Below are 72089 nucleotides of genomic sequence, written 5' to 3' on the forward strand. Positions count from 1 at the left end.
GTGTTTACTGGTGCCGCAGCATGACCCCAGGCTGGTCCCAGGTATTTAATAGTTTTTTTCTCCACATCTCAGGAGAACAGGCTTAATCCACTTACAGCTATTTCCCAGAAGTCCCAATTCTCCCGTGAAGCCATCAGGCCTCATTTCCACCAGGTCACTTCACACACAGAGGTGTGAGGAGCTGACTGCTGCAGTCACACGCAGGTTGATAAGAAATCGCTCAGTCATTTTTGCAAATATTGCAGATAGGTGAGAGGGTGAAGATATACAGTCTCAGTGTGTCATCCAGTTTATAACAGATCGTGTGAACTTCATGATTTTTAGGTTCTGACCACTGTGCATGTCTCTAACTCCACAATCAGACCTGGTTAACATTAATCAACGCATGCTTAAAGTTCCCTTTATGCTGCCGAATTTCATATCTGCCTCATTAAAATACTAAAATGACAGCGTATACAAATATACACATGAATAAAAAAAGTACCATTGTGTTGATAATATTTTCGAGGTTAATTCAATCATCTTTATTCTTTCAAATTCTTAACAGCCCCCCAGTCCCCTCCTCCTGGCACCAGGCCTGCAATTGTGCCCTTTATATTAACCTCCAACCAGAATTACTACTATATTCATAGCTTCCTTTTACCCACCAGCAGATATAAGTGAGTGACATGAAAATTAGGTTTATGTTCTTTTTATGTTCCTGCTTTGTCCCAATTTGTCATGATGACCTCATCTCTGACTTTCCTTTTTGAAACACCATCAGGAAAGTCCTAACTTCAAGACCTCGACTTCATCAGGCACGAAATCCTGAGGACGTGTCAAGGGAGCAATACTCTCACAGACAACAGTTTCATTCAGACTTTGAGAAAACCCACAGGATGTTTCTGCATTGAACTTGTGTCAGGCGCTGACTGTTGGCATTACATGTAATTCCTAGCGATGCCACTGGGGCTGCAATTTTATTGCCTCAATAAGACGCTTTTCCATTTCAACATTAAACCTGTAAAGTTGAAAGTTTTGCTTTGTACCATCATGTCTTCTCAGCAAGTCCAGTGTTATGTCACAATACTGTTAAAAACTGAATCAGGACCATAAATCAGAATCACAACCCTGTTGAATTAGTCATGATTTGCCCAGATGCTTTTCAATGTGCCTCTGGGGCAGAAATGTACAAATCCTGGAGGCGTAATACTTCCCAAGGGTCTTTTTAAACTTTGTAAACCACAATGGTATTACATCATCAAACCAAACTGTACATTTCCAAACCTCTGCCAGCACCGTGAAGCACTTACTCATTACTTTTTTCTCAACTGCAGAACAGCATTGTTCCATGATGTTACCATGACAGAGCTGATTTATCGCACATAGAGTAACACTGCTCACATTCCTCTGTCCATTCTCTGTCTGTGTGGAGGGCAAGAGATCTGATGACTGGTTGGTTTAATTCCTGGATGGAAGTCAAATACTTCTATCAGGGTCTGATACGGTATCTACGGCCTCCACGCTCCTCATGCAGTGACCTAATCCTCATACACTGTAGGAATAATGACACAATGTGCCCTCGAACAACCTCACCACTGTTTAATACCTTATGTCAAGTATGATAAAACACAGTATATTGTCCATAGTGGCCAATGTGAGTAAGTGCAATAAATTATTAAGAAAGTTGAACGTATTCATCCATTGAGAATGATGAGTAATGTTGCTCTTACTGAAATAGGACACGGTGTCTGCTCTTATCTAATCACGCTTCTGTCGGTTTGTTGTGTTTTGAGAGTTGAACAGATGCTACATGGAGTTGTATAAAATGATTATGTCTCATGCTGTGGGTGGTGCAGTGACCCCTACGGAGTTTGTAGCAGAAATCAAACCAGCAGCCCCATGGCAGCGTTAATGTCAAGACTGAGCGTGAGCCTGACCTCTGCCCGGAGCTTACAAAGGCTGGTTATTAAAATGACAGGTGGTGTCACTTTTTACACTTCCTTTGAGGTAAGGCCCCTAACTACTATCATGTAAAGAAAGTGTACCAAGGGGGAGGAAAAAACTTTTACAAGCGTGTTGCATAATGTGAGCTTCAAGGGGCACCCCTCTCCTTCACCATCCGTTCACAGGTGAAACAGAGAATTCACACCGACGTGCTGTGCTTCATCTCCATGAGACAGCAGCTTTCAAGGAGCTGCAGCGCAACCTCTGCATGCCCAAATACTCTGTGATTGTGATGTGGAACTGCCAAGCTCTAAAAGTATGCATAATACTGTGTTGGCAGATGAGAAACACCAACAGAAGAGTGGCATGAACACACTGTTCAAATGTGTTAGACCACAAAGAGAGCAGATTTGACCTTATATGGCTCATTGAAGTTCTGCTCTGAATTATTGAGATAACTAAAACAACACATTTTTTCCACTACGATTCTAAGAATCACAGTAACAGTTAAGATCTGTGGTTTTTGAAGTAGAAAAAAACAACAACAAGGCATTCCTTCACAAGTCGTAAGTAGTAATTATCTTAAGATGAGCAATAAAGCTGTTGAGCAAATTTAAAAACATGAAGAGGGACCTGTCTTCAGCACGTGCAAACTGCCTAATCCTTTGATTCTAGTCTCATCTATTAGGAACCAAATCAAATTGATTATTCAATGTAACCATTTGTAAAGTGTTTCCAGCTGTTACAGCAAATATATGAGTGATCTTCAATGAAACAGAGACTGATACACGTCCTCTATCACAACTATCACTACAGCTTTTTGATGCCATAGTAAAAGTCTCCCTGTTCTTACAGGCAAATTAACTTCTTTATAATTATCCATCAATCTGAGGATCTAATGTCACAGAACATTGATATGTGTAAGCTGGTAGATGGGGTCGGTATTGATCGGTTATAAATGGTAACAAAAGAAAAGGTTTTGAGCATGTTTTTTTAAGTCTGTGCCTGTGATAAAAGTGGTTGTACATGCTGGATAGTGGGAGTGTGCAATGTTGGTGACAGCCTCCCCAATGCCACCTACTACTTACACATGGGCCAAGCAGTAAAGGTACAGATAGTAATCAACCAATGTTTTCTTTGCCAAACTTGCTCGAACTTGCACTATTTTGAGATCTCTGACATGGTAATTTGTGGTGGAGACAAAATACATTCCACTCTTGAAACACATACCCCATAGAACACCTTGACCTCAGTAAGAGCGCCCGTAAAACGTCCCGGGCTGTTTTGATCTGAGGTGTAACAGTAGGGAGCTGCATGAAGTTTGTGGCCGCAAGCGTTCGGCCGAAGGCTGAAGTGCCCCCGGGCAAGACGCTACAGGGCAGCTCTGCATTTGCTGGCCTGAGGCATGCAGAGAGGAAAGACTGAGAAGTGAAATGTTCCTTCAGTGGATGATAATCACACACATACACGTTTGTTTTTGAATGTTCTTTGGTCAATCCTCAGCTCACAGGTCTCTATAAGTGATATACAGACATGAACAATGTTAATAACTAGAATGTCAGTCGGTAAAGCACATATCTCTACCAGTTCCCTTACACTCAATCAAGATGCAACCAATTTCGCACACTCATAAACCCTTGTCAGACATGAATGTTGCACATATGAACAACAACACATCAATCTCCACAGAGTTCAGGTGATGAGTGGAGCAGCAGGCAGAGGCAGAAGGTAACGTATTAATTCTGCTGCAGATATCAAATGTTCTTGTTTACAGCACATCAACACCAGCATTGGCTCTTATCAACAAACACTCTCTTGACATCTTATTTCGTTTCTTCTTCGGTGTGGCATTGCTTTTTTTATCCAAAGATATTTGTATTATTCTTGTTATTTTAATTTTTGCGTCTTAAGTGTCATCAACCCCTTTGGAGGATCTCCTGCTGTCTTCTCAGATCGGCTCCTTCAGACATTCTGTGGACTTTATAAGGAACTCTGTGGAGAAAGTCCACAGAAACTCTGAAGGCTCTTACTCTCACATACAGCCCCAGAGACTGTCTGGCGGTCCTCCTGAGTTCAGTGAAAAGCAGCTATACATATCAGAATTTTTTTTTTTTAACCAAATCCCATTAGTTATTCCATGGGGAAAATGTCAAAATGTTTTTTTTTAATGAAATGTTAAAGATAGAGATAAAAAAAAGTTTAAGTTGATCTTCCCTGCCTCAACTCCATCCTTCCACCAACTTGTTTACGAAAAAACTAACAGATGATAATGATCAAGTTTAACTGCACTAAATGAAAATTACAAACAGTTGTAAAGGTGACTCATCTTTTCTCATGACAATTATGTCATTAGCGTGTTTTCATTTGCACGTTTTGTGGCAGCATGACTTGGAAAAAGCTTCAAAGTAGTCAAGAGCATCTCTGACCAAACTGCAGCCTCAACTCACACGTGTCTGGGGGAATTACGTGTAATATTATGAATGCATATGACAGACAAGCGCAGTAAAGTCATCGTAAAAATTTCCCTTTTCACATTTCACTAAGTATATGAATTGTTCGCAGTAGTTTTCACACATTTGTTCTGCACAATATTCACTTGTCGGGAGTATGTTAATGCTGCTGCTGGTTTCTTTTCTTCATGTGTTACTGATTTCAACTCAACAGTGCATCCAGTTTTATGAGAACCAGTTTTTTGTGATCGCCATATCTTCTGACACACCAAGGGAAAAACAAATCCTCCTCCTAAGTACAGTACAACAATACTAAGGGGAGAGGAGAAGCATGACATATATAGGGAGAGGTCCCCTGAAAAGTGGATGTAGGGGTACAGGACTTCAAACTGCAGGCCCGTAGATGCCAAGCACATTAGCTACTGTACATGGCACAACCTGTTATCAAAATGTAAACAAAAGTTTGAGCTCACTGACAACATCAGGTTCCTTTCCCATGTTTTTCAATCTTATAATGCAAAAAGCAACAGTTGTTTTCTGAGGTCTGAAAATTGTATTGGAAGGTTATCAGAGTCCTTGAATTATTCCTGTATCAAATAATTCAGTTCATTCAAACTTAGCAGCAACATAAGACACGAGTTCTGTGTATTGACCTTAACTTGTGTTCTTAACCAGGCTGTAAAACCTGTTGTGTTGACCTGGCAGAGACTCCTAATGAACCTTTAGGGAACTTGCCAAAGAGGTCAAGAGTCATAAGAGGGAGACAGTTACCAGAACTTAGAGTGACTGATGGTTGGACTCAGACAATTGGCCCGAGGTGGGGTCACGAGGTGGTCAGCGATTTATTGTTTCCGTCAGCCCCTTTCACTCTTCCCAGCTCTGAGGTATCATGCTCCTCCCTTTGCTTATCACAAGTACATTTTTAAATAATAAAACAGTTTGCTACCACTCCGCCTGCTATGACGCTCTTCTATTTGACCTTCGCAGTCAACTAAAATGAGACACGGGTGGAGAATAGGCGAGAGGATTGCATTGGAATTGGATTAAGTCATATTTTGATTAAAATATGTTGCTGTTGTCCAGAAAATGTGGTCATCTGAGCTGTTCTCTGTCTAAGTAGATGGAAGTAGGGCAGATAGACGGAGTTCCTTAAAGGCCTCACGGCACATGTGCACTGTGCAGCAGAAGACACACCGCTAACAGGATCCAGACTCGCCTCATCTTAAGGTCAGACGCTAGATGCTACAGTAAAGGAGCGCACAAACCAGGAGATGCATGTGTCTCTGAAATTGTTGTTGAACGTTAAATGACAGCACTTGTGACCTGCTAAGATTCAAGTATATTCCTGTTTTTAATTAGTGGAAATAACTGCAATATGTTCATGTATAGATTTACCTGGAATTTCAGATGGAGCACAGGCACACTTGTCGACCTCAGCTCTCCTCTGCTCTGAGTCATCTCTGCATCTGGGAGTGTGTGCACAAATATGCATGAGAATGTACATTCATTTTTGAAAAAAGGTGGAATTTCCCCTGAAAACGGATTCACTTCTTGTCATGCAGCTGTTGGTTTGCTTTATCAGCGCTGTGGTTTAAACGTGGGACTCACTGCAGCCAGTGAGCAAAGTGTCAACTCTGGCTGGCACCCCAAAGACTGTACTGCATGTGTTGTTTGGCACCACGAGGACGTCTGCTTCAGAGGTTTTTGCTAATTGGTCTGCAAAAATATATAAAAACAGTAGCAGGGAACATCATCCCCGGTGCCCAGGAAGCAGACAAAAGATACTGTCATTAACATCTGTTTCTGTCGAATACACACCCAGTATGACCAGTGACTTTTGATGGATCTGTAAAACACTATTGAATTTTCCTTGTAAAAAATAAATCTTAACATGTTATTACTATGTCTATATGTATTTTTTTTTCTGCACCAGGATAAAAGCATTAGCATTGAGTAAAACAAAACTGTTTCAAAATCTAAACAAATTCCGCCAATGCAGATTTGAGATATCATGTTCAAAAGGGAAACAAAGGCCTTTGTGAGGTCTCTGTGACATTGACCTTTGACCTTCAATCACCAAATTCAAATCAGTTCATCTCTGAGTCAAACCGAATGTGTGTTTTTTTTAATAAAATTCGAAGAGATTCTCTCAAGGCGTTCTCGTGATATTGTGTTCACAGGACCCTAAAACATAATGGTTACGACCACAGGCATAACAAGAGAGAGCCATGTTAGCGACTAGCACTTTGAGGCTATAGGTACTTAGATACATATGCTTAGACACCTTGGGGGTCTGAGCTATTGCTAACATCGGTATGCTAACACACCCAAAATTATATGCTAACACATCAAGTCTTCTGCTTTTATGTCTACAATGTTCACTATCATGATTTGACCTATTACTTTAGCATCCTAACAGTCTAATGGTAACCAATTAGCACAGCTCATTAATCTTAATCATAAAGAAAAGTATTGAACAAATAAAGGTGTTTATAAAATGATAGACAAAGTTGAAAACTTCTCCTTCACCCCCTCCAATGGGGGATGTAAAAGTGTACACGTATTAATCCGTTATCAATTCTAAGTCCAAATCACAAAAGTGAACCTGATGCTGGAGGAGACTTATCAGTGTATTAACCATTGCCAGAAGAACTAAATACAATATAATTCCAGTCACTTATGAGTTTCTGAGAATTATCTGTGGGGTTTGAACCAGTTTGAGTTGGAAGTTTACGTTACATGACGTGAGCTTTGGATAAATAGGAGAAAAGGCCTGAAGGTTAAAACAGTCAAACTGGAAACATGTGTTTAGGCTGAGTGCACAACAGAAAGCTACGTCCAGTTGCTTAAACCTAAATCCTAATTTATGTGGGAAGTGTCATCTCCAGGTAATTGTACTTTAGCACTGAAAATGCTCTTAGTTGACGTACACTCTGAAATTAACTCTTGCTTAGGATCAAATCTTGCTCCCATGTGGTTTAAATGCACGATAAATCAATAATGTTGTAATGACTGAAAAGGAAAGAAGAAAGAAAGAAATCTTGTTTTGCTTGATTGTAAAACTTAGGAGATTCATAGCTCTACAAAATTTATAAAATACAGCACATTTGAATATATTTTAAATTATGGGCAATATATTTCTAAACTCAGCTACGATGCGTCAAGAAATCGATTCTTTTTTATTGAATCTCACAGATGTAATTTCCCCATTGAGAGATATTGGCTGAAAACACATACTGGGCCACCATCATGGCAGCTTGAGTGTTTTTGTCCCCTTGAAGTCCCAACGCATGAGGCAGGAGGTGGGAGCCTGCCAGTATAAGCCATGATATCATGAGAAAGTAAGCGAGCTGTGCTTCATGTTCCAAAGATCGAATTTGTCCATCTGAACTACACGTGGAAACAAAGGCTGAGGATATTTATACTGACATCTGATCAACATGTGAACGTCAGCATTGGGAAGAGGATGATGTCAGGAGCTGTTTGGATTGTATTGTTTTTTCAGGTTTTCCTGTTATTGTGTGCACCCCCATTAAAAAGACAACTTTTAGACAGTCATCTTAAAGCTTCAGAGAGATGGTACTGTATTAATTACAGGAGCACTGCATTGAAACGTACACAGATTGCATCTAGTCGTATGTTGTGTCCTTGTTTCTGTCTTTTACAACACATATGCATGGTTCTCAAGAAATGTGACCCACATACAGACAGATATTTATTAGGTGGATACCTAAAAATGTCTCTTAAAGGTTCAGTGTGTAGAATTTAGTGACATCTGGTGGTGAAGGTGCACGTTGCAGCTGAATACCCCTCACCTCACCCTCCCCTTCCAAACATGGAAGTAGCCTTCAGTTGTCATAAAAACTCAAAATGTGTTTAGTTTGTCCAGTTTGTCCAGTTTGGACGACTTTAAAGAACATGGCTGCCTCCATAGAGAGGACCCACTCCTGATGTAAAAATACAGTATTTAAATATAAAGGGTCCATTCCAGGATAAAGGAAACAACAATTTGTACAATTTAAATGAAACACACTAGTAAAGAAAAACACTAGGAGTATTTTATATTGAATTTCTGCCAATAGATCCCTTTTACCTTAATCTTACACACTTGACCTTTAAAGTAGAGGTGAGTGATAAGTAGATGACACTATTGGATATGAGCAGCATGGTGGTGCAGTGGTTAGCACTGTCTGTGTGGGTTTTCTCCTCAACGACATTCTGCTTGGGTTACCTGGAGACTCTATTTGCCTAAAGGTGTGAATGTGAGCATGAATGGTTATTTGTTTCTGTGCGTTGACCAGGTGATGGACTGGCAACCTGTCCAGGGTGGGATCTGATCCAACTCCTCTGTGATCCTCAGAAGATTAATGGAAAATATCAACTCTAGGTGGATGGACTTTCTGTTCTGAAGCTTGTTATTTCTGATACTTCCTAAAATGCTCAGCAGTGCAGACAACACGCATCTCAGCTTTAATTATTTTGAATCGTTTTGAACTCGTTTTGTATTAAAGCGGTGAGCTCATTGTGGCACAAACATCGGTTTTCCGTCTGTGTCCTTAGGGAGCACTGAATGGATCAAATCATCCGTTTAAGAGGTGGTCAACACATGTGTTGGTTCAGCACCTAAGTACATGGTGGGGCCAGTAGGAACACAAACATGATAACTTCATCAAAGTTAAATATCCGTAACTCCAGCTCACGGGGAGAAGACAGAGCAAACAGGAAATATTAGCAGACTTTGTCTTAATCAATCCCAAACTTTTACGCTAAAAAGATGAATGATTTCATTACTATGACAGCTGGCACATCATCACATGCCTGCACAGGACACTGTGTGCTGAGTTCAATCTGGAGGGATTTGTGTTTTGCGAAGCTTACTTCTACTTGACTCTGAGATATGTTTCAAGTTCACAAACAATTTTAAAGGTTCAGGAAAGAACTTATTCAATAAAAAATAAAAAGATTTAAATGAAAAGAATCAGGCATGTTTCAGGGACTGATGTGGATCTTGTGAATTTGTGGTTTCATAAGGGGGCTGATGGGCCTTGGCAGAGGTTCGCACTCTACTGCTACTATAGTTTCTACTAATGCCACTTGAAGTTCCGATGTTGCCTTTACATCACAGAGGCCTGAAATAGACAAAAAAACTACAAGTAATTTATGTGTGTGTGTGTGGGGGAATATAAAAGGAGTATTTTTCACTCGGCGATAATCTTTCACAGCTTCATCAAAGAAATCCTGACTGAAGCAGTGAGTACTTTTTAAAGCCTGGTCAGGATGAAAAGTGGTTCACAGGGAGACTGAACACTAACTCTTGTTAAACCACTTTTATCAGTGAAATATATATGGCTGGGCTCTTGGATGAATTATTGATAGTACATGTGCCAAATCCTAAACTCCCCTCACACATGGAACATTGCTCTTCATGGTCCGACCTCTGTAATTGATTCATCTAAGGATGTTTCCCACAGAATATCAGGTAAAACCAGACCAGAGGAGATTATCCAGTGCCGCTTTAAAGCTAATACGTACAGTTTACAGTAAAAAGTCCTGTTCGCACACACAATAAGAATAAAATGTTGCCCCAGTAGCAACATTTTGTCATGTGAATCAGACAGATTTCAATTGTACAGTTTACTGATGATCTTACTTTGTGTATATTCAGAATCCAGATATCTAAATACTCAAAATTTTGACAAAAATGTAGATAAAATACATTCAATAACATCCGATAATTTATCTTTGGAGCTTTAGAAGTCAGAGAGGAACTATTGTGTGTTAATAGCGATACAAATGTTGCGTTGAACAGAGCACATAAAGAAAACAACAATATATGCAGTTTCAGAAATACATACATACATGTCCTCCTTCTTATGTTTTTCGATACAGTCAAATGGTAGAGAAGTTTATTTCTAAATCCTTAAAGGCAGGTGGAGCCGCATGATGTTCACATGCACATGAAGAACAAGTGTTTTGACTGCTGGCACTGATAAAATCAAGTAACTACAGACCATTATGGATTTATCACAACTCCAGCCCATATATATACATCTTCCATCCGCCGTCTCCACCTGTGAAGCATCAGAGTGTTATAGTTTGCTCATCATCAGTGAGGACTGTCCTTCTCTGTGTCTTTGGCCAGGCTCTGCAGCAGAGACCTCTGGAAGGCCTCATCACACGACTCAGGGATCAGAAACTCCAGCAGAAGGTCACAGACGCAGTAGATCAGATGCCTGCACAGAATCACACAAACACACTTAACTACAGACTCACATCAACTGTAAATACAGAAGATTCAGTCTTGGAAATCAAAGATTTAATTGCCCTGTATGAAAACCACAAAGTGGTAAAGTCTTCTTCTCTCTTGGTTTAATTATGTGATGTGGCCATGCTCAGCTCAAAGAGTCAGACGAGTATTTACTCAACAGTTTGTCTGCTGACTCACTTGTTTATCTGATGGTCCTGTAAAGATTCCAGCATGGTCTCCAGGCTCAGTGTGAACTTCTCATTGCCCAGCATGTCAGTGATGAGCTCTGTTCAAGTACAACAATATAGTTTTAGGAACCTTGCAAATCAGGACAACATTAAACTCTACAATCTGAACCTAACATCTTCTGCAGACCTGGGATCAGCTTCACGAGACAGTCCAGACATTGCTCCTTAGTCTCTGCTCTTTCTGCAGCACTGCGCTCAGGCCGGGGTTGAGCAGGTAACGTGCCCCCTGGCCACACAGCTTCCTGCAATACTTGCAGGTAAATCACCCAGCAGGGGGCACTGGTAAGGTGGGCAACTCCTACATCCAACCATCTGAGACAAAAGTCAGTGGTTTAGTGCAAACATTGTTTGGTTTTTCTACCACATATCAGTGACTGCATGGAGGAAACAAATTCAAATGCACAATCATGCAGATTGATTGTGCTTGCACACAAGGGGAAGAAACACAAACAAGCAGTTTTAAATGAAGAGTATTTACTGACATTCTCAGTGAACCTGATCACCCCCAGGGGCATGTTTCAAGTCACAGAAATGGAGGCCAGAATAATCAGTTAGAGACGGCAGAACACCAGAGATTAGACGAGCTGAGTTCCCACAGAAAGAAATCCCAGTGGTAATTCCAGAGAAGTCTCTGTCTAAAGCTGAATACCCGGCAAAGACATAAACATTTAATTTAAAAGAAAAAATAATATTTTGAAAGTCAATCTGAGAGACTATCACGAGGCCTCAATGCACCGCAAACCACTTAGTACCTCGTAAAGCCGTCACTTGTTCTACAAAAGGAGCCGGTGTCGTGATGTTCAGCTGCAGGAAGAAAAAATTACTGAGTCCCACAATGTGACCGCAATGTAGCAAAACAAATCTGCAGTCATTTTCATTTGGAAGTAGGATGAGTTGATTTTCTTTCTTTTTTTTTACAACCATTTTAGAAACTTTGAGGTCATACATTATTTTATTTTATTTTGTTTCACTTTTTAAAGTATCTATCTTTTCCATGTAGATTATTAGGCTTTTGTGCTTTTTATTTTAAATTGCTTCCTTATGTTATTGTCCCTGTACAGCAGGTTGAATCTACCTCTGTGTATAAATTATGATTTATAAATAAAACCAAAGCCATAATACTATATCTTTATTATGATGGATAAATCAGGGAACTTTCAATGAGGCACATACATTTTCAAAAGACATTTGACGCTTTCTTGCTTTGAATGATATAAGGTCAATTGTAATTGTAAAAATGTATTATCCCAATGAACGCACTCTCATCATCACTCCATTCTTCAGGACGCTTGAAACGCTTGAAACAGAGTTACTTAAATGATGTAATGTAACTCGTTGTTCAGTCGGAAATCACTACACAGACGCTGAAAGAAGGAGCTACCTCTCAATGAAGGTGCCAAAGAGCAGTCTGATGGTCTTCTGAATGTTCTCAGTGCACAGCCAACTCCACTGGTCCTTCATCAGCAGACACAGGATGTTCAAAACAACATCTGCGACAGCTGTGTCTGCACATAAAACACAACAAAAGGAACAGAGGGACACCTTAAATGTGAAATACAAGCAAATCACATCAGTGGTGGGAAGTGGGACTTCTCTGCTTGTGGAGTTTTGCTGCGCCCAAGTGGTGACGCCACGTTAGTGTATGTTGCTTATCTGGAGCTACAAGGAATGCAATGTTGTGTAAATATGAACCTGTCCCGTGGCTTTTCCCTGAAGTCCTCCTGTCTTTGTCAGGCTGCGCACTGCTCTGTCTGGCGGCCTCTTTCTCATGCTGCCCACATAACAGTCTTTCCTGCTCTGTGACAAAGTTCTCCAGGCCCGACAGCGTCATACCATTCAGGACCTGAAGCGATGCAACCATGTCAGTGGTTATCAATTTCAAAAACAGGTTATTTATTCAGGGGTAATAAATATAGTAGGGTAACTTACAGGGCTGCCTTCACTAAAGCAGTACGTCACTTTCGGGTGTAGGTCAGGAATGTTGAGAGATGGGGAAATTTTGCTTTGGAATATAGATCTCCTGCTACATGAAATACAAAACCAGAAGTTCCCCAATTACATTAATACAACAACACACAGTGTACCAGAACAACCAGCACTGATTTATCTTGTACTGAACTAATTGTTTGATCAGTTATGCAAAAGAAACTTGATCAGTTGCAAATATGTTGAGAAACTATAAGTAATCTTATAAACATGCTGCACAAAATTAGATTTATTTCAGGCAAATTTGTCTCGAATTTAAGAATCTTAATGTCAAGTGTAAACTGGGATGAGGGTTCACACAGGCACAATGCTTTGCTACGAAGGGGTAAGAGGGATGACATTTCCATCACTGAGCTCTCACCTGGACTTTCTGTGGTCCAGTGTTCTTACATCAGTGTCTCCCTCAAACTCCTCTGTTGGACTGAGGGACTCAGGATAAGGAAACGCTGTCTTCAACGTGTCTAAAGCATTTTCCATCATCTGCATTTGAAATAAGTTGGAGGAGACATGAGAAAATTATATTCATAGTCATCTATGGTACGTCTTTGTTATCAGATATTAGATTATATACAGAAGAGAAAACTATTCAAGATATAGTAGAGATTAAATGTTTTATGTTTTAATTTTATGTATGACCCTGTGAATTTCAGGTTCCATGTTCCATGTGAAATAAGGAACCATTAATTTGCATTTGATTGTATTTACGAAATATCTATAAATCATAGTCATCCACAAGGTGTAACAAGGTGTATCATTTGTTGCAGCAAGGCCTATGAGACAGTCCACACTATACTTTGCTGTGTATGTGATAAGTATATGGCCACGTGCCATTTGAAAATGTAAGCTTTAATAAAACACCTGATAAACACAATGTCATAAACAGCTTAACAATTTCATGCAGTCCAATTTAAAAGCCCTAAAATTTAAGTGTTTTTTAATTCGTGCTCTGAGTTTTATTCAAGCTTATGTTCAATTTATGTTTCGATTTTGTCCGAGAGCTGTTAATTGAAGCCTATTGTCAATTTTAGAAATTAGTATTTGTTGGATGATGATTTTAAGATCAGATATTTTTTATAGGGTTCTTTTTCTGTTAAATTCATTAAATAAATATTTATTAATTCAACTTTCTCTTGATCATACTGCATTGTCTTGATGTTTTCTCACCTTATCAATTCTGGACTTGGCATAAGGTTTCCTTCCAAAATATGTGCAAACATCTGTGTTGACAGCCAGGAACTCCTGCATGTCCTCACTGTTGGCCGTCTCAGGAATGTTGTTCAGTTGCTAGAAGATTAAACAGTTTACAGGACTGCACAAATCTTCACTGACAATGCAGAGTGAAGATCCTGGTACCTACTCTGAGGAACGTATCCAGTTGGCCTTTACGGGCCTCGACCCTCTCGCTGTCTGCATTTCCAAAAGAAAGGTCAGGGAACATTTTCTTTGGGCCTTTGACATCTGAAATGCAAAATAGTGAATTACAAAAATGTATCTATCTTGACACAGTTCAATGGCCATTAAAAGCAAAGGATAACTTACTCTTGATTAATTTCTTGACTTCAGGCTTCTCCTCCAAACGTGTCTGCAAGTTGAGGAACTCGCTGTATCTGCGGTTGACAGTGTGAGAGGCCGCAGACTGCAGAGACGCACCGCATTCTGCTTCAGCCAATGTCTCAAACTGTAAAACAGGAAGTGGATGGCAAACTGTTGTAATCGATAACACACATTTAGAAAAACAGTAAAGCAGCACGTTAAGTAAGCACCAGCGCCCTCTGCAGACAGAACAAAGACTATTAATCTTATTTTAAAGGTTTCTTTTCGCTGAGCATCAGAGATGATTGCAGGATTTGAATGTCTTCTTTATTTGTTTAACTTATAACATACAGTCAGCATTACTGTTGAACTTGCTGGATTTTATTCTGATAATTTCAGTTTGTGATTTTTAGACAGTTGCACACTTCCCAAAGGAGATCAAACCCACATACTAAAGTTACATAGAGCCAGAACAGGCATTGAGAGTGTGAAGTGGGAATGTCAGTGAAGCATCAAACTAATTATGAGGATAATATTTTAAGGGGAAAAGGCTGAGTAGTGTTGCTTTAAGGCAGCAGGAGGTGTTGTTACCTTCACAGTGTAGAGAGTATAGGGATGTGCGCTTGTGCCACGCGGTTCCTTCGCTGCGACTGTACCAGAAATCTGTACATTCTGGACCTGTACAGGTGCAGCTTGGTTGTTGGGCGAATCAAAGTTGAAGGATTGAAGTCTTTTCGGAGAACAAGACGGAGATTTCTCTTGGGCTATACCTGCAGGCCACTGGGAGTCCTCAGGCACAACCACCTTCGTCCCAAGATTTTTCAGAGGTCCAAAGCAACCAAAGGCCTCGTCGTCTCTCAAGGGGCTCAAGCTGCAGAAGTTTGTTGGAGGACCACAGTCAAAAAAGCCTCCTGTCACATCCTCTGCTGAGTCAGACTGAATCAGAGACTCAAGTGAAATCATTTTGGACTCGGACGACTGGGAGTAATGAGCAGAGGGGAGAGTACAGCAGCTCACTTTGCATGGTGTGAGTAAACCTACGTGACAACTTTCTAATTTGTCCATAGATGTCTGGCTGACCAGGCTGCTCTGTGAGGAGTCCTGATCATTGATCAGACTGAGGCTCTGTTGATCTTCAAGCTCTGACGAGCTTATGCTGGAAAAACCTGCTTGTTCAGAAGAAGACGGTGACCTGCAGGTGGCCCAGGAGTCCTGCTGGATTAGACATTTGTAAAGTGCAGCTGTCGGGAGGTCATCCTGTGGTTCTCTTGACCTGGTGATTATTTCTACAATGGTTTGGTTCAGCCAGTCAGGATCCGACACTCTGCTAATGAGCGGCAACAGAACATTGTAGGTGATGAGTTCTGTAACCATATAACCTCCGCTCCTGGTCTCCATCTGAGGGTACGGAACAAGCACATGTAAGACGAGGTTAACCAGAGCTCTGGAGTACCTGAGCTCAACGGCTTCATTTCTCACAGCTGGGTGAGGAGCATCTACTTCACTGTAAAGCTGCCACAGGCTGAACACCTCCCTGTGCGTTGACTGTATCTGCCGTGCCGTCATGTAGCTCTGCAGGTGACAGCCGTACAGCTCCAGCAGCCGTTGGACCAGCGCCTTCCTGTCCAATCGCCTTGCACGCTCCTTCAGCTCCATCACTGACTCCAACATTGAATTACGCACTGCTCGCTCAAACTCCCCCTCCACCTCTGGCAGCAGAGTACGATACCACGAGGACACAAAGTCACGCACCGCTTTGTGGACGGCGTTGTCTATCTCGTGGTTCAACCTCCACTCGTGTTCGGGTGAACACAGTGGTGGGCTTAGGGCGCCAAGAGGCAAGAAATGCTCCAGGTGGAGGAGGCTGTTTGCATCCAGCACAGCGCGAGACCCGAGCCAACCACCGAGGACCACTAAGAGACTGGTGAAGATGCAGAGCAGCCAAACGTTGACGAGGAGGTGGAAGAGGACGAGCCATGCCAGGAGAGCTCCGAGGCCTAACAGCCTCCTCTGCCCGAGTAACTCTGATAAAGTCCAGTGATCGGAGCTCTTGGAGGAAGGCATCACAGTCAGCAGAAGTGTGTCCTGTTTAAAAAGGGAAATGTACTGTCACTTAACGAGAATGAAGAAGTCGTGCTTTTGATTATTGGCTTTACTTGATTTACAAACACTAATTACTTGATAAGGCAAGTTGCAACATTTGGTGGCAAAACTGGGAATTAGTTACTTTGCACGTTTTAATGTTTTAATATTGTGTATGACTTTGAGTATATTACCAATGTGAACACTAACTATAACACTTAGATATTGAGACATCTGTTGAGGAATGTTTGACCATCCTCACACATTACTGTACATACCACTATCTATAATGTATATAATGTATATTATACATTATATCTGTACACCATTGGGAGAGTGGGGTGCTTTGTTCCACACATACGCCCTTCTCTCTCCAAGCAGTACCCAAGGTCAGGTTATAGATAAAGGGCCAACCAACAGTACATTGTAATATCTACGCTCATGGACTTTCAGATCTTACTCAGATGGCCCAGAAAGAGACACCAGTGGCAAGATGTAAGGACACAATGTGATTTAAGTATACATACTTTAGGCTTAAGTATTGTAGTGGAAACTAACTCATTGTGGTGGAAAACTACTTGTGAAAAGTAACTTTTGCAAACCTGTCTGAGACCGCTCTATTACATATTGACTGTCAAAGGACTTTCTTAATTCCTGTTTCAAACTGACCTTCTTGGAAAAGTAGTTTCCAACCTCAACCTCCCCAAATGGACAGGTGAGACGGATGGACCGAGACTCCATCATCTTAGCGCTGCCATCTATCTGGTAAGAATCTGAAAGTTCATGTGGATTTCAAAACGTTGGACTACAGTCAATATAGGTATATAATAGGTATAAGTAATTGTAAAGAAAAATTTTAAGATTTGTATAATGGAACTGATCTGAGTCAGCCTAACATGAACTGCATGCAGAGGAACTGATGACTCTGCACTAAGTAAGATATTAGTGTGAATAAAAGAATGGGGGTTTCCAGCTGGGGGAAGTTTTAGTAATAGACATCTAAAAACAGCTGAGACAGAAGTTAGGAGAGAAAGAAAAAAGTCAGGCCAAAATAGCTAAACTTACATTTCAGTTAGATAGGATGGTATGCAGAGTTTGGTTTGAAGAATTTGGTTTGCAGTGACAGATAACTCCTCACACGTGTCTCAATGTCTCTAATTGCAAAATTCCGACCTTGACTTTACCCCGCCAGACAATTGCATGCTTCCTTTTTTGACACTCCTGTTTCGCACTTGCATGTCTTGCTGTCAGAGCACAGAAATTATAAATGGCAAGATTTGGGACTGTGGATAGGAACATATGTCAATGCTGACATTTTGGGAAAAGACATCAGATCCTGTAGTTAAGTATAAATCCATTGATTTACATCACACTTTGGGCTCAAGGCAATCATGATGAGGGTTTAATTCAATTCAATGAACCTGTGGTTATCACACGAAATATGACAATATCCACTGAAACAGACAGCCATTCATGGTTTTACACAAGTTTTCACACTCTGATTTTTCCGGTCAAGAAAATTCATGATAAACAACAACCTGATGATTGGCGATTCTTCCAAGATTTGCAAGTTGTCAACGCCGCAGTACAACAACACGCTCTGTCTGTTCCAAATCCTTAGACAATCCTTTCGCAGAAGTTGATTTGGCAAATGCATTTTTCAGTGTTCAAATTGATAAAAACAGCCAATGTCTTTTTTTTTGCGTTTAAGTTTAACAGGGAATCTGATACATTCACATGCCTTTGTCAGGGCTATTGTGAATCACAACCATTTACAACAAGGCACTCAAAGACATGGATATAAAATCAGGAATCCTTTTATGCTCCATCTAAAAAACAATGAAAAAAAGGATACTTAAAACGCAAAGCTGCAGAAGGCCGCAAGGCAAGACTGAAATAACTGGAATTTGTGAGAGAACAGGTTGAATTTTTAAGGCATGTGATCAAATCCCTCCCCCTAAGAGAGTAAAAGTTATTTACAATATTCCTAAAACTGTTACAAAGAAGCAAGTCATGATCTTTTCCTCTAGGGTTTATGTCTGTTAGCCTAAAACTGCCAGAAAAGGGTACACAATTCTTTCTGCTCCCGTTTTTGAAAGATGGAATATTTTGTCAGACATTACACTCAAGTAGAAAATATTTTTGTAATAGTATAAGTCAAATACAAATGCCCATGAAGTACTCACTATGTGGAAGGGCAAATTTCTGAATAAAATATACTATACTGGATGCTGCATTTATATGTGATTTATTATGAATTATTCATGCCTATTGCCACAATGTTGCAGCCCTTACAGGCGTGGCTTGTTTTTGACTATATGTAATGTATTGCTGAGTAGATGTGAATTTCACCAGGGGATCAATAAAGTATTATCTTTATCCATAAAAAGTGCATTTTAACATATCTATTGCCAACATTTGTATATATTCTATAATAAAAATAAAATACAATAATAATACAAATAAAAATACAAAATAACTAGATTGAAAACTAAACCTACTATTATTGTAGTGAAGTATAAAGTATGTTTGTCTATAATAAACTTCTGACATTAACAGATAATATCAAGGAGAAGAACATGTAAACACTCAAATACAAGCATCTCAAATATTTCAACAAGCTACTTGATTCAATTTACTTTGTTACTTCCCACAAATAACAGCAGTGACAACATTTGAAAGCTAGTGTAACATTACAATCATTACAAAATAAAAGGGCTGACATAACATTTATCAGAGAGGGACCTGTTGCCATGGCAATCAGCAAACTCCATCAACTGTCAGTCTCCTGCAGTGAAACCAGCCTGCTGTGCTTTATTGCTCTTTTTCTTCACCACTTTTGTTTTGTTTACAAATGTGCTGTAGCTACACCTATAGCTTACAGCTGAGGTCACAGGTGGATCTACTGTTCACCTAACACAAGGAGCTGTACTATATTCTACTGATGTACTATAATATTCATCCCACATGTTCTGATAGCGAGGAGACAGCAAATATTACCTGAAAGGTTCCAGGTTATTGGAGCTTTACATTCGGAACAGAGGCTGAACGAGACGTCCTCCTCCTCCTGTGGGACATAGCTCTAATCCTCCAACAAAGATTATCAGGATCAGCCGGTCCTGATGGACACACACACCCAGGCCATATGGAGGGACAAGGAGCATTTAGGTGTAGACATCCTCAGTGTTTACAGCCCTGTGGGAGGGACATGTTCCTCCACTGCTGAAGTCAATGGAAACATGACTAAGCACGCACAAAAAAATAACAAGAAACAAAGAAACAAAGAAAGAATAATAATGATAATTGTAGGAGGGTGGGGCCTGTCATGGGAATTCTGAACGAGACACGAATCTCTTACAGTATTGTCCCACTTTAATGCTCAGAGCTTGGTACACAAGGAAATTAACATGATTTTATTTTTATCAAAATGTTACCTTTCCCTTACAGGCCTGTCTTCGTTCCACAGATACTCCCTTCTCTCTCCAATCAGTAGGCAAGGTTAAGTTATAGATCCTCTACAGCACTCTACATCGCAAACAAAAACATATGAACAAATACAACCACAAATAAATGAAAGAAAGAAGGAAAGAAACCATAATAATAATAAAATAATAATAATAATAATAAAATAATAATAATAATAATAATGTGTGCATTACTCTACTGCCCCATCTATTATGATAATAATATTTGCTTTCTTATAATTTTAGTAATAATACAGCAGTGGCAACTTTTCTGCATCTGTCAGTCTGCCCCCTCTCTGTCCCTCTCCCTCTCTCCCTTTGTGTTACATAAGCTGGTTGTGTAATAACTCAGCTGCATGAGCACCTCCAGTGGCGCAGCAGTCGATGGTCCAGCAGATGCAGAGACCAGTGGCTGTTTTCTTCCCTGTTCACCGCGGCCATGTCTCCTGTGAGCTCAGGTGAGAGATTTATTCTGACACTGACTCGAACTGCGCATCAGCACCATTTTATTATCCACCTGCTGATGACACACACGCACACGCACGCACATAAAACACACTCACAAACACACACACACACACAGACATACACACAGATGAGAGAGGGAGACTGCAGCCAAGCTAAATCCGATATAACCCGTGCGCACTTGAATAGCTCAACACACTGAGGACTGGAGGTTCGTTTTTCACGTTGCTGGCTTTTATTATGAATACGTGAGTGTGCAGTGCGGCTTGATGTACGTGACCGTGAGGATGGAAGAACAAACTGTTCTTTCAGCTTCTGGCTTCTGCCTGGTGTGATCGCAGCTCACAGATCTGTTGAACGCAGAAAACAACGTTATTACATTGTTGTTAACGCAGGTCGGTTCATCGCAGGCTGCAGTCACATGATATCAGCGCTGGTAAGGTACACGGTCAACGTCATTTCTATTGTAGAGCTAAGCACGTGCTACTGCGCATGTCCTAAGTGCTTTTGGAGGGTGTGACCATATCCATACATCCATCCGCTTGCTTAGAATGAACGACACACGTGTGTAAGCACCAGCACGTCACTGCATACAAGAATAGGGGAAAATTGGATGACTGGAAATTTTGACACCTCCAAATAATGATTTCAAGCTCAAAAATTCCCTATGCATTTCTCAGTGTTAGATTATGTGTGACCTATCAGACGGGTACAGATCCCTGATCCGCCCTCTTCACTTTACTCAGAATCTTTGCATGATGTGTTGTGAGTCCTGGTGACAGTTTACCCGTGAGCTGACCATCTGTGCATGTGTAAACAATCTGTGTGCACTCACCCCTGTGAGCAAATAAAAAGCTTGCGTGGCCCAGTTGGCACTGCTTAGTTGTAAGGAAGGACCCAGGTCCATTCAGGCTTCAGGTTTCCTCAGAATCCTTCACATGTAGTTTTTCAATAAAAGGATTCTCTAAAATATCCACATCATTACTGTACATATGTTCCTTTTTATGTTTACACTCAAAGATTATATAAAAGTCACACCCTGGTTATATAATTGAACACGGGGCAAATCCAATAAGGGCTTCCGTTGCCTGGTAACAGTGGAGCTGACTGTTGACAATAATTTAAGTCAGGTGTCTTCATAAACGCTGGAATCTGTCCTACGAGGAGTCCAAGTCAATAAAACTCTGCAGTGACGCCAGAGCAGAATGACCAAGCCGCCTGTGTTTATTCACACTGAGGAGCTAAACTGACTTTTGCCCAAATATAGTGTTGAAACAAGCCGCATGACATTTCCTCTATAAAACAAAACTTCCCCATTTAATTACCATATAAATTAAGAGTTAGGTTGAGTTTCAAATTGTTTGTCCGGTTCAGATAAGATTGGCTTGTTACAACAGAATTGTAATACCTAGATATGTCAGGGTGAGCAGAATGGCAGGCGTGAACCCAAAAGCATGACAGTGAAGCAGTGTTGGAAAAAGCTAAGTTTATTAACGTAGCAGGGGTCAGAAGCCAGGCAGTCAGTCAGGTTACAAACAAATCCGACAAGGAGCAGGCAAAAGGGAATCCAGGGACGAGAAGGCAGGTCAAGTAGCCTGACGTTGTCATACTCATAATTCTAGTCAGAATATGAGTCTGAGACCGTTCCATTGGGCTGTGATTATGAGGTGTGTTTCAACCAAACCAGGAAAAAAAATGCCTCTTCGCTCAATTGGATAGACCTACAACCAATCAGAGCAACGTAGTATGTGACGTATGAATCCTTTTGGAAGGATGGCAAAAACATCTTTTCGATCAACAAATGCCTTGATCGCGTTTCTCTGTTCCTCTTTCAAAATGAATACGCTGTCGATGTCTTCTAAAACAGACTCAATGGCAGCATCTACACATCTCAGCTCTCCAGCGGCAGGCATGTTTGTGGAAAACAAAGTCAACCCAAGCGCTTTTTGATGATGTAGTTGATTACGTAAATGTTGATCATCTGTCCATCATCGTATAAAGCCCGCCCTGACAATTTGATTGGTCCGAACAGCTTCTGTTCGGAGATAATTTCTCCCCAACGCAGCGACTCCAGACCGAACTTCCCGACCGAAAATGTTGTGGGCGGGGCTAAGTTCATCTAGCACCCAGGCTACAGGTCAAGGTGAAGATCAGGCAAAGCAGGGATACGTTGGAAGGCCAGGTAGAAACACACTAAATGATCCGGCAGGGATCACAGGAAACAGGCAGGTAGATATACTGGGGGACTAATGATTTGATGGATGGCAGCAGGTGCGTCTGTGGGTGGGGCCGGTAATGGGATCTGTGACACGAGGAAGTGCAGAGCAGAGGGGAGTGGCTGAGTTCTGAAATGACAAATGGATTAGTATATGCAAAACTATGATAAGACAAATAAAAATGTTAATAGGAGGTTACATTAGTGACAAAATAGATGTAAAGAAAATATAAAGGATGAATCTTTTGGCTAAAAGCAATGCGCTGAGAGCAGTTTAATTGTGAGCTTTATTTTTAGGTTGTTGTTGACAGTGGATCTTATCAGAAAAAGAAACATAACTGTAGTGTTTTCCAAAGTTCACCCAAACTCTGCCAATAGAATCGCCCAGTTTGAATTGAATGCACCATAATGAAAGACGGCCATTTCCCCGCAATTTTGGTAAGATACCGTGTATGTGTTTATTTTCTACAGATAACGACAAGCCTGTTGAGAATGGCAAGGACAAGGAATCCATCAACAGGCTACTGAAGGGACTGGAGACAATTTCTCCTTTGGTCCAGTCTGTGCAGGAGACCCCTGAGCCCATCTCTACCACAGTACAAGGCAGCATTCCCCCCTGGATCAATGGCAAATTCCTCCGCAACGGGCCGGGGAAGTTTGAATTTGGAAACACACAGTGAGTTGGAAACACCTCCATGAACTGCTGCACAACACAATTGAAACTAAATACATGTGATGCGATTGAACCTGGACTTGTGTGCTCCACCACAGCTACAACCACTGGTTCGACGGGATGGCAATGCTACACCAGTTCAAGATCGACAAAGGCCAGGTGACGTACATGAGTCGGTTCCTGAACAGCGATGCCTACAAGAAGAACAGTGAGAGGGACCGCATCGTGATGTCAGAATTCGGAACACTCGCCATGCCCGACCCCTGTAAAAACTTCTTTCAACGCTTCCTGTCTCGCTTTGAGATGATTGGTGAGTAAATGGAATAAGAAGGGACTGGAAAAAAATAGTGTTCAGGGGTGTTATCTTTCAAAGTGGAGGGGTTGTGGGAATTAGATGTGGTTGGTTAGTTGACTCCCTGTAAGCTGCCTCGTTCTATTTATGTCTTGCTCCGAGGTATAAATGAAATAACAATAGCAATTACAGGAAAAGTTCAGTAAAGACAAATTAATGACAGGCGTTCATTGACCTTTGACCTGGTTTAAATAAAACAGAGGAAAATATTAATTAATAACAGCGATTGATTAATGTCCCTTAAAACAACAGAAAATCTAAAAAAAACGTGTTAAATAAAACAAAATAAAAATAGATGTTGCTCAGTAGTCCCCTTAAATTCAAACTAGCTGCACCATGTTGCATAACCTCATAGATATCAGTTTCCTTAGTTTCATCAAGATCCATAATTTACTCGAATCCAAACTTGGCAACAGTCGTGAGAGCAGTTTGGTCATTTGAGAAAGATAGCCACAACAGCCAGGATACATTTCTAGATCAGGTGGGAGAAAAGACGACACTCTACAAGCTCTTTTCTTTAAAAAAAAAAAAAGGTGTTGGGGCCAGAGAGGGGATCCTCCAAGAATTCAGTTGACTCTCTGGTTTCATAATCACATGTCCCACTGTGGGGAATCGGAGAGGGGGGAGAGGCATTCTCAAAATATTTTACGACATGCAACTACACTTGTGCAACTACAAGCTGCAAATACAAAACAGTGGGCTTTAGAAAACTAATTATTTTGAAAGGAAAATGCTGTCATTCATTTTAAAGCCCCCCCTCCAGCAATCCAGTAACATGTTTTCCTTTGTTGCAGAGCCGACGGATAATGCGAGTGTGAGCTTTGTGAAGTACAAAGGTGACTACTATGTCAGCACAGAGACAAACTTCATGCACAAAGTGAACCCAGAGAATCTAGAAACGCTGGAAAAGGTACTAACATGAGCATCATGCAGTAATATATTAATAATAATCTAAGTTTTATGAATAACATGCAGCATAAATACACATATATGCATAAGAGAGTCCAGTTATTAACACACACACTGATTCTTCATCCTCACTGCTTTCGTTTCATAGGTGGACTGGAGCAAGTTTATTGCTGTTAATGGAGCCACTGCCCACCCCCACTATGACCCTGACGGTACCAGCTACAATATGGGCAACTCGTATGGAAGCAAAGGTTAGTCCCATTGCCCACAAAATTTAAATGTACACCTTCATTATTTGTTTCTCACTCACTGATCATCAAATAATAAAATTGCATACCTTCCCGCAGGTTAATGTCCAATCTCTCTATGTCAAAGCAGTGTTTCCCATTAATTTGGCTAGGCAGTTTCATAATGAACCACTTCTTATAATAACATAGGATATGTGTAGTGCTATTTGCAGTGCTCTCAGCCATAAGGTTTATTGTCTTAGCAGTTAAATATCCCTCTTACTTTCATATGCAGATGTGGGTGAACCTGCAGGTGGAATGTATTGAAGTTCTCTCTCACAAAAAATAAATTGTTTTTCACTCAGAATTTGCTGCACGAGAAAGCAACATCCGTAGACAAATGTGCTCGCTCGCCACTTCAACCAAATTTTGTAATAATCCTTCTGAATACAGACAACATAACCTCCTTGACGGATGAAATATTGTGTGTTAAAGATGCCTAAAGATAAAGTTTTTCAGGAGCCCGTTACAACATCATCAAAGTGCCGTCTGAGAAGGCCGATGCCAAAGACACGCTGCAAGGCGCCAAAGTGCTCTGCTCTATCATGCCTTCAGACAAGTCCCATCCCTCCTACTATCACAGCTTTGGTAAGTCAGGGCTCCTTGATATCACTCAGCATTAGTGAAGTTTCTATCTTTCACCTGTTGTCCTAAGCCACAAAGCACAATGATCCTCTTGCTTCAAGCCATGTCAGAGAACTGGGTGGTGTTCATCGAGCAGCCAATCAAGATGGACCTGCTGAAGATCGTGACATGTAAGATGAGGGGGAAGGCTCTGAGCGAAGGCATCTACTGGGATCCCAATCTGGAAACTGTCTTCCATGTTATTGACAAGCACACAGGCAAGGTGAGTTAACCTGGATGGTTAGAGGTGAGGAAGTGAGGAAGCTTGCTTTAGGTTCTGGGTGGTCTGACCATGTGTTCTGTGCCGCAGGTCAGCTCAATGAAGTACCACGCCAAAGCCCTCGCCACCTTCCACCAGATCAACGCCTTCGAGGAGGATGGACTCTTGATGCTTGACCTGTGCTGCGCAGACGACAGCCAAGCCATCAACAACTACCTCATCCAGAACCTACGCAAGTCAGGAGATGCACTCGATGAGGTCAGAATTGAATTACTTGTTAACACAGAAACACTCTGGGTCGTTATTTAACTGAATTTAACTAATCCAGACAACACCTGACCTTTGACTACACATGACACATGGCCCTTTTTGTTAACTTTAGCATATTCCCAAGTAAATCCATCCTCACATCCTCTTACACAGCCATCATCTTGAGGTGTGTACCTGCTTAACCATCCTTTTATTTTCTGCTAAATAATTGTGAAATACATTTAGGAGGATAAGTGTTTATATTGAATATTCTATTTTTTCGTCGTACTGTTGCTTCTTATCCTGCATTTTTTCAGTCTCTTTGCACCAGAGACACCAAAATATTTCATGTTTGTTTTGTTCCTGTGGTGTGTCCCTCCCAGGTGTACAACACCTTGTCCAAGAATTACCCTAGGCGTTTTGTTTTGCCCCTGAATGTGACGAGTGAAACACCAATGGGCCAGAACCTAAACACACGGGCCTCCAGTAGCGCAACGTGTGTCAAAGTCAGCACAGATAAGGTAAGCTGGAGAATGAATCGTACATTAGAAACTCTGCTGTATCATTTCAATCGAACAAGTCAATCTATATTAATCAAATAGTGGTGGAAGAACCCTTAACTGTTTAATAGAAGCAACAATACCATAAGGTAAAACAAATGCCCTGTGGCTGGTGTATTATTTAATATTATATTACTGACGTACCATTTCAAATCCTTGAAGTGCGTTTGTGTTTTTTAATTGGTCATGATGACTTAAGTTATTCATGTACAATTGGTTGTATTTTCCGTTTCATCACAATGTAATGAAGTAAAAAGTGCAGTAATTCAAACTCAAAGTGCTTTAATAGATCTGAGTACTTTGGGAATTGAACTGGGTTACTTTCCACAAATGCAAACAGATCACCCCACATGCTAAATTGAATAATTACAAAAATTGGATTCAACACATAAGGACAATCTCCAGTTTGAGATTGTGTAAATAATATGTGTAGCATTAGTGATGCATTTACAATCTTAAACAAATCTAAGACGGAAATGTTTTGAGAATGTTTGCATGGTTGCTTTTAAATGAATGAAAACATTTTTCCTTTCAAAACAATTAGCTTTCATAAGCACACAGCTTGTAGTTGCACAAGTCTAGTAATGTGTTGTAAACTATTTTGAGAATGCCTCTCCCCCCTATCTGATTCCCCACTGTGTAACCTGAGAATAAACAGAATTCTTGGAGGATCCCCGCTCAGGCCTCAAAACATTTTTTTTTTAAAGAAAGGAGCTTAGAAAGTGTCGTGACTATTGCCAAGTTTGGAATCGAGTAAATAATGGATCTTGATGAAACAAATCAGGCATATTTAGGAAATGGCCTCATATTATTGTGTTTAAGTTGTCAAAGGTAAAGCTTACAGTGAAAAAATAATGTAGAAATTTGTACATAGAAACTGCACTGGTTGGCGGAGGTATACAACAATACATCATTCTACTCTTAGAAGATCCCCCACTCAAGACAGTGCTCAACAATTTAAAGATCCTGGAAAAGACATTTTTCAGCTCCCAGCTTCATTGAGAAAATTCTTCCATTTTAAATGAGCATCACAAACTGAAGCAAATGTTCAGTGAACGGATGTCAGGGTGGCAGAAACATCATAACATTAGACACTTTGTTGACAGGTCTTCTGCCAGCATGAGGATCTCCATGGTGATGACCTTGATGACTACGGAGGCCTGGAGTTCCCTCAGATCAACTATGGCAGATGTAACACACGACCATACCGATATTTCTACGGCTGTGGCTTCAGACACCTGGTGGGAGACTCTCTCCTCAAGATGGACCTGAACGACAAGACGTTTAAGGTGTGTGTGTGTGAGTGTGTGTGTGTGTGTGTGTGTGTGTGTGTGTGTGTGTGAGTGTGTGTGTGTGTGTGTGTGTGTGTGTAGAGAGACAAAATATCATTGCTTATGTCATGGCTAAGTTTAGTGGTATTATGTGAATTGTGGTTAGGTTAGGATTAGGCATGAATTGTTAAAGGTTATAGATATGGTTTTGGTTAGGCTGTCCACAATGAATGGAGGTAAATGCAAAGTGCTGCACAAACCTCTTTCCAGTTTACAGAGCTGGTTTGGGATTAAATGGAATAAGGTTAAAACAAAGCAAAACAAACCAATTTGTTTGGCTGCAAAAATGTTGATTACATGTAGGATTTACAATTCGACAAATTCCTTTTTTATCTTGACTATTTACTTATTTTATTCTTTAATCACTGACGTATGTATATTTTAGTAACATTCAGATGTTCTAATACTTTTGACTTATAGTGCAGATATAATTATCTATTATTCCCTATGGTAAAAGGTAGAATGCTGAAACACCTTTGAATTTGATGTATCACAGGTCTGGTACCAGAAGGGTCTCTACCCCTCAGAGCCGGTGTTTGTGCCGTCACCTGAAGCCGTGGAGGAGGATGATGGGGTCATCCTCTCCGTGGTTCTCACCCCCTCACAAGTAAGACTTTAAAACAAGTCTCAAGTAAATACTGGAGTTGATGAGAGAGAGCTCATGTGACACGGAAATTTAAAAATATTTTTTAATGGTTTGAGAGAGAGAAAATGACATACGTTATTACAAAATTACAATTTACAAATATTTTTCTTCATGAAATCTTTGTTGGATGCTGGAGCAGGAACAAAAGGATTGTTTTACCTCATGTAAAAACTAACCTACAATGTTTGCAAATTATTCCACACAGGATTTTTGCAGATTTACTCAATTAGCTTGTATATAAGCTGCCTTCCCTTCGGCTGTCGCTGTTAAAATTAAAGCTAAAATTGAACTGTATAGTGACCAGTGGGAGAACTGATGGAAGACTTTCAGAGGAAACAATGCTGATTTAAAGTACCGTAGTATACCAAACAAAATGTCCTAAATGGATGTTATTATTTATGTATTTATGTAAATTGTCATGCTTCTTGTATTTCCCTTGGCACCTGTAAGAAACACTTGATCTCTGAAACAAATCAAATATCTCTGAAACACATCATATATCTTGGAAACACATAAAATATCTCTGAAACAGGGTACCTGGTCTGTTAGTTTGAGCTGTTAGTGTGCACAGAGGAATATTCTGCTGGAGTGACACTCTGACTGACATCATTCACGTTAGATGCTCTGTGTGGTTTCTGATTCTGATCTCCACCAAACTTTTCTCTACAGGATAAAGGGACGTTCCTCCTGGTTTTGGATGCCAAGACATTTGAGGAGTTGGGAAGAGCCAATGTGCCTGTGAACATCCCTTATGGCTTCCATGGAACCTTTAATGCATCTGCATAGATCGAACTGTGTTACTCTTCCGATACAAAGAATACTAAATGCAGTATCATACACAAGTTACTACTTTAATGTAGGCATCAATCTATATTGAGCTTGAGGATGGTCCGACTTTTATATCACACAAGTGTCTAATGGACATTTATTTGTCCTCTTTTTCGTATCAAACTATATTTTCTTTAAAGGCTGATTTACTTTTATATCTAATATTTACCTTTGTGAATTTTCCGGTGCGGTTACACAGTTGTGCATTAAAACAAAGAATCTCTGCCAAGGTGTTTGCTCACAAATATGATCACATGTAAAAACAGCTGGTACAACAGGATTTTATAATTAAGGTGTTTTGAATGTAATCAACTTTTTCAGAGAAAGTTAAAATCATCATATAATGGATTGTGTTACTTTGGTAGATTGGGAGTTTTCCCTCAAAAAATGTCCCCCTGTTATTTTTTACACTAAAGTTTGTAATTTGTTTGATTTAACAAAATTTTTTGGACATGTGAAAAAACTGCAAACAAATTAGACATTTACTAAAGATGCTAAAATAAATATCAATAGTCCAACATTAAACCACAGGTGAGATCCACAGGTAATTGTCAGGGTCAGTCTTCTCCCTCCAAATCCAGATCTTTGTATTTTTTAATAGACTTGCTCTAATATGTCAAATGTTTTATTTATTTTTTTAAACCCATAATGACCACTACTAAATATTCTGTATTTTCTATTGCTTTTTCTATTTTTTTATTTCTTCCTTTTATACAAATGAAGTTGTCTTATCATCTCCTTTCCATCCATTTCCCTTTTTAGTAGAGATTCTTTTATACAACTTTGCTTCCCACATAATTTCAAGAAATCATTAAATGTATCTGCAAGCAAGGCTTTGTTGTTTCTCTTTTTTTACCAGAATTCTCAGAGCATCTGTCCTTCCCACTTTCTCTTTTCATCATAGGATTTTAAATCTTCCATGTATTTTTTTTCATTATTGTTTTCGTTGTCCTTCAGTAGTTCATTTTTCAGTTTCACATAATTCTTGTAAGTTATTTTGTGTGTTTTTTCTTTTCTTTACTTATAATTCTGTGTATAATGAAGATGATACATTTTCCTTTTCTTTCATGACAGTTTCTCTCACAAACTACAATTTCCCACAATTTTTCACAACATTTTACAAACACAGCAGACATTCATTATGAACAGTGTCACACGAGCTCTGCAGCAGATAAAACGGTAAATCAGTCGAGTATTATTGACTTTTAAAACCCGGTAACCACTATGTGCAGTGTGATGCACACATTTAAAAGTGCACAGGTACTTACTTATTCAATACATTTGTTCACATTCATTTACATCAAATTCTGGGATTTATTTGAGTCTACTCAGACCAGCACTGCACACAACATGCTAAATGACTGTGAATGCAGGTTTTTTAGTAAGAACTCCACACATTGTCCACTAGAAGGCAGCACATGATACCATTTGCTCTCAGTCCCTCCAGTTATGGAGCGATTCTGCATTCAGGACCTGAACTCACTACCTGACCAGGAGAAAGAAATAAAGATACAGCAAGAAAAGTGTTGCACGTTGTGTTGTTTTGTGAAACTTGGGGACAGTATGATCTTGGTTTAGAGAGAGACAACGATACAAGATGACTGTGTTGCACTCAGTCGTTTGATTGTGACCCTCATGAACAGCAGCTCTCTGCTTTCAGCTGAAAGATTCTATGAATCTTAACGGATCCACTTTCAGGCTCAACAAAGGAGAGAGGCAGGAGTAACGTTTCTGAGGAAGGCGGGCTAAACATGGGCACAGCGGCTATGAGAGGGATCAAACTTGTGACCCTATGACAATGGGACAGTATGTAACCGCCAGCCCACCCTGCCTCGTCAAAAACTTACGGCAAACACTGCAGAGGCCTGGCATTGAACCCCAGACGGGTTATTTCCAAGTCTGTGACCCTAACAACCGCCTTTATAGGACACTTGAGACAAAGTGCCTCCACTGGGAAAAAACTGAAAGGACAAGAAGAAAAAAGAACAAGTAAAGGAACACCTTGGTTCAGAGAGAAAACAAAACATAAAAAGACTTGGAATAGATCAAAATCGAGACAGTGGATTAAAGCAGAGGACTAACTGCAGCTTGCCATTTCACTTATTGGGCTGCGTGTGTGGCCGCAGAACAGATGCACACTTCCATAGAGGAGTGAACAAAAGGGAAAAGAAGAAAAAAAAACCTCTCTGTGTGTTCTTGACAGACGGTTAAAGCAACAGGAACCGAACTCTTAAAATGAAACCTCTAAATCGAAACGTCCTTCTCCCCAGACAGTTGTGAAGTTTTAAGGATGCTCTTACACACAATTTGCATTGATGATGGATATTATGTGGTGGAGCTGCAGATGGTACATTATATTAGAACAATTCTTAAAAAATCCCAAAGAAAATTTCCAGAAGAATGTGTCACTGTGCACTTTTGACTACACGTCACTGCGTTCTGCTTACAGGGAAGCTGAAGTGATCACCTCCATCAAGGGGGTTCCGTTTTCACCCATTCATTTGTTTGTTGGTTTGTAAACATGGTTACGCAAAAAACTACTCAACATATTTCCATGGAACTTGGTAGAAAGATGTTTATTAAACGAGGGCATTTTCAATATTTTCAATGATTTCCCAGAGAATAATTCACAAACAATTATAAGTGTGTGATATTTACTGCAGATCTAAACAAAAATCTGGATCCAGTGAATATAAATGTAAATGTATGTGTTAATAGCAAAGGTATGCAGCTCTAGTTTGACATTGTTCCACTTCAGGTCTTCATAGAGCATAGAAGTTCTGACAGATATTTTTGGATTTATATATAGATTTCAGTTTTATTTTCAGCAAATATTACATAACCCCCCTTTTTTTGGTATCCTTTGTGTTTTGCTTGCCTGACCGTTGGTTGGATTCTGTTGTTCTGTGCTACAGAGAGCATGCAGGCTCTGTAAAGAAGCTTTGTTACATCTATTGAAGCAGTCAGACGTGTCCCGGGTCAGGATTCGTGATTTTTCTGGCAGGTTGATAGTTTGTGATGAGCTGTGGAATAAGAAGCACATCGTTTATTTTTAGTTTGTTTGGTGTTGGTGATATGAATAGCTCTGCTGCCCTCTGTGTAAATCCAGGAGACGTTTGAAGTTAGATAACAGGGAGAACATCTGCCCTGTCACAGGCAGCAGTACACTGTTAAAACATATACTGTATCATGTTATTGTGAAACTGAATAATACTTTTGTTATCGGGCTAAGCCTGTTTACAGAAGTTATTGCAGGAGGGATAACAGCAGGTATGATTACAGTTCGTCATTGAGCTTTAGATCTTAACCTGAAATAACTAACTCGGCCACCTGGGGGCACAACACTGACCTACCTTCAAAATTTTAAAGTTGATTTAGGTAAAGTGTTCTCAAACAAAGTGGCTTCCCTTTCCATGGTGCAGGAGAGAAGCAACATTATTTACACTTTGTGTGCACCAGACAAATGTCAGTCAAGAAACCTTCACTCTCAGTTTACTCTGGTTTGGTCCCAGTTTGGTGCGAGTGGACAGAGTTCAGAGAGTTTGGAGCTGAACATGAAATCAAAACAAACAGCCGGAAGACTCTGGAACGCTCTGCAGAGCCGAGGGCCCCTGCAGGGTTAGTGACCAGCAACATCTGTCACATTACACAGAGTCAATAGATGCAATTAAAATGTTAATTCAAATATTGAATAGGTCAGCCTTAACTATTAGACTCATGGGTGTTAGCCAGTGCAGCAGGTCACAATTACCACGAGCACAGAGTCTATATCAAACCATAAAACAAAGACATGAAAGAAGATTTTGAATATGTTTTACAGTGAATATAATCTTTGCCAGGATTCAGAAATCATCAGAATACCATCCATTGAATTAAATGTATTATCTTAAAAAAAACACGAAGTTTGAAACAAATTTAAAAATGACAGCACAAAGAAAATCTGACAGACAACAGCTGTGATGTGTGTCAAGTGAAACAAAGGTTCATTAACTTCTCAAGTAAAGACATTTACAGGTGAAAAGAAACAAACAGAAACAAACGGGGGGAATGAGTGAATCAGTGTGAACACGCCCACACAGTCCTGAGAGTGAAAACACCTGGAGTCCATGATTTTCTGTCTAAACATAACTGGAGATAATGATCCTAAATCTGTACCATTTGACCCTGGAGACTGCAGCAAGTCCACAGATTGTTCTTCTCAGTCAGCTGAGGAAACACTATTACATTACATCATTTTAAAACAACAGCAGTTTTCTTGTACAAACATCACAGTACCCTATAATTTGTCAGTTGGGGTAAATGTCAAATTTTAAGAGTAAAATCGTCTCTGCAATTACTTTGCACAACTTCTGGTAAGTTTAAGGCTGAATTATTTCCAAAAGGCTTTCCCCATGAAAGACATATTGGAGAGTGACAAAAGGAAGAAAAAATGGTGTAAATGACGATGGCTGGGTTCCATTTAGCATGCTTCACTTTCAGGCTCTCGTATTGTTCATGTGATCACACTGTCTGAGTCAAGCCACAGTTTAGCAGCTGTGGTCTAAGATAGATAGGTTGATCTGGGATTACAGCAGGTATATGAAGTTGGGCGTCTCCCCCTGGTGGCTGGTTGCTGTATAGGTCGTAAACCAAGCCTCCTCCATGTTAGTGGATGGGACATGGACCAAACTCTAAAGTCAAAATGCACAAAAAAAACATTAAACTCGAAGATGGTTTTAGACATCTTCGGTTGTTGTTATCAAACTGATGTTTGTTCAAGCGTTCATTTTTGATCACTTTTCTAAGTGCTGCCATCTTGTGTGATTCCCAACCAGTCCCACTATTACACGGTGACCATCACACACTGATATGTGAAGGTGAGTCTTGACTGTACTGGTGAGCAGCCTGTACACACTACAGCTACAGCTACACCTGACATGTGAGCGCTCTTCCCTCCGCCTGCAGTCTTTGAAGTACGCTCGGCAAAACAAGCGCTGGCCTTGATTATCTGTGCAGTGAGAAGGTGATGAAACTGATGTCAATCTTCTCATCTGACAGCAGGCGAGACAGAAAACAAGCTCATGTGTCAATTGACTGAGTTTCTTTAAACCTCAACCTCTGCTTTACAGATGACACCTACACAGAGAGAGATGGGCAGGCTTCGACGGCAACCGCCTTTCCAGACAATCGGAGGGGACTCCTGACAACGCGTTCGACTGTAGCACGTCTTGAATGTACTGAGTCTAATGTTTAGCTTCCGTTTTTCTTTTGTGTGCTGCATTCCCATGATAATCATGCACATGTGAGGAATCCTATTTCCTATTTGCAGTCTTTACTAGTCTGTTTTCAGTTAGTCCATTACTACAGGCAGAGAGCTGCTTATTCTTGTGTGTGTGTGTGTGTGTGTGTTTGTGTGTGTGTGTGTGTGTGTGAGCATTTTTCAGAGTCGAGAGCATCATTTGACCTCAATGTACTGTTAGTGAGTGTGTGTGTGTGTGTGTGTGTGTGTGTCTGCTCCCACGGCAAGCACACTGTATAGCCTTACATACACTAACACAGTCTCCCCCGACTCACTCCCTGCTGCAGCCTTTTCAATGCATCGAGCCTGATTCGCGTTAACCCATAAAACATGTCTGACATATTAATCAGGTCTGCATGTGGGGGCAGCTCTACTATTGCACCGCTGTTAGGGGGAGGGCTCTCATTGGGCCACCTTACGCATCCTAGTGGCCAATAAGAGAAGGGTGATTCTCTCCTCTCCTAGCAACAAGACTCCTTCTTCTCCGAGCGCTGCAATCAGCAAACTGACACCCATAATTTCTAAGGATATGAATAATTGCAACCTAACAGCTTTTCAGCGGAGACGTGGGGAAACACAAGTTGATCCTCTCCGACATCTCTGTTTTCTGTTTCCTCACCCTCCCTCCTCCTCCTCCTCCTCCCCATCTTGGCTGCAGCTCTGTCTCTGAGTGCATTCAGGCAGCTCCTGTCTTACCATCTTAAAGGAACAGCCCTATTTAACTTTTTCCTTTTTTTCCCCTCCCGTTCAGGGGCATTGTGGGTAATGGTCTGTACTTGTTGACCTCACCGCGCTGAATGGCGGGGCCTCTCTCAGGAGGGAGAAGGAATACCTTGGCACAGAGCTATCATTTCCCCGAGACACTACCAACCTCTCAGCTATGAGCCTCTCTCTCTCTCTCTCTCTCTGCAGATGTTCCACTCGCAGCTCGGATTGTCCACCATCGAACATTTTCAACCAAAACTATAATATTCAGTATCTTTCTAAAACAGACAGGTAAAACTACTGATTTAATGAGGTAGTGTGCGATTGTTCTGTTAGATGAAAAAGATAAAACTTTGACGGTTAGCAGAGCGATTGAAGGACTTGCCTGTGGCCCCTGCACAGCACCTGTTGCCAGGCTACAGCGGTGCACGTGCACAGGACTGTCCAACCCCTGACCCTGCATGCATTCCTGTCCTTGCCCCTCTGGGAGTCGGGAGAGCAGAGCACATGTTACATGTCTGCACAGCAGCCTCAGACGACCAGAAGTATGTCAAATTGTGCGCCTATCATGTTGCTATTAGTGAGCTCAGGTACGGGGAGGTCACAGATTGCTGAGTTGCACCCAAAATGAAAAAGTTCTTTATCAGTCACTAATCAATTTGTGAGCTGCAGAGCAAAGTGACTGTCTGTTCTGAGTCAGATGCTGCAGGGTTGGATATCTGAAGAGAAATGCCTGCACGCAAGTACAGAGTCCGTCTCAGGTCTGTGTGAAATTTGACATGTGGCACTTGTAGGAACAGTCTGACCTTACACTTGCTGGACTTCTCAAATTTAGCAGAACAATATCTCATGGTCATTAGAGGTCAATTGGGGTGGCATGCAGAAAGCGTCTGGCAGGTTGAGCAGCAGATAATTAACTACCCACATGACCTCCTGTCCTTTTCGGCATCTTCCGTCCAGTCTCAGAATTGTCTAACAGCGGGAACAAAAGCCCCCACAAAGCTCATTTAGCCCACTTTCAATGAGGATAGACAAGGAGAGAGCGCTCTCTCTTTGAAGTGTGTTCCCTCCGTCCCGCACCGGCCCCACCTCCTGTCCAGCGGATCAGACCGTTACAGTACGAGCGGCTCTAACACTCAACCACCGTTCAACCTTAGGTGACCCTTGCTCTCGTCAGACCCGCCCCCTTCTCGGGAGGAATGCTGCTGATGGGAGTTTTTAATATTCCCCGGCACCGGGTGCCCTCAAATTTGGCGGTGCGGCGTTAACACAAGCTGACACCACAGATTAGCCACAGACATCAGGAATGCCGCGGCCTTTTTGTGCCACGTGGACTTTGGCCAAAAGGGTCTTTGGTTACACTGGCCGCAGAGACCTGCGAAAAAACGGTCTGTGACAGAAGGATGGACGCCCCTCGGCGTGGCCGTCTTAGAGTCCGCTTGTCGGCGAGTTCCAGACATGTGGGCAGTTGCAGGTGGTAAATGATAAGGTCAAAGGACAGATGTTCATTTCCAAAGGAGGATATAAACTGTCTGTCTGTTTCCGCTGCTGAGATAAAAGCGGCATGTTGAATGATTGATGTGACTTTAATGAGATAATTCAGCTAAACTGCAAACAAACAGATTCAAAAGGTTGTTCTGACTTACCTGTTTCATAAAGCCATTAATTGACTTCAATAGTTCAACAGTTGCTTTTAATAAACTGTCAATAAATAAATCTGTCCTTCAATATCTTTCAAGTTTTAAGGCTTTTAAATAATAACTAATGACCTTTTATATACAGAAGATGACGATGGTCAAGGTTTTGCATGTCTCCTATTCAGTAAAATATTTATTTGGAGTTGTTTTCTAATGTTTTCTTATTTCAAACGAATGTCATAATAAATGGAAAATCTTATATAAACTTCCAAGTGTACTTGGAGTCCTTTATTGAGATTATTTCAACAGCCTAATTTTACATTTCAGGTCAAGAGACCACAGATGAACATGAACTAGCAAGAACAGGATTAAAGGAGGATTCGTTTGGATATCTTTTATTTTTTCTGATTCTGGCATCGCCCTCAGTGGATAAAGTACAGCGACAAACTAACCAGTTTCTCTACGGGTCAAGAATGCTGATATTAAAAAGATTTACAGGATTTATTACACTATAAATAATATAGTAAAAAACTGACACTGATGCCATTTAAGGACACACACAAAAAGTCATTGAGAAAAGTCCAATATATACTTTCAAAAAACGTGTTTTTTGTGAGTGATCGTCGGTCAGATAAAAATGAAGTAAACACCTGAAGTGTGATCTAATCTTGAAAACACACAGCTTCAATGCGAGCAGTCACAACAGGATAAGCTCATTTGAAATTTAAGCAGCTTTCGTTCTTAATCAACACACACACACACACACACACACACACACACACACACACACACACACACACACACACACACAGGATATATAGCCTTTAACCTCATCTCATGTTGACATTAGATTTAATAACTTATATGTTCATACAGCGTGACAAACTGACCAGATCCCTCACCAGGTTTCATCAGTATTAAAGCAAACAAGGTTTTTGACTTTGCTTTTCAAGGCTTCAGTTGCCTGTGTGTGTTAAAACGTTCTGTCTCTTTGTGTGGGTCAAACTGAAATTAACATGTTCGATGAATAAAAACACGCAGTGAGGGATGTTATTCAGAATTTTATTCCCTCTGAACTCGTACAATATTTACTTATATTTTCCAGTTTTTCATGCAAATACATAGCAGGCAACATGGTTTACAAAAGAGGTGACAAACCAGGTCCTTGACATCGCAAACATTTCAGCCTTGCGTAAGAATACACTGAACATATGTGCTTGGTCAGGCTACAGTAAAAATATTTATGTAGTACAGCAGCTACAACAACAGTATAACAATCAGTACACACCCAGAGACAAAGTGTTGTGGTAAACCTCAGCTTTACAGCAAATGTGCATTTTCAAACAGAAATCCAATGTGTTGCCAAAGTGTGGTTGTTATCTGGTTGTTAACAGCTGGAACCTTGTAAACCTGCTCCGTCAGATTGTATGCGGTTTTCCTGTATGTTTGCTCACATCATGTCACTTTGACTTATAGAAAGATCAAAATGGATATTTCCAAAACTCCTTTAAAAAATCTTCTAATCATCATGTCACACAAAATATCGGGAAACATCGGCAGCTGAAGCTTCTCGAGGAATCTCCATTCGCAGCTCAGCGTTTACCGTCCAACAAGCAACATTAGATGCAAGACGGAAGCTGGAGATGAGAGACGACATCTACGACTGGATGTTTTCATAACTAATGGATTTAAACTAACTATTTAAGGACCAGCCAACATTTAGGCTAATCTCGATTAACAGCTATCTGCGTATTAATGCAGATACATGAAAAAAAAGAAAACGATATAGTTGATGCAAGTGTTGACCAGCAGACAACCGAAGCCTGCTCAAACGTGATTGGTCCAACTAGAAAAGTAACCAAAAGAATCTCGTCCCCCGCCTACACATTCTTGATATTCACATGCAGAATCTGACCAGTTTATCGATATGAAGTCCCATAAGTGCAACGTCCACAGTTCAGTTCCCAGCATGACATTGCGTAAAGGTCTTTATTACATTTCATACATCTCTCCCCCACATTTCCTGTCTCTTTTTAAAGGCTGTCAAATACAGATGTATAAATTATTTTCAGACTGATGAGATACACTGTTGAGGAAATAAGATTTACAGCTGTTTTGTTTTTTTTTCCATTGGGAAAATAAGTTGCATCTCACTTCACTGGTTACTGCTGTTGGCCAACATCCGCGGCCGGGAAGCAGGGGTGGTGAGTTCCACGAGATCCGAGCCGTCAGCCAATCACAGCGTTCTGTCTATCGCATTAAACTAAATCACGAAATATAGACAAAGAATGATACGATAAGTATAAATGAGTAAAAAATGTATTGATGTTAATCATAAACTCATTAGCAGGATTATGTAGAGGAAGGGGGATTTAAAGTCTTTGTGTGTCTCTGGGGACATTTTCCTTCAAAATCCCACAGAGTTCAACAGGAAATGGTCGAAACAAAAGACACCAGGCGCCAATGAAACAGACTTTGTCTAAACAAATTCATCTGTGGTTTCCAAGACATCTCAACTTGGACGGAGGAAAAAATAAAGACAAATTCTCAGCACCTTCCTACATTAGCTGAATGAAGCACTCTGCTTGATGTTTGTTCTTGCTAAACAATTATCGAACTTGTTGGGGATTCATTTTCGCTCAATTGCTTGTAAGCTAACCATCGATTATTAAAGCTTCACCACATGGGTTTTTACACAGTTTTGGCATCAAACTATATTGATTTCTAAATCGGACAAAAATGTTCTTTAGTGTTTGATTGTTCTTTTGCTTCAGAAAAACTTTTGAACAAATTCTCATAAAGTCTTGTGGAGGGGTGGGACATGACCCCAAGAAGAACCCATTAAAGCTTGGGATTCAAATAAACGGGCCCATCCCTACTCTCCTAAACATGGGGATAGGGCGGTATCCTTGGTGGAGTGATGTGCTTTTCTATGTTGATGAAATGTTTTGCAGATATTTGATAAATGTGTTCAAATCTACAGTTTTTTAAATTCATGATTTATGATACTTATAGCCGCTGTGTAATTGAGCTACACACACGCACACCAGCAGCTTTGAGTCAAACTTTTCCACCAGGCCATTTCTTGACAGCACAAACATGACATCAACACATCACCAACCTCCAGACACACGAGTGTGAAAATGATGGACTGGATCAATACTTTGTTTAGCTCGGGAGCAGCTGCTGGGAGGGAACTGAGATCACAAGAGCTCAGTTTCAACAGCCACACCAGCAGCTGCACGGAGATGCTCGGAGCCGGGAGGAGACATGCGTTGGGTGGACGCCTCGTGTGGTGAAAAAGCTCCATCTGCTGCCTCAAGTCCTAATTCGTTCCTCTGCATCAACATTAATTCTGAAAAGCTGCTCGGGTGTTTGTGATCTAATCGTGCGCCGCGATCGACCCCAGTGCTCCACGTTGGAAAACCCTCGGGATTATTCGCGGTGATAGAAAGTGAATAGACACATCGAGGGGGTTTCATTAATTCCTAAAATGCATCGGTTTTCTGTTTTAAATCAATTTATGTCAGATAAATAACTTTGACTAGTTGTGATTCTTTTATTAATGCATCAAATCAGAATTGCTGGTTTAATGAAAGACGTGAGCGGAGGAGAAGATGGAAGCGAAGTGCAGAGCTGCCTGCGATGGTGGAGGGAAGAAAGTGTTTGCCTCTGAGTCTACTGTCATTTACGCTTGGCTAGAAAAGGGAAAAAAAGGAAAAGAAATCACATACAGGGCCCTTGTCTCATTTCTATGGCAACCTGAAGGCCATTATTGTACCTTGCCATTCATTATGAAAGGACTTCATTGCGGTGCGTTTCCCCTGCTCACAGCTGGGGAAACAGAGGGAAAGAAATGAATGAGTGAAAGAAGAAACTCTGCTGTACGGATGTGTGGAGCAGGAAAAGTTCACTGACTTCACAGTTTACTGAAGCGAGGGATTTAAACACGAGTCAAGTGATAATCAAATGGATCATTCACGACAATTATACGAAGCTAATTCGTATATATTTGGGCGGCTGGGTAATATCGAAAAGGTCAGAGCTGTTAATTGGTATTTTAAAAATAAGCCGCCGCAGCAGCTTAAACCTACAGTGTTAATAGCATGTGCAGTGTTTCATGTGGCTGCTGCTTTTATTTGGTGTGTGCTCAACAATAATAATGATTCTCGGACAGGGCAAGAGTGAGCAAGTTGAAAATCTTGTTGGCTTTCTTCTGTTTGATCAGGGTAGTCGATTGTTAGCCTCATTTCCTCTTGACGTTTTGACCATAGCTACCTATTAAAACCACACTATTTCTCCTCAGGTGTTAGATTTTACACCAGTTATTCACAAAAAGGCCTGTATTGTGTCAAAAATAGGAAATCGTGCTTTATTTAGCAGGAACACTCAAATATGGGTGGACCATGGAAAAATATCCATCTTTCCATCAATAAAATCCCCTTAACTCCACATTCCTGTGTTTTTAAACTCCTCGTTATGTATCACACTAAGTGTAACAAACATGAGGCGCAGCACGCACACAAACGGCAGAAAAGGTCAACGTACTGTAAGAGATGAGCAGATGCTTTACTAAAGCATTGACGCATGTTGATGCAGGTTGACACTGGACAGTGGCATATCCTGACCCATTGTTCTGCTGATGAAGACTGAGCGATACAGACGAAAGCTCCAGAACAAGCAAGTGAAAAGACCTCGACCCGCAAAGGTTTCATTAAACAGTTTTCTACTGCTATTCCCAGATGTTATCACTGACTTAACATCTGTTGATGTAAATAACTGTTCACTTAGATGTCTATATGTGTACAGTACAATATACAGTAAATGTGCGTAGGCAATTCACTTTTTGTTTGTTTTAGAGGTAAGATTACAATGTTGTTAAATGAGTTCAATGTGGAAATACTGAAATAATGATGAAAAAATACTAGGCGTCCTCAAACCATCAAAGCCTGTCTATATCTTCAAAGTCTTTTCAACACTACTAAGGATATTTTCCCCAATGATTAAAAAAAAAAAAAAGATTTCTGTCCTCACAACCATCGTTTTACAAAATATCTCCATCCATATCTTCATCAATGATGCATCTAGTACCAAAGAAGAACATTGTGAGCATGATTTATGCTTTATACAGCCGTTGTTTTTGTTGTTGCTGGTGCTTGCTCAGTACACAAAACAACAGTGGGTATGTGAACATGCTCTGTTTTACACATACACACGGATACAATAAAAAAATCTGTTTTAGAGATTTAAAATATGCTGTTTGAGTGTGGACCACAGGAAAAAGGTTGTTTTTTCATTTCCATTAAGACCATTAGTCTATTATTGCATGTCTTATCATGATGGGATTAAAGGCATTTACACATAAGGGAGATTTTTTCTGGTGAATTTTCAAACCTGTATCCACTCAATGCGAGCTTTTACATCAGTGACAAACGTTGGTGTAAGTGTTAGTGAGTGTTATTACAGCTTTGGGTTGTTTTTTTCCAAGGTTTTGCCTACGATGTAAACACATCTAACCAATCCCTAAGCTTCAAGCAGTAGAAGAACAACTGATATAACCTTTTTTGTTGATTTATTTTGTAGCCATTGCTCACAGTTATTTGTCTTTACAAGGATATTCTGTAGACTACATGAAGTAGATTTAAGCAACAAGCGACTGAATTCCCGTCGAAAAAATTAACCAAATACACACAACTAGGAAAGTTTACAAAAATTTCTACTTTAGTCAAATGTAATCCTCAAGAAACCCAAGAAACACGTCCTGAAGTAGCTGTGGTAAAGTTTAAGCTCCTGAACCAAGCAGTGAAACTCACAAAGTTCTAGTGTCTTTATCAATATTGTACTTGCAGGTATTTTGTCATTTTATACTTTTATTAAGTAAAAGAACAAGATGATCATCGCTTGATGTTGATTCAATCTTTCTATTAATATATTTGTTAATATAAATTTTTGACTTATCTGCTATTTCGTGACATTTATTCGTCTCACTGTTGACGTGCAAAGGTTTTGACCCTGAATGACTCATCTTTTGTTGAATCGGAAACAAAGAGCATCGCTGTGACATGAAAGTTTTTTTATTTTTTTTATTTTCTTGTATATTATAAAAGCCATGAACTAATGCAAGGTCATTTTCCATTTTTGGATAGCACGGAACACTAATGCTTTTTGTAGATATGTTTGGTGAAAACAAAAAATGTGTAAACCATGAAACTGACCTGCACAGTAACATACCCATAATACCTGGAGTTTAGTTGGAGCAACTCTTAATGATCCAGTGAGCTGTGAGCGGGGTTCACAGTGTTGACAGTAATGCTGCAGTTGCTAACTGTGTGAGAAAAAAAAAGTGAGCGGGTTAGTGTGACAGTGCATTAGCAGCCAGAGTCCATTCTCTGAGTCCCCAGAGAGACCAGAGCGGGCATATTAACATTCTCCTCAGAAGGGCCACAGGATCTGCCTTCAATGCTGTCTGACTCCAAACAAAAGATAGTGTGTGTGTGTGTGTGTGTGTGTGTGTGTGTGTGAGAGAGAGAGAGACGCAGAGACAGGCTGGTACTGTGAGTGTGAGTTTGTGTGTGTGTGTAAGACGAGGAGGAAAAAGCAGGGAGAGGGAACAAGGGAAAGGGAAAGTAGAAGAAGTAGGAGATGAGTTTCTACTGTGTGCATAAACGCTGCCTGCTGTATAGATTTGCATTCCTCCTCACATTCTGCGACCCCCACGTCCAGCAGAAGCCCTCAACTCTTTTTAAAAGAATTCAGCTTTGGAATGATTTCCTGTCAATGTTTTATGGATGAAAACTTTATCCATACAAAGCATTTTTGTTTTTTCCAAGCAAAGCAAACAAATATTTCCAACTGTCTTTTTAAACTTTAACATTTGGAATCAGTTCTTCTTGAAGAACCAACTGACTGTTGACTCAATTCCATAAAGATATATAATCACTGGATAGACATTTAAATCTGAGTCATGAGGAAGGATTGTGATTTTATTTGCTTTAATTTCCATTTTTGATCAATCACAGTGATCAACACTCTTGTTTTGCTCTACAGTAAAACAAACAGGATTATTAACTTTTCATACTTTAACCTCTCATAGACAGTTTATATTTGTCCTCATGAATTTCTGCTTATGTGATCTTTTCTTTGCAAACGAAGCATATGCACTGGTCAAACACAAGCCCCAGTACGTGAGAGGGTCTTCTTAAATCTGATTATACAGCAGATACCAGGGCTGGTGCCTGGCTGCATCACTGTCATACCCGGTAGCAACTGCAGACAATTGACTTCCTATGCATAACTCAAACATCTGGCCTTCATCACCGAGCGCCTGAAATCTTTCTACATTCCATGTGCAAACTGCACCATGTCATGCAATCTATCTATGTCCCTGCTGCTGCCGTGAAGATGATTCACAACATGCTGGTTCTCTTACTCCTGAATATACAGTGAGACAGTACAGTTACAGAAAAGGCACGAGAAGAAAATACAAATCAATTTGATATTTAATAACTTGTTGGTTCATGTGATAATGTACTTATTCAATTGATTTATTTTACTCAAACAAATATGCAATAAAACAACTAATAATCAGTTACAGTAGTATTTGGTCAGTAGTTTATACAAAATCAATACCTGCATGGTGGAAAATCATACAAAGGAACTACACCAACTTTCACATAAATGTGACAATATACAATAAAAACCATAGAGAATTAAAAGTTGAATTCATCTTTAGGAACTGTCGGCTAAATATGCATGTAACTGCTGGCAGTACAACAATTCAGTTTCATATCTGCAAAAGAAAATAGTCCCTACAGTCATGCTAGCAGCTGTGACACTGTACATAAGCAGAGTTAGTGGTATTTTGAGCTAAATGCTAACAGGCTCACACTGGCAAGGCAAATGTTTAAAAGATATGTTTCCCATCTTAGTTGTAAACAAACAACATTTAAATATTGACTTATGGATGGTGTTACAGGCAAAGTTAATGTTTATGGATGGATGTAAATGCCTGCATCAAATTTCATGGCAATTCATTCAGTTGTTGTGAAGATATTTACCGTAAAAACACGAATGTTAACCGCATGGTGGCGCTAGAGGAAAGGTCAGGCCATCACCTGTAACATACATCGTCTGCCAACATCTGAAGCCAATTTGGTGACAGGTTAATGTCATAGTTTTTGGAGACACAAGATGAAAAATAAAGGGGATCATTGAACTCATTGTGATTCATCCTCTGGGGACCATGACAAGTAAATAGTAATCAATCCAATAATTATTGAGATTTTTTCAGTCTGGACCAAACATTTCCATCCCTAAAACTGATGATGTGAAAATAATGGTGTTTGTTCCTGTTCCCGTCACCTCAGCTCATCAGGATGACAATTCAAAATGCATCATAATGTAATCAAAATTCAGTTGTGAGGGTTATAGAGTTTTTTCCGATTGTAGTTTAGAAATGTATTTAGTTCTTAAAGGCAACATTTATTGTATTGCTCTATTTGACCACTTGATACAATGAGGCCCTCTTTTTATTTTTTAACTCTTCTATCTTTTAACAACAATATAACCATAATTTGTTTCATTGTATTTAGTACTGCCTCAATTGTTATTTCAGCGATCAGTGAAATATAAGTGTATATCATCTGTAAAGAATCAAAAACACTTGTTAATGGCAGCACAGAATAAAGGTTTAACCTGAAGAAAAGGTGCCTTTCTAAAATAAGAACCGAATTTGATTCCATCGACACTGAGTCGTTGATAGCTTGAGCATTTGAGGTCATTTAGGGACTGACCGCTTCGACAAAACTGGATTAAATTCTACTTCCTCTTGACCCACATCACTTCCAGACTCGGCGTGATTGTGATTAGTATAATTCTGGCGGCTATGATTGAATAGGTCTGTGACCGACTCACAGCTGGTGCGACAGAGGGCCATCTCCACTGACCTGAAAAGGGGAACATCGGATAAAAGCTGACCACATTTAACCCGGAAGCAAGGCTGCCGGTGACGTTACATCTGCAGGATCACCTCAAAGGTACAGGAATAAAACACTTTAATAAACAAAACCTCTTGTGTGCAGTCTGTTTTAGTCATATTCTTTAACATTTCATTAGTGTTGTATCTTCTCAGCCTTCTAGGAATGTAGACCTTCTGAATTTACCTCTGTAAACCTCCAGTTGCTTTTCAAAGCAGACGTTTTGACTTGTCACAGTAAGAAAGCTGTTCCTGATCACATTAAAGGTCCAGTGTGTAGAACTTAAGGAGATCGAATGCCACGAGTGGATTACAACATTCATAATTCTGTTTTGAACAGAGTACAATCATCTGTAAGCAAGGATGCAGTATTTTATTGGTCTTAGAATGAGCCCTTACTGGTCCCTTTCCACAGAGTCCAGCCCAATGTTGCACCACCATGTTTCTACAGTAGCCAAGAATGGACAAACGGAGTCCGAAACAGCCTTTCATGTTTTTATCTTATCTTAAGGCCCTTGTAAGTTCTGCTACATGTTCAAAAAGTATGGGTGCGGCGAGGGGTAACTTCACTGCTAGATCTCCTACACACCTTCTCTTTTTTAATATATATTCATGGGCTTTTATGGCCTTTACTTGATAGGACAGAGAGAGTCAATTGGTGAAGGGGGCGACTTGCAGAAAAGGGCAAGGAGGTTGGAATCGAACCCGGACGCATGGCCTCATGGGACAGGACTTCTACCAGGTGAGTTTTACGCCTCTGTCCAATTCAACAGTCCCAGAAATATATTTCAATATATATATCCGTGACATGTCAAAATGTCTTCTGTGAAAATAGGCTTTCTGAATTAGTAGCCTTGGCTCTCTCACCATACTTTCTCTCATTGCAAAATAGCTACTTCACTTCCAATTTTTACGAAACATGACTGCATCTTCAAAAATATTAAGTGTAGCTATAATATATGGCATGGAAAATGATTTATCTCCACAGACTAATACTTTTCAGACGTGTCCGGTTAAAATAACTGTGTTTAAAGCGGACGTGAGCATTTGTGAAGCTGTCATTGGATGATGGAAGTCTGCTCTGGGCACATGTGGTCAAACTGCATAATCACTCAGGTTTTCCATCTTGCCCTCTCTCTCTCTTTATACACACACACACACACAGTTTGGTAGCAAATATATAAACACTCTTATATCGTGTATACATAAATGGACCGCAGAATCAGTTTCCAAAAGCAAAATTGATCATGTCCTGCTTAAAAGAGGTATCACATTTTAATAATATAATTTGTAAGGGAACAACTATTACTTACGTGCTACCTATTTTTACTTGTTTTTATTGTATGGTATGTTGTAGGGAAGTTATTCAGGTCAAGATTAGAGGAAGTTATTTTGGTGATAGAGGTTTCGGTCTTGGTTTTAACATCAATCCTGGTTAAAACCACACAGTCCACATCTTCTTCTGCATCCTTTTAGTACAAATAAGGAAACATTTGCTGTGGGATCCTGACAACAGCGTCTGCAAACTCCACTCTATGTAAACCATTTGAAAAGTCACACACACCTAAAAGTGTTCCAGGTGTGTCTGCCTCTGTCCCACGATGAAAAAATGTCCATTAGCTGCGTGCATAAGTGTTGTGATAAAGCAAAGCTGAGGCAGTGTTGGCATGCATGGAGCAAACCAAGTGTGTCAGGAAAGAGAGGGCGAGAGAGAGAGACGCTGGCAAACACTTGAGGCAAAGTTAGATGATTTGGTTTGAGTGCAGCAGAGGCGGGCAGACCGGCAGCGCAGGCAGTAACAAGATGGCGGCGGTCTGCAGCAGAGAGTGTAGCCAGCTCTGTCCAGAGAGAGAAAGAGGAGAAGGAAAGCCGTGAGCTGTAACCTGCTCAGGGCATCGAGGTGCCAAGTATCACCGCGCTTTTTTGGAGCCAGTCCCTTCGAAGGGTGGGGCGGGCAGAGCGGTGCCAGCACCCACACACGCACTGATAGGTAATGGTGGGGAGGGTGGGGGTGCAAGAACAATGGAATGGCTGCCGCCCAGACAGAGCTGCCGTACTGCAGTGATAAGGGGAACAGGAAGGGTGGGGGGGGGGGGCACTGGATGGGGTGGCACAGGAGGTACAGACACACCTGCCTCTGCAGCTGGAGCATCAGAGACCGCAACAGAGCGAGCAGGATTCACGCGCCTCCACTCCGGCCTCTCATCCACGATCAGAGGGCATCTCAGGACTCTGGGAGCATGAGTCACAGCACAGCAGACCAGACAAAGAGACACACATCGGCATATGCTGCCCGCGCGCGCACACAGACACAAATACACACACACACGCTCATTCATGCATTTTGACATCTTAAATAAAACATGTAGTTTGTGTTTTTAACAGAGCATCATTGATTCTTTCGTGTTTTCAAATGTATATTGAACTCCAGGGTTTGTAATACGCTGCTGCAGTGTTAAAGTTCCTGATCAAATTTAGATACGATTTACAAAACCTCCTCTGAAACCTCATTTAAACAGTTTTTAATTAAAGACAATGATGCACACAGGTGGCTGTATCCTTGGATAACCTCACTGCTGGCAGGCTGACGGCAACAAACCACTGTACATACACTGAGGTGAGTTCATTGTAATGAGACAGAAATAACAAGAATAAGTATTTTTTCTTCCACGCTAAAAACGGGATGCTTAAAAATGGGATGCTTACAAATCAGCCAGATTTTCGTAATAATATTTGCTTTGTTTCCTTCCTTCCCTCAAATAATTTCCGCCACCACAAGTCCAGCTGCGGTACAGACTGTCCAGTGTAACACTGTACACACACCGAGCAAGCTGTCAGTGTCAGTGAGACACACTGAGAGATCTATAGTCCTCTAAATGGTCGGCCATTTCACAAGTTGGAAAAACATCCAGCAGAGGCCGGAGGGAGGGGGGGGGATCTGGCTGCGGTGGGAGGTCTTATTGTTGCACAGACACACACATACACAGACATACATGCACTGTACAGTGTGAATTTTTAAACTGCACTCGTGGAAGTTCTATTTCACTATTTTTCTTTTGTGAGTACAAAAGGACAACGTTTCAAAAGCAAACAGAAATCAGATCTGCACATCTTCTTCCTCTCTTCTTCCTCAGTGTCAGTCTGGTCGCTTTATGCCGAAACAAGGTTGCAAACACTGACATCTTGACCTACTGCCACAGACCTGCTGCCCCACTGAACAGGACATGACTGCATTGATATTTCACCACCAACTATCTGAATATAAAAAACCCCTCAAAGATTTCACTCAAATGAGAGAAGTTCATTTCTGCTGACAACAAATGCTTCCTCTCTCTGATCATGTTCAAGATGCAGAGCTCAGACTGAAAGGTGGCATTCCAATAACATAGATGTAAACATCAGACACATACAACATCTTAAAATACATATGGAGAGCTCAGTAGTTTGACAAGATGAAGACAGATGAAGGCCTATTCAAGTTGGGACACAGATCAGACATCTCAGACAACAGGTTCTGCTGTACACAGCATTCTATTTTTAATTTCTGTTGTAGGACCAGGACACGTCGACATAATTTAAGATATGATATGCTAATGATGTATTTTAGAAAACTTGCATTAGTCTGATGCAACCTCTCACACAGCCGCATCCTCACACAGTAAACTGAAGCCAGGCTGGAGAGCAAAAAGTCCCAGTAAGATATCAAAGTGCGTGACAATGCCAATGAGTTGCAGCTTTACAGAAGTCATTGCTCATTAGGAGCGACTGACCACATAGTGAATTTCCTGTTTAATGAATCTCTCGAATTCCTCTTGCATGGGGAGACTGTACCAAAGGAACTGCAGCTGTTCCTTCAACTGTTCACCTGATGTGGCTAAAAATGCCTTCAAATCAAAGCTGGAAATAGAACAAGAGCTCACAGCTACAAAGCCGCCCGTCCTTCAACTACAAAATCATGGCATCACCTTTAATCCCAGCTAATGAAAGAATGGGGACAAAACATCAAACGGCGCCGCTGTTCAGACGCTGCTGCAGCGACTTCAGAGTGGCTGAAGAAGGAGGAGGAGGAGGAGGAGGAGGAGGAGGAGGAGAGGAGGAGGAGGAGGAGAAGAAGACATGTGAAGGATTGGAAATGGTAGGTATGGATAAAGGGAAGGGAAAGCTGGAAGTGAAGAGGCTACTGTGATCACAGATCACCGACCAATTATAGAAGCAGACCAGACACATTTCAACACGCTGGTTTCAGGAGAACTGCGAACGCTGGTCGTCAGCAGCCGAGTGCGTGAACCGGCCTCACGTGACATATTGATTCAGCTCGTCTTCAATCACTTCAGATCATAACAACCTGCTGTCATCCCTAGTGAATGACTTGGTATCAATGAGCTGATGATAAGGGGGGGGGGGGGGTTTTGGACCCTCTGGCACATGTGTGAGTCTCTGATTGGACCGTGAGCAGAGTCCCTCTGTTCAGTATCTGCTATTCACACGTAGCAAAGGCGCGAACCTGGGCAGGTATTCACGCGGTGGAGAAAGAGAACGATGATAATTTGTATGAGGTCAAACACAAGTGTACCGAGCTTTCAGTGTCACGCTCTCACCAGTACTTTGTGTTGCTCTCAAGTTAGTGTGTGAAGAGCCCGCAGACAATGGTCGAGTGGCCGACTTGTAGAAGAAAAGGCTATATAGTAAAGCGCTGAATGCCAATATAGACATGATGATATCATGTTATCGGAGAATTGCTTTTACATATAAACATGTTGTCACTGTCACACAGAGAAGTGTCTCCAGCTGTGTTGTGAGATCCTCGTGCAGCTCGTCTGTGTTAGCATGTGTAGCATTAGTCACTGTGGGTGTAACCACAGTCACAAATTCCTCCTCCATTCATTGTACCTACCCCCCTCCCCAAAGAAACAGGAATACTGTAAATGTGACAGTGTTTTTTCCGTATCACCCCACCTTGTCTGGACATCCCTCCATCCCGGTCACATGCCCACATTCATACCCAACATTCCTCCATCCATCTCCCCCTCGTAAGCCCCTCGTGCTGCGCCTGCCTCTGGATCCAAACCCACTCTATAACCCCAAAAGGAACCCGATGATCTCCCCTTTTTTTCCCCGTCTATCTCCGTTTTCCCTGTGTGGGTGGATCGAGTGAACGTTCTCTGTCACCACGCCTAGCTAAAAAAGCAAAGACGTCCCTCCTTTGCTGCGCTGACCATCTTTCCGCCATGTTTTTCCATTTTTCTCTCTCTTTTTGTTGGTTTTAGGTTACAGAGATGTGTGAGTGCCCCTCGCAGCTCCCAAGAACCCAACCCGTGCACATCACAGCAAAACGTCACAAGTTAGGGTCTCAGGGAATGAGAGAGGTACAGATTGTTTTTTTTCGTCTGGCCTTTTCCTATGCGACATACAGTAGATCATCAGCTGCTCCAGCCCCATGGCTGAGACTAGTGACAGACAATAGCAGCTTCCGCTGTTCCTGGCTTTGTGCTGTGCTCTACCCTGAGTCTCAGTTCTGCTACCGAGTCCGGTCTGGTGCCGGTAAGTCGAGGTCTACACGTCTGCACAGCACATGCATTAGTTCATCCATTTTAACACTTTTATTCTGATATGATACAAGCATGATGTTCTGCGCATGAGTCAAATAGAGATAAGTGCAGTCAATAACATCACACACACACAAAAACTGACCACATATCGGCTTATTGCAAGTGAACACACACTTACTGTACACATTGTACTGTAGTCACCACTGAATGGCCATACACACCCAGACAGACAGCACTGTCACATGATGTTCATAAGGATGGTTCTGCTTCTGCATATTTTGGCCTGTCTGTTACTGCCACAGCTTGGCTCGGGGCGAACAATGGTGTGGTAATTAATGGTAAAACACTGTATATTTTTCATCTAACATGCCACAATCCTGCACATGTACAGTAACACCAGTCAGACAAGGACAGCAGCAAAGACTGAGAATGGGCTGTCTCGCTCGGATGAAAAAAAATCCCTCCCCATCGTTGAAAAAAGCCAAAGCTCCTTACCGCTTGCAATCTCCCCCACCAGATATCCCATCGCCCGGCACGCCAGGCTGCTCAGTCCTGTGGGACCACACCTGTCAATCATGCGGCTCTCACATTATGGAGGGAAAGCTAATTCGTCAGGTGGACCGAATGAGATGTGACTGCCCGCGAGATGAAAAGAGGAAGAGGAATGGAAGAGGCTGGGGCGAGGGATGATGAGACGAGATGCGAGGAAAAAGGGCAGAAGGAGAGGAGGAGAAACTCACCCGGCTGACCGCGGTGGCTGCTGCAGTCTGCTCCGTGTGTCTGTCCGTCCCGGTCAGCCTATAGCACAGAGGGGGGAGAGGATGTGGCCACACAAAATGGAAAGAGGGTGATCTGTGAGAAGAAGAAAAAAACAGACAGAAACACAAGCTGTAGAGAGAAGCAGCAGAAGAAGAGATTTTAGTGCTGCGAGCTCACGCTTTGTTAAATGGATCTTTCGGACTACACTAGCACATGAGGTTGCTGTCTAGCCGTCTGCTGCTCAGACATGCAGGACTATACCATGTGCAGCAAGAGAGAGAGAAAGAGGGAGAGGAAGAGGAAGAGAGAGGAAGAGAGAGGAAGAGAGCGAGAGATCGTCTGAGGGACGACAGGTGCAAGGTTAAAGGGTAAAGTAGGTAAACGAGTAAAATAGAAAAACTGGAAAATTTGGAAAGCTATAGGAGTAAAGATGGTAATACGTTAAAATCTAAAGAAGCAACAGAAACTGTACATAATAAAAAAATGGTTGATGCATGCAACCAGATGCACTGCAGCGGAAGCCAGAGGTGAAATTGCATGGACAAGAAAAAAGAAAGAGCAGATCAATGGGCCTGCACTGCAACATGAATGCTTACTTAGAACAGGAGAGCAAGGGCAAGTGATAGAGACACAGAGAAAACAGACAGACACACAGACAAGAGGAATAGCATTATTAAGGTCAGATAAGGTAAAATACATAACTGGTTACTCAAGTAAATTAAAAGCCAATTCAAAAGCCCTGCACATCCATGCCACATGTAATCTAATAAAGCCGGTATGTGCCCACAGTCTCTCACGTTCCACTATAAATCACAGCTTTACATCATCAGGAAAAAGAACAAACACGTGTAAATTCTTGTTATCATCAGATATGAGCGGATGGGATTAAAAGCTCTGAAAACAGGCTCAGGCATAGAGCGCCGAACCAGCCACAAGAGGGAATAATAGGAGAAAATGTGTAACGCCTGTTGCTGTCGTCCCTCTGCTACTCACCCCTCTCTTTCTCCATGTGACACTACTACTACCCATCTCTTTCCTCTCCTGTCTGTCCGTCCGTCTGTCCGTCTCTCCGTCTGTCTGTCTGTCTCCCAGTTTCATCTGTCTCACATTCTCTTCCTGCTCTTGCTCGGCGCTTTAGTCTCGCTATATCACACCTCTTCTGTCTGTGTCTGTGCCTCTGTATTTTCTTTCCCTCCTCTGCCCCGCATGCTTCATGGATTGCAGGCTCAAGTCCCCAGGGCAGAGAAACCGTAGAGCCGCTCTGCCTGTTACATGCAGCATCGAAATAGCAATAGCAGAGCGGGGACAGAGAAATAAATAACATCCATTCATTTCCTCCCACAGCTGAAATCACTTAGATTCTAAAAGGCCGGCTGTATGCAGAGAAGGAGAGATAAGGAAAGGTAGAGAGGGAGGAAAAGAGTGGAAAAAGAAAGCAAGAGCACACAGAGGAGAGACAGAAAAAATAGGTAACCACAGTGTTATCTTACAATGTCTCTTTTCAAGCTCCTTTTCATTTAAGAAAAGAAAAAAAAAGAAAAATCCCTCCTCAGTCGGCAAGTCCGGTATTCTGTTCCTGTCTCTCTCTCCCTCTGTGTCTGTGAGAGTGACTGGGCATTACGGTGTGCGTTTCATGGAGAAAAGGAGGGTGGGATTGAAAGAGAAAAGGAGGGAGCAAGGGAGAGAAAACACGTGAGTTCAGGGAGCAGTAAAGGAAATGTAACTGGAAGCCTGGTGATGCGGTGGTCTTATATTTTATCAGAATTAGCCGCTGTACAGCAGCAGAAAGAGCGTGGTGGAAAAAAAAGAAGGACGGGAGACAAGATGGAAGGAGAGGGAGACGAGCGGGGAGAAGAGTGGATTGCCAGAGCAGGGTTCTTCTGACGGACAACACATTATGGGCTGAGATCAATGACAGCAGAAAGAATGGCCTGTGTGGCCGCTTTCCTGCTACTGGTTTAAATAGATTTTCCCTAAGAGTGTGGCCTCTTTAACTCCTAAGTTGATAAAAAAAATATATAAATAAAGGCTCTCACTTGATTTGTCTTTATTTTTAATTCGTTGTTTGACTCTATTCCAGCACCTTTTTAGAAAGCCTATATATTTCTCTGGGTCACAGAAGTCACATGCTGTGTCGTCTTAACACATCACATGCACTTCAGAGCAGGGAAGTGTCTGTTCGGGTGAGTCTCACTTTTACACGTCTCTACTTCCACCTTCCCTCCAGTAACGCTGACACGCACACGCGCACACACGCACACACACGCACACACACAGACGCACCTCACATTAGAACAGCTAAACAGGACTATTTATAGACATTTTCAATGAAGACAAAAACCTACACTTATATTCCACAAGGAGGGCAGTGTGTGTATGTGTGTGTGTGTGTGTGTGTCTGTGCTAGGGGGAAGTGAAAGCTCCTGTATGCCTCCTGCTGTATACTGTAACACACTACCCCATGGCCACGTGAAAAAAGGGAAAATAACATTTAACACAGACACGATGGTAAATAAAATACAATTCTTCTTGTACCAGGAAAAATCCGACTAGGCAAGGTAATTTATGCTCCGAGAAACACACACACACGCACGGTAAATGCATGTTGGATCTACTGTAAATGACTCTTTCAGTCTCTCATACTGATGAAGCTGCCCTGTACCAAGGGCCCCTAATTCATTCTGGCCCACAGATCTCCTTACTCCACCTCCGTCGAACCCGGTGGCCTTGGGACAGAGAGCGAAGAGTTTAAGTGGAAACAGTCTTTCATCATCATACCACTCCCTGCTCCACACATCTGCACACAGCAGCACACCGCACTACAGGGATACCATTTATCCCCAACAGGACTGCATCTACTGACCCATTTTATTTATAAGATAAGCTCAGACAACCAACTGGGTGAGGAACATATTTACATTGAACTTCAAATAAAGATTAAACAGGGAAATCAGTTTATCCTACAACTGTTGGAATATTTACTGTAAATTACTCACAATGTTCCACATCGTTCGATTCCCATGTACAAGTAATGTAATCGGAAACAAATACACATTCTGACTTAACAATGATTGCCTTTTTGAGGTGTTGCTTGGAGTCCATGACTGAAATTCCAACACCTTCTACTAGGCATTTACAAAATATCTGCGAACAACAGCTAAAAGTAACAAAACATTTCTTTGAATATCCCTGAAATGAAGCAATAAATCTGCTTCTTTTACGCCGCTGTCAGGGGCCGAGGTGACATCAGGGGTCTGTTTCCTTGATTTGAAGCAGTAAAAGTTGTTGCTGGCTGTTTTGATCCCAGCAGCGTCTCAACCACATAGCAGTGCAGAGGAAATATATCGTTTTGGTTAAGTGAAGCTGAACTTTGTACATAATTGGCTGCCAAGGTTGCGTTCTTCCCCCCGCGGCTGTATGGTGTTTCTCTTCAGTGGCATCTCTTTCATTAGAGCGGCCCACAGACTTCACTGCAGCAGCACGTTGGTGCTTCTCTCCCACAAATCTCAACACATTTTTTTTTTCTCCCAGAATCTCTTTTAATTCATTTGATGAATAATGTTACACTCAGATAGACAGTTTTTTCCGCCCACAAAAATCATTTTTTTTAAAGGCCAGATGTAAAAAACACCTGATATAAGGACAGTGCATTTAAAACCAACTGATAAACCCTTGATCTTTCTAATGAAGCAGAGAAGTTTGCTGTTTGATGCATCAGTGTCCAGAGTGTGTAGTGTTTCCTCAGGGAAAGCTAGGAGGCTGTACAGTTATCTCCTGTGGTGTCACTCTGAACTATACAACCTACTACCTCAACCTGCGGAGCACTGGAGGAGACTGCAGGATGGCTGCAGCTGAGTAGGTGTAGTGCAAATCTTCCACAGCAGATGTCATTTTACTGTGTACGCTGATAACGAACGTTAACAACATGTACTGCGCTGTTTGTTAGATAATGTAAGTAAAGGTGTAAAACTCAAATAAACACATGAGGTCCTTGATGATTAGTTATTCTTTTATGTAAACATCCTGTAAATGCAGAATTCCTTCAAAGTGATCCTGTTCATTAGTTTGACCCAGTGGCCTAATTTTTTGGGAGTTTGGGTGGGGACACTGTGTAAGCATGTGGGAAAAGTCTGTTGTATCCCAGGAGTCAGGGTTCGTTCTGTTAAATCATGAGGAGCTCTGATTGGGCTATAAATGACTTTTACTTTATAGACAATACTGTAAAAAAGTCTGCAAGTTCCCTTCTTTATGGCTTTCCAGCACTGTGTGCTTTGAAGGTAATTACACTGAGTCTTTCTCTCTTACAGGCATAGGGCAGGTGCTGTAATTGCCAGGAAGACACATACCTATAGATACGAGCTTGTGAAGCCAGTCACCACAAGTTCGGATCTACGGGTTTGTGGCAGCGGGCGGCACCTCTTCTAGAGCCCATGAGGAGGCAGAGACCCACAAAACAGCAACTAAGGCTAACGTCGGAGCATATTACCCAACTCATTCAAGTAAATGTCACAATGAACAAACACTGGCACCAGATCATAGTGTCGATGTTCGTCGAATTATCTTAAGAGTTCAGTCCACTTTAACTTTCTCCATAATATTCAAGGAATAAATCTTTGCTTGATAAACAGAGACAGTCAAATAAAATACTGATCCTTTAATGTGTTGCTCATGTTTTACATCTGATTCGACCTTTGCCATGTGGCTTCAAAGCATGTTTCCTGTTTGTGTTTGTCTTCCCGAGGAGAGCCTTGAAATTTGACCACGGTACAGTGAACAGGCCAGAGAACAGAACAGTGTGAGATGGACCTACAGGTCACATTCTTTAGAGGTCAACGTTTATTTTAAAAATGTCACACATTAACGTTCTGTACAGTGTTTCTCATCTGGACATAAAAAAAAGCAAAATTATCACCTTCTGATAAATGATTTAATTTAGAAAATATATTTCTGCCGCGATTTGGCTTTTTTATCAATTACCACTAAAAGAATAAAATGGCCTGAGACTGATACGAGCGAAAGTCACACAACAAGGATGCAAAAGCATTTTACAAGTGACCGCAATCTTTGCGTAAAAAATAAGATTGAGACTGAGAAATCATATTAAATCGTGAAAACAAAATAAAATATGACACCGGTTTTAATTCTGAAAACAAAAGTGGTAGTTTTTTTTTATTCTTTCCATTGTCAGATAAATGCGTTTTCATAATGAACACTGTTACTCCTGTCCTTACTACCTGCCATAAACGTAATAAATTATTTAGTGTGATCAGCAAACACTTTGCAAAAACATGCACTGTGGAGAAAATGATCAGGTACAGATCGTATAGTGCTCATAGAAACTACACTGAGCCAAGCTAGCAGAGAGAACTGTGAGTATTATAAACTGCCAACATACCAGTGGGGCACAGGCTGAATCTGATGGTCAGACGTCCTATGGAATCAGAAGGAGTCAGGCTTGAGAGGTAGTGTAGGCCAGTGCTTTCGCATAAATTAAGAAACCTATAAAAACAGACAGACAAATAATCACAAAGTGACCGAACAGAGCAGAAAGCCTCACGTGCACAGAAGAGACACCCGTACACACATTCCAAACACCGCACACTCACAAAACGTGGTAATCCAAGCACAGTCTTAAAACAAATGAAAGACTAAAAACTACAACCACAGCAACGGTGAAATAACAAAACATTAAAAAAAAAGCAATAAATAACATGAAAAAGTGAGAAGATAACAATCCCTCGTACTCTCCCTGTTACGCCCTCCTATCCCGTTGTCCAGTCCCCATTTTTCCGGGGTACAAAAACCTCGAATCGCCTTTAAAAAAAAAAAAAGGTACGGCAAGAGGGAAATGGCAAAAGGTTCAATGCGGTACGATGTGGATGAGGAGGAGTCGCAGCGCAGGGCTGGCTACAGAGAAAGTGGAATTTGTGACAAGCAAAGGAAAGGGTGGTGTTTTCTTTTTTTCATTTTTTTGGTGCTTCATTCTGCTTGGCTTTTTTGGATCTCAGCAGGATCCCTGGCTGCAGCTCTGTGTCTTCGTAGCACTGCCAGAATTTAGACATATCCCTTTGTCTTAAACTTTGTTGCATCAAATCAAATTGAGACATGAGAAAAGATATGTCAAAAGATGCAAGGGGGAAAAGGAAGCAGCCACCAAAAACTAAAGCGCAAGTTATCGAAGAAAAGGTCACAGCATGAGTGAAAGTGCACAGCAAAGAAGAGAGAGGCTTAGCAGCTCAGAGCAAGGGACACAAAAAAATTCATTAAAAAAAAAAAAAATGTAAAAAAAAAAGTCGAGACGTAAGAAGGTTGTTTCGCATCAGAATTCCCCCCCCCTGCAAACATATTATCTCCAAAGTGCGAGCTGCAAAGTGTCTTCACCGCTGCTACAACACAGCAGCCAAAGCCTTTCAAAAGCTATGCCACGTAGTGGGAGAGGGAGAGAGAAAGCAGCCACTTTTCCCTCTCTTCAAAATGGCTGAGGGCCGGGGTAAAGCGGCTGCGAGTAGAGAGGAAGAGCGGTGCTCCCCATCCTGCTCAGGGGAGGGCTGGGCAATTCAAGGAACATCTCTCCCTCGTTTCCCCTCTCCTCACTCATGCCCTTTGTCCCATTAGCCGTCTTTCAGATCGGACGAATGGCAAGCAGCTGTGTTGTCAGTCCGTAGGAAACTCTGCTTGGCCCACCATGCAAGAGAAGAACTAGAACTGTAAACGAGTGCGGCTGATATGGCAGATTGTGCGTCTCCAACATGCCCACATCCTGATGCTCTGCACTGTCGTCTGTGTACATGTGTCGTATTCCTCTATGGTACTAGAGGAGGACGACAGGACAAATGACTTGTGTCTGATCACAGAATATTTTGTATTTATTTTTGAACTGACCAATATACTGATTTTCCGATAATATCAGCTATTGTGAGCCCTTCACAGGTATCAGTGTTTACATTTGCTGCTCTGCACTGATATGAAAACCTCTATATTGTATCTGCTTCTTTATTGTAATTTTAGTTAGTTATTTGAAAGAAAGTTTGTTTAAATTGTAAAATACCAAATCTCAATACATTTCTTTGTCATAAGGGATTGAAAACGACATATTAGGGATTCATTGCCGCTTTTGTTCAATATTGTATGAAATATCGGAATCAGACATTTTTTATACTCCCTAATATACGTATTGGCATGAGTCTTCATAAGTCCATATCACTTGGGCTCTAATTTATTTTACAGAAACCTTTCCATTAATTTTTCTGTTTATTTGTGTTTGTGAGTATATTCTAGAGGTGTGTGCTTCTGTTTATCATGAATGCTGGGTTACTTGAATGGGCTCCTCCAAACAAGAGTCTTTCTTGCTGTACTTAACCTCAGCATCACTTCTAATATCACAACAGTACAGCACATTGTTCAAAACCAGGCTGCTGGAGTCACAAGTACAGCATCCTCATCCTGAGGAGCAGCTCAAGGCTCTATCCATGGACCATTTCTGTTCCTCGAGATTTCTCCATTGTTTTGTTTTTTAAAGGAACATTTAAACTGCAGGAAATAAGAAAGCTTAGCAGAACTTGGGACACACTTTCGAAGTTGACAATTATTAGGACTGCGGAGAGAAAGGTGCTTCAGCTCTAACACCACCATATGAATCCAACAACAAGAAGCAACATTAGGCTAAAACACAACCGGCAATATTCATACAAGCAATGAATTTTTATTTTCTAACTCCCCATTTAATAAAAAAAGAATGATGCAACCGGGGGAGATTATTCTATGTGAGCACATCCTGGTTTTTCCCCGTTGCAACAAACCCAAGGGCGGGGGAAATCCACTTCCATACACTTGATCTTGTTGTTCCTCCTTTACAGCAATAGGCTTTCTGTTTTATACAGTGCAGCACTTGTTCCTGGTAGAATGTTCGGATGTGGGTTTCCACACACAAAACAATTACAAAATATTTTCATCCTACGTATGAGAAATTAACCCACCAGTGAGGTAACCCCTGCATTAACATTGGAGGCAGTATGAAGTATCTGCTCAAACACTCATGTACTCACATATGTAAGCAGTTGCTCTACTGATATGCCACAAGCAAGACAGATGCAAATCCAGATCTCTATTAGAACAATCAGCTAATTTGTGCATAGTTGATAAGCAAATTGCACAAGAAGAAACAGTGTGAACCATATTTTAAAGTCACAATAAGTAACTTCACACATATCAGCGTGTTATTGTTATGAAAGAGGATAAATGTAGGGTTCAGGATATTAAGTGCCCTAGTAACTAGTTTTGCCACAGCATGCCAATGGGCCGCTGTCTGCTCCATGGTCACCACTTGAATCTAAATGAACAGATTTGACTTTCAGGATATTGCCCAGAACCCTGTCACAGCGGCGACACAAGAGGAGGGCCTCTCGGGAAAAAAGAGGGCTGAAGAAAACAAGAGTGACCGACATGGGCATAACCCCAAACCTCTCACAAGGTAACCCCTTGAAAGCCCTCTCAGAGCCTGGGAAAGTGGGGAAGGAAAAAAAGTGGGTAGCCAACAATGGGCAAAAAACATCGTCACATTTTTTATATTACAGTGACATAAGGTCAGGGGCAGAAAAGGCAGTGACAGGTGAGCCGAAGAATTCACGCCTGAAAAATGTCTTTGGATTTGTTTGATTTTTAAAATTTTGTGCATTGACTTATATCAATCTTGCAGTAGCTCTCTTCATCACTGTTGATCTTAGGCCTATAGGTGGCCTGTAAGAGTGTTGTACATCTACCCAACATTAAAAATTGATTATTTTAATATTTGTTCCCCCTCTTACAACATGTCTGTGTAAATTAGTGTGGACATAAAGTAATAATTTACTTTGTGTTACTTATTTATTACGCAGCGATACAGGTACAGTTGTCGTATCTTTGTCGTATCAATGACTCTTTGTTCGAGAGACATTCTGGTCCCTGTTTCCTGTCTCCACTCCATGCCCTAATAGGACTGAGTTCAAACTTACACAAGTAACTTAAAATGCCTTAATATTGTGTTATTCACAAACTGAATTGAAAATCCCATTTAATCATCACTTCTACTTCTTTTAAACCTTCATTATGTTAATGGAAAAAACCATTGAATGTCCTCATTTACATTTAACTATTAATCTATTTAGTACAATACAGTATATTATGCATGGCAATATGTTTATGCAAATTAAATGCACAATATCTAATATTGATCAAAAGAAGATTCCAGGAAAGGCTTCAGCAGCCTTCATAATTGAACCCCCTCTCATAACAGTCAGCATTTCACTTCTTTGGTAATTCCATATTTGTGTTATGTGTCTTTCCTGGATTAATTTACTATAAATACCCACACATGTGTCAGGTAATAGCCACTGGTAACCTGGGTGTCCAGGGATGATCCTCTTATGATCCCTATCTATTGGCTTGTTAATGAAAATCACAATCCCTATTCAAAGTACATGCGAGAATCAAATTGAACATCCCAGGGGGTAGGTGCTGCAAATGGCTGATTTTAATTGTTTGGATAGCGCAGTCAAAACATGAGATAGGCGCCCACAATCCAGTCTGTTGGCTGTATTATCTGAGGAGCTGGCAAAACTAACGCACATGTGATGACAACCTGCAGCACACTGCAGGGTTCACACACATCACGGCTGGGTGGAGATAGGTGTAAAAACATAGGTTGCTGTGAATTTGCTGCACAGACTTAAGTTGGGCTTTAATAATTCAAACTGCAATGACGCAATCATTGGCCAGTTTCAAACAACTCCAAATTATAAACATCCATAAAAAAGAAAGTCATTGGTGCTTACAGTATTTGAAGCAACAGGATTATTTTGTCTCGCAAACTATTTGTGTCTGATCAATTTATATAGGTTGAATATTTATAGGTATAGAATGTGTTACTGTTTGTTGAGATGAAAACTTTTATTTGACAGTATAAACGATGCAGAGTAGATGAGTACTCATCTTGTGTTTTTTCTAAACTCAGGTTCAATATATTTGGTTGTATTTGTGTTTTCTTTTAATTCAGTAATTTATGACGATGTTATGCTTAAACTGTCTCGACTACATTCATCAGAAGGTTTTATATAACAAAATCTTAGGAATCGTCAACATTCTTTTTCAACATTCATATCGATATATTGCTATCGGAATGTTTTAACTTCCTAATATTGGTATCTACCCAAAAAATCCACATCTGTTGGACTACATTTGCACAATTCAAAAACAAAAGCAGACATAAGGACATTAGATGTTTCCACCTGTCTGCAGGGCACTTGCCAGAAGAAACATGTAGGTTATGAACTATAATTGTGTTATAGGAACAGTTGTGCCCTCATTGTGTCTTAATGGGATTCTAAGTTTCATGGAAGTAAGTTAAATGAATTGTAAATTCAACCACAGGTTGTGCACACACTGGATAAAGCAAACGTAACCAACCTCAGTGTGGTTAGGACTTGCTTTGTTTGGTCTCTCCTTGGTTTTGTTCCCTACATGTGTTGTCTTTAGAGATATCCATAATTGAACGTGTTTGAGGTGTATATTCCAGCCGTCGTTGAACAAGGCCTCCGCGTAGATATTCAGCCTGGTGCAACAAAATGGGAGTGTGAAAAAAAGCCTCTGCTGTAGAGTGTAATCAGACAAGAGAGCAGGATAAAGCACCAGTGGGAGACACCAGACGGCAGCAGTATTTATTACTGTACATTTTCATTCGAGCCCACATACATCTTTGCTTCTTGATGTTTAGCTCGGTTTTTATCTCTTTTCCCCCTCTCTTTCATCTCAGCCATCTCTTGCAGTTGCCTGTCCCTCACTGTTCCCTCCTCTCGCCGCTCCCCCCCCCCGCACCACCACCACCATCAAATATTCTGCTCACGCACAACTGCGGCACCCTTTCTCCAGTCCTCCCCATTAATCCACACCACAGACATCTTGGCCCACTGTCTCGTCTCTCTCTTAATGTGCACTCAAAACTCTCGAAGTCTGGGCCGTTTCGGCGTCGAGTGCCTGAGCATTTTTCACAGGCCATGAGGCCCGACGCCGAACATTCTTGTTACTGTACAGACAGACTGGTGGTAAATCACACTCGCCCTCCTCCTACATACAACTGATTAAAGAAAAGAGAAAGACAACCTGCTGGTCAAAGTAAAGGTCATATCAGGATAAGCAGCACTCCTGAGGTACACAGTATGCAACCTGTATGTTCAGCCATGTTTAACATTTACTTTCACCACTACAGATAATGCACCAAAAAAACTTGTTTGATTTTAATCTCACCTGAACCAGGCGACACTTTGGTTTCCTCTTACACTAAAACTAATGATATGAAATGAAAATGTTACATCTTTGTCTTTTAGCATTATCATGGCTTAAGTACAACTGATCATGGTTGGACTATACTGCCGTGTTTGACAACAGCATTCATCGAAACAGAGACAAAGTTCAGAGTACATCAGCCTCTTAAGATGCTTCGCGGAAGGGGCTGAGGAAGGCGTGAGCACAATGACATAGCAGGGGTAAGGCTGTAGGAAGGAGGAAAATATGTAATTACTGTATTAATTACTTAATTTCTATTCATCTGCAGGATTCACTGGCTTGTACTAATCACTTTAAGAATGCAGCCAAATACGCGATATTAACACATCTTCCGTGACAGGAGGAAGAGCGCGGGGTAGGGGAGAGAGGGGATGAAGAACTCCAGAGGGCTACAGGGAAATTAAAGCTATGATTGATGTGCAGCAAACTATTAAGCAATTTTTTTTTTAACCTTAAACGTTAACTTTTATGCGGCAGAAAATAGTGGATGGACGGACACAATATATACATGCAAGAAAACCTCGGGGGAATCTTGAGTTCACTCCTGCCGTCTCCCTTCTCTGAAATAAGGGCTCAAGTTAGATTTCGCAGCGGTGCTTAGAAATAGCCCACCGTGCCTCATCAGCGACCCTCCTCTCTTTGCCATTTCTTTCTTTCTCTCACCCTCCACTCCTGCAATTTAAGACCCTTATTTCTCTGCCCTCGTTCCCCTCCCTCCCTCCCTCCTGGGCTCTCTCATTCATTCAGTTTAATTTTGAACTCTGCACTGGTAGACAGGCAAAGAGGGTAGCTCCATGGTTACCTGGCACCAGGCCATCTCATTACACTGCCAATTGATTCTGGCCTTCCGCCATGTCCGCTGCCTACCCCCCCGCCACCGCTCCCCCACCTTCTCTGTACCCCAGACCGTCTGCAGCAGAGGAGATTTCAGAACACACAGGGAGGAATGAGGCAAACAGCTTCACTTGCATATACTTCGCTCGAATTTACGCACCTCTGTACACAGAGAGAGCACGGACAAATAAATCCAGTAGTCACTCACGTAACTAACACACGTAAAGCTTACAAAAAAAACACTCTTAGAAACCGAGCATGCACCTACACGTATACATGTCAGTGTAGCTGCAACATTATTAAAATGTTTGGTAGATCAAAAAATGCAAACTATTCCAATTATAATTTCCACCCTCACCATGACTTATCAAATCCAAATATCCGGAGACAAAATATCGTTAGTGTTATTCTATTGTATCTATTAATTAAAATTGCAGAAATTCTGAAATGGATGGGGATGAAAACGTGTCATTCAAAGAAACAAAGGTGAGAAATGTGCAATTAGAAATCAAACTATCCTTCAATGAGTGTCAAAAGAGTCAACACTAATTATGACCGGATGTCAAGAATCTTTCATTACACATTAAGTTAACATGTATGCTTGGGAATTTGTGAGAACGATTAAGTTTTGCACCATGCATTATCATTCATTCACGTGTTAATGTTTTGGAAATTATTTGAAAATACATTATTCAAAAGTTTTATTAGTATAAATTAAATAAACATTTTCTTAAATTGGTGCCACCGGGCATCTGATTTATTCTGAGTTTGTCATTTTTCATTTTCCCTGAGGATCAGCAACTGGTGGTCGTTCAATTTCCTTTTTAATTGGACATTTATTGGCAAGTTTATGATTGGGATTGAATGCATTTTTTTCCCAAAGCTTCATGAAGCCAGATCCAATCTAAAAAGATGAACTTATGAACTGTTTAAAACATGGAGATAGTGCCTCAGATATCAATACGGTTTTGAAGCCTGCTTTTACTACTGCAACATTGCATTGTTTAGGACTCTGCAGGGTGAAACGACAGGTCATTATTACATTACGCCTAAACAGCCTAAAACTTCATCTGTGTATCAATTACAGCCCATCACAGTTGAAAATTGGCTCCGAAACCTTCCATAAAAATATCCCACCTGGGATCACAAGCACAATGGTGCATTGTTGCCTTGAGGGAGTTGCAGGCACTTGGTTTGACAGTGACAGAACTTTGACACTGGACTGAGTCCTGATACAACAGCACCACAAAAAGATCAGTGCATTTTAAATGGTATTCATTATCAGGGAATATTGAAACACTGTGGTGATGAGGCGTTTCCCACAGCAACGTACATTTCACTGCAGTTTTACACCAAAGTTAATACTTACAAGTCATTCTTAATATCTACACCGCTCCAAATCATGAAGCTCATAGCCAAATAATTCAGGATTAATGTCTAATGACTTTAGTCAGCGGCAGAATCAAAGGGGAGGTTCACTGAAAAAACGTCATGTTTCAGAGCATCTGTGTAGGTGTGACTCAGACAGTTGTGGCTGTTCTGTCCTTCTGCCACTGGTGGCAGATGCCGGGGTCCTGGCCTCTGGGTCAGCGGGGATTTGAGGGGATCAGGAGTCAGAGGGATCATAAAGCCGTATGACGTTGGTGTGGGTCTGTCTGTGTGTGTGTGTGTGTGTGTGTGTGTGTGTGTGTGTGTGTGTGTGTGTGTGTGTGTGTGTGTGTGTGTGTGTGTGTGTGTGTATATGTGTGTATATGTACAGTGCTTTCAATATCCTCACAGAGCCATTCATTCATGTTCCAGTTAATAGTGTAAAAAAAGCAGATCGTAGTAGTCTAGAGAATATTCCAAAGAAATAAAAGTTTATTTGCAGTTGACAAACCAACGGACGACTGATTTATATTCATGGTTAAATGAATACAATATATCTCCAAATAAAGAAATATGGAGCATTACAAATAGCCAGTTCAATAAGAGAATACACCGATATGCAACAAATATCCAACACATCTCATTATCTTATTCACACCAGCACCACACCAGTTTCTGGTTGTAATATTGAGCCTGTATCAGTGCATATTCCACTCCATCCTGGACAGGTGCCATTGTAAAGAAACACTCAGTGTTTTTCACGTCACCTGTCAGTGGCTTTAACGTTGTGTATTAAATCCAATAATCCTTCCCATGTGAGCTGGCTGACCGAGATATGGTAAGAATGAAGAGAGAGAGAGAGCGTAACACATATGGTCATCATTTACAGATGTTTCGAGTCAGTGAAGCAAAACTATGCTCAGAAAATCTTTGAAATAGTCTGAACCATGTTGTGGTATAGGTATTCAACTATATAAAGGAAGAGGAATATAATTTGTACTAAAAATGCACCATTTCAACACACTGCCGACAAAATCCCAGCTTCATTTACACATCCATTATTAACCAAGCAGTAGGTTAAATGCATTCTGTGCAAGCCCTGGAGTGAAACACCTGCAAATCAAACTCAATCAAGGGGCTTTTTCCATCATTTGAGTCGCTTGATGCACTTTATTTAAGATTCAGCCTTCAGAGAATATTCATAAAGGTTCTCCAACAAGGGAACAAAGCCGATTCTGTACAGATGCACAGATAATAAAATGCACGTCGGCCACAATTACTGATATTAACCTCGTACAGAATCAACATATTATGTATCTTAGAAAATGTATTCTACAAAGAAACCAGACAGGCAACAACTAAATCAATCAGCTGCTGCCACATTATCACGTTCTACTGTAAACTGTTCTGTTTCTCTTGATTCTGCTGTGTCCTGTCGACATAATTTGCCGAATCAAACGTATATACATAATTTTTTATAATTATGTCCTTTCCAAAAAACTCTATTGTACTGTGGTCTACCACTAAATCTCACTTCTAGGATGTAAACTTGCAGTTGCATTGGTAGACCAAGTGAGCATGGAGGAGAGCTGCTATATGCACCTGAACATGAGACTGTAAATCTTAATTCTGTGCCAGTGGTGTGACCTTGGTGAAAACGTTTTTTTTCTTCCCCTACCGGCAACAGTTTGGTAATTTCATGGCTCACGAAGACATAACTTGAGTGGAAATGGCTAAAGAAACTCCACTAGAGAGGAAATCTGACAAATCGCGTGCACTTCAGTGTAACACGTAAAGTTGGTGCCTCCACTTATTGAGACCAGGTCTCACTACAAGCAGCCACATTGTGCTCTGCTTCAATAGTTTTAAAGCTGGCACAGATGCAGACTGACGATTCTCCAGTCACATGAACAGAGTATTCTCAACCAATTGCATCGTGAATACTAATTTATCCGATTTATTAGTTTAGAACAATACAGGAAAATCATTAAAAATGTAACATATTGGAGTTCATAGAGTTGCATCTGTGGTTACTGAGTGAATTGCTTCCCTCCAGTGAAATACAGTTATGTATACTACAACCTAAGTCATTAGTTTAACTTCAAAAGGGACTTCATCCGTCCTCTGTCTATTTCTTGGCTGCTGCACACGCCTGCACGCCTATTGACTCTGCACCTTCAGGACAAGGCCATCAATTTTATCCTAGCTGGTGCCACCCATCCATCTTGAGACAGACAGGTGCCCCATGTTCATGCTATAGGGAGAGGATTGAGAGGCCCAGGCTCTCCATAACTTAAGTTATATACAATTGTATCTGAATGAAAAGATTGAATAATAACTGTATTTAGAATATTGATTAATAAACACTTAAAATGTGTCCACAACGAATTTTGTTTTGTTTGCCCCCGCCCCTTAAAATTAGAAATTTTGTAATCCACCAATCTTTTGAAAAGTGAAGAAGTCAATATAAAATCTTTCCACCTTCATATTGAAGCATCACTGTCTTGTAATGGTAGTTCAAATATTTTGAATGGTCAACCTCAAGATTCTCACAAATAATAAATAAAGTGGTTTTCAATTAGACAGATTTGAGATTATGCATTCATAATTTTGAATTTTCTGCAACTGAAAAACAACTACCCTGCATGAATGCAGAAGGCACAAGCACAAAATGTCTATTTCTGTTTGAAATGCTTCCTGTCCATTGTTGGACAAATGCTGAAAATACACATACAATATGTGTGTCTATAGAGAACACAAATATTGCTGTGATTATGCCAACTGTGGTAACTATCTCACACCCTGGAGTTCATCAATAAAGACAATTCACCGAAGAGATTTTTCCAGCGCAAGTCTGTCTCTTCGAAAACTAAGGGTAAGAGATGGGCCTCCCCATTTTGGGGCCCCTTTCCTGTACATGCACATGGGTTGTTTAAGGACACAGTGAACCAGGCTACCCGATCTAGGGAAGGGGCCAGGCAGGGGGAACAGTGACAGGACAGCCAAGTGGAAGAAACTCTCATGGAATCCTAAGAGCTCGAGCTGCTCAGTGCTGGAGGGAGTAGAGAGCGCTGGGAGAGCGGGACGGGGATTGGCTGTTGTCAAAAAGAGAGAGGGAGGAGCCTGTTCCCCAGGAAGAGAGCATATTCATGGGCTTCACCAGCAGGGGAATAGCTTTCATTTATGACATTTTCATATTGTAAAGTAACAGTTAAGATGAGAAACAAATAAAAAGAAGGACTGTTATAACTCCAAAGTCTGAAATGTAGGACCTAATATTCAGTGGGACCAGGTCTTTGGTTTAATGAACAATGTTTGTTAACCAACTTCAGATTTGTGATCAAAGCTGAGCAGCTTTGGTTTGATCTGGTTTTACATGAAACCCATCACACCTGCATTCTTGGAGAAATGGGAGCAGCCGCTCAGACCATCTCCCTTTGCCCCCCCACCCCCTTCTCCATTTTCTTGCCCCTTGTTACCTGCCCCCCACCACCACCACCCCCCCTCCTCACCAGCGTTCCTCTCCTTCTGTTGCTCCCCTTTTCTGTGTGTGTGTGTGTGTGAGTGTGTCTGGGTTCTGCTGGAGAGGCTTTGTCTGCGAACACTGGAGCCCGGACCGGCCCACAGGGGCCAGATCCATGAATACCCACACTGTGAGAGCCGCTCTTTCACTTCACACCACTTTCTCTACTGGAATGCCTGAGCAGTGAGGTAAGAAACACATGCGCGCACTGTCATGTGCACTCGCGCGCGCACGTGCACGCACACATGCATGCATACAGTACGAGTGCACACATTTTCTCACTTTATCTGCCTCGTGCGCGTGCACTCACTTCCACACATACACCGCACTTTACACACAAGCTGAGTGAGTCATGCAGTGATGAAAAGCCAGTGTTTTGTGTGTGTGAACCCTCTCACCCTGGACTCACATCCTGAGAGCCTTTCTCCTCCATCAGTCCCTGCCAAGCTCTCCCTCTAATTAAAGACCACTGGGTCCAATAGCATTGGCCCAGCTTCCCCCAGACCATGCCCCTTCCCCAGCTCATAGAGGTCCTGAGCGGAGTAGAGTCTATGTGGAATGTGAATGACTGCGGTGGCTAACAACTTCTCAGGGTTTCTAATTCCCCAGTTAATGGTGTGCTTGGCCACAAGACTCGTCAGTTTTTGCGGAGAGGCTGGCCTAATAGATAGACTTCAGATGATGAGGGATCGCTCAGAAAAGCATCATAAAAAGGCATATACATTTTTTAATTAACAAGATTACAGCGTAGAATGATCAAATCTTGTCCAGGAAAACAGCTTAATGTGCTTTTCCTGATCGAATAAATCAAATTTTGTCAATTGAATTCATAGGAATTGACTGTAACATTAATATAGTGACACTTCCAGTGCCTGGGCCTGTATTCAATTAAAGGAAAGGAAGTCTGTGAAGGACTCTGTCGGTCAGCTCGGTTATTGAAGCATAAGAAAGATTTTTATTTTATAAAAGGTTGCAGGTCATTTAAAAAACGGTGCTGTTTGCTCTATTTGGCTGTGATTATTGCCTCAGCAGACAAAGACGCCAACAAGCCAAGCGTGCAAGGGGGAGGCCATTCCATCTGTGTACAGAGTATGTGTCAACTGTAATTGAATTTAAATTGGTCGGTTCGAGGTCTATTTAAAGGGGCATATTTTGCCACAACTTGATTTTTCTCGGTGAATAATGCAGAAAGCTGTGCAGCCGAGAGGCAAACAATGAATGGCAAGGTGGGCAACTTCCGAATGTAATGATAATAAAAGCGAAGCAAAGGAGAGAAAAAACACCCTGATTATCTGTAGTCCCTGATGTAATGTTAGAAACCTGATATTTAATTCCATCAAAATAATACTGTTAAAGTAAAAATGATCAAATTAACACATGGGACAGAAAATCATCATGAATGTTATAAATAGTGAGCCCTAGATAGCAGCAAAATTCCCAACGCTGGCTCAAGATAATGCAGAGTTTCCTTGGATTTACAGAAAGCAAAATCAACAGTTCAATATTTTCAACACATAGGTGCATAGCAAAAGATTTGCGGCCCAGATTTGGCCTACATCCCCCATCTGGCCAACTTGTCGTGTGGAATTCTAGCTATTGGGCGGTCAGTAGCTATTTGCAAGATCTAGGCCATGAGTTAGCCACAGCAAGACCGCATACAAAAGGTGCCAAAGGTGGTGTTGCGCTGGAAAGACCCACAAGTAAAACAGGGACGTGTACCAATTGCCAGGCTTCAGTTTAAAGGGTTGTTGCCAATTACAAGTTTTTTTTTTTTTTATGTGCAGGTATCGATATTGAGAGATAAGCAGAGTCCAGGTATTGGGAACTGAAAAATGGTATCAGAACATCTCTTACAGTACCCCGCTCCATTGATATGTTATATAGACACTACACAATCAGACACTATTTAATATACAATATCAGAGGAAGTCATAAAAATAATGTGATACACATTCAATTTTGTTAATGTAGAGCTGTTATTTATATATTCTCTGTATTTCTATTTTATTTAATTTTTAAACTTTCACATGTTCTCTTCTCTACATCATCCTGACAATCTGTGGACTCTGGTTTGATTGACAGGCCTCTCTGCCTCTCAGAGCAACTCTTGAATTACATCTTTCAACGCCGACCGCCTCCCCTCTGTCCAAATTTGGGTCGGCAAACCCAATATTAAGTTGTGAAAACCTCCCTTCAGGAACCTGCGGCTGATGTCACTCAGACGCTCTGTGGTCACACCCTTCACCTCTAACAAGTCACTCTTTTTCATTGGGACATCACTCTCTTTTAGTTGTGCTAATAAACAGCTAGCGCTCTGGTTTGGAAAATGCCAAACATCGCACAGACATTACCAGACTGTTACACATGTCTGCTGTGGAGAAGGAGGAGGAGGAGGATGAGGAGTACAGCCAATCATCTGGATCTATGAGAGGCCAGTAATTAGTCTGGAAGAGTTAGTCAGAGTCCGTCAGCAAACAAGTCGCAATTTAGGTTTGTAACAAGCTTTTCTCCGGTGACAAAAGTTCACTCCAAGCTCGAACTGAGATGTGACTTCAGCTACTCTACCTGCACCATGTCAAACTGCCAGGAGAGGCCCACACTATAAATTATCCCTAATTAGCAATCTTGATTTATTTTTAGTTATTTATTCTTAAAGTAAATAGTAAGTTTGATAAGTAGCTATGCAAAAATTAATTTTTTCTTGTTAATAATAATAATAACTTAACGCTAACTAACTCTTTGAGAATGTGTGAAAAATGAAACATTGACAGAAAGGGTTTAGTGGTTATCCCATACTGTTCAGTGCAAAATGTCTGTGTTTTAATTATTTTATGATGACTAGACACATATT

The 72089-nt window shown here is 41.1% G+C and overlaps 2 protein-coding genes across 2 annotated transcripts; one reads left to right on the forward strand and one right to left on the reverse strand.

The window, feature by feature from the left end:
• Positions 1-9746: 9746 nt before the first annotated feature.
• snx19a (sorting nexin 19a) lies at positions 9747-19554 on the reverse strand. Its single transcript, XM_061086129.1, has 12 exons — positions 19473-19554; positions 14982-16475; positions 14397-14535; positions 14215-14315; positions 14022-14141; positions 13219-13337; positions 12801-12894; positions 12564-12714; positions 12253-12376; positions 10999-11183; positions 10822-10909; positions 9747-10609 (listed from the first exon to the last, which is right to left on the reverse strand). The coding sequence occupies exons 2-12, from the start codon at positions 16452-16454 to the stop codon at positions 10483-10485; spliced, it is 2721 nt and encodes a 906-aa protein (XP_060942112.1). The 5' UTR covers positions 16455-16475; positions 19473-19554; the 3' UTR covers positions 9747-10482.
• Positions 19555-20287: 733 nt separating this feature from the next.
• Positions 20288-30126, forward strand: LOC133019129 (carotenoid-cleaving dioxygenase, mitochondrial-like). The gene is made up of 12 exons (XM_061085500.1): positions 20288-20394; positions 23088-23292; positions 23388-23599; positions 24436-24551; positions 24699-24801; positions 25297-25425; positions 25524-25684; positions 25772-25939; positions 26314-26451; positions 27597-27779; positions 28318-28428; positions 29137-30126. The coding sequence occupies exons 1-12, from the start codon at positions 20376-20378 to the stop codon at positions 29251-29253; spliced, it is 1662 nt and encodes a 553-aa protein (XP_060941483.1). The 5' UTR covers positions 20288-20375; the 3' UTR covers positions 29254-30126.
• The last annotated feature ends 41963 nt before the right edge of the window (positions 30127-72089 follow it).

Source organism: Limanda limanda, chromosome 14 (assembly GCF_963576545.1).
Source record: "Limanda limanda chromosome 14, fLimLim1.1, whole genome shotgun sequence".
NCBI classification, from domain to species: domain Eukaryota; kingdom Metazoa; phylum Chordata; class Actinopteri; order Pleuronectiformes; family Pleuronectidae; genus Limanda; species Limanda limanda.

Coding starts and splice junctions, on each gene's coding strand:
- snx19a (XM_061086129.1), bottom strand. CDS start 16,454: ATGCCTTCCTCCAAGAGCTCCGATCACTGGACTTTATCAGAGTTACTC. Junction 14,142..14,214: donor AACTGGATACGTTCCTCAGA/GTAGGTACCAGG, acceptor TTAATCTTCTAG/CAACTGAACAACATTCCTGA. Junction 12,377..12,563: donor AGGGAAAAGCCACGGGACAG/GTTCATATTTAC, acceptor TTTTATGTGCAG/ACACAGCTGTCGCAGATGTT.
- LOC133019129 (XM_061085500.1), top strand. Junction 23,600..24,435: donor GTCTCGCTTTGAGATGATTG/GTGAGTAAATGG, acceptor CCTTTGTTGCAG/AGCCGACGGATAATGCGAGT. Junction 27,780..28,317: donor TGAACGACAAGACGTTTAAG/GTGTGTGTGTGT, acceptor GATGTATCACAG/GTCTGGTACCAGAAGGGTCT.